Here is a 72,089-nt window from a genome sequence, read left to right as displayed (position 1 = left end):
TTCCCATCGTTTCGGCAAGCTTACTCTCTGAGAAACGAGGGGACTATCTGTATACGGGTAAAATGGAGCAGGGACGTGACCGTAAGGAATGAGAGTCAGAGCGAGGAGCCCCTCGTATCGGGGCTAGAGCAAAATACTTGCCCTCAGGGGCATAAGGACCACGTCCTCCGGGTCCGGTTCGAGCCCCATGATTTTGGAGAACATTATCAAACAACCGCACACGACTAACAAAGGGCCATGATGTCCGTGCCCAACCGAATATCGCGGCGTGAATCTCGGCCCGTATCGGCAGAAAATGAGTGATTAGCGAAACAGAAGATTTTTACCTTTCTTAGGATTGTACTTAGGATAAAACACCCCCACTATATAAAGGGGAAGCTTATTATTAATTAGACACATTGTAACACACATATCAAGGCAATATACTTCTGCTCTTTCTGTTTCTAAAAGTTATTCAAAGTTCTTGTTTTTGTTCATAAAGTTCTTCACAAGTGCAAGCTCAGAACCAAAGGCAGGTTCCCCGTTAAGTCATTAACCGAGCCCGAACTTACTCTTACCATTGGTTTGGCCATTTATTACATCTTTTATTTGCTTAATCTAACGTCATAGAATCACTTGTATTGAATTAAGCCACATATCCTTAAAATCGCGTATAAATTTAATTGTTATCTGTTTTTGAGGTAAATAACATCATATCTCGCAAGCTAATGTGAAATTTATATATATATTCTGTTATGACAATTTTGCTGATTCATATATTACCATCTTTTTTTTTTGTAGATAAAGCAAATGAACAAGGGAACGACGAAACCAATAAAGACCATACTTAATATCGGTTGACCGTTGCTAGACATTCACATGTCCTAGGAATTTTTTATCTTTGAATTTTTTTGCAAACTTATGTATGCTTGTTCTTTGAATTGTCAAGTACTATTGTATATTTTGAATTATGATTAATAGAAATTTTAGTGCAATATTGGTTATCAATTCGTTGTTGCTGTATTACACCCTTGCAATAGATTCCATACATTGTTATAAAAGTGCAAAAACAGTAGCAATAGCCCACAAACAACCGTAGCAATAGCTCCTAATGACAGTTGCAATTTATAACCCAAACCGTTGCTATAGCCTTGAAAACTGTTGCATAAAAGCATTGTGCAACGGTTTTGAGCCGTTCGATATGAATAAATGACCGTTGCAATATCTAGTCCTATGACAACGGTCCAAAACCGTTGCACTAGATAACCATTAGCAACGGTTCTCTAACCGTTGCAGAAACCGTTGCAGACCTATTGGCACGACCTGATGAAACGGATTGTGAACCGTTGCGATAGGTCTATTGCAGCGTTGCCACAAGCCTAATTTCTAGTACTTAATTATATATAACTTGTTATAATATATCTTAGTGCATTCATTATTTATATTACAAAATAAAGTGTTAATGGATTATATTTATATTATTTAGATAGTAAATTTTCATGTGATTTAAATGTTTGACCATGTTTGACCTATGAACCGATCGAAGTTGGTCGGTTATTTTGCAGAAATTACAGCTACCGACCAAATTTGGTCGGTAAAATGTTCTCCTGTAATAACCGATCTTCAACTATAAATTTTATAAAATATTTTAAATAATAATATAAGTATTAAAATTTAAAAATGTGGGCCGACCTAACTGACCGATGTTGGTCGATAATCAAAAAAGTGCTTTGACTAAGCAAGTCTGATCATTGCGGTCATATGTTTGACCAATATACCGATCGATTTCGGTCCGTATGTCTTTTAAAAAATATGAAAAATATTTTTTTAGTAGTTTCCATCCGCCTTGGACGATTTATTGATCGTTTTTTTGACCAACCAACGTTGGTCGGTAGACCTCGGTCGGATTTTATCGAATTTCTAGTAGTGATATGAAAGTACTTGTCTATACAAGCCAATGAATTGTAAAAAAAAAGTTATTTTTTCACATTAATCTACCAAATATTCTTCACTATTTACCGACGTTGATCATATCATAGTACTTTTCTACTTTCGTAGGCTTTCGTGTGTAAGTCCTTTTCTTTTGGTTCCAAAGTTTCAAACAAAGATTAATTCCAAAACTACATATCTTTGGTGTTTGGATTAAGAACCAACTAAATTTGCAATAGATTTTTTTTATTATTGTTTACCCGAAAAATGGATAGAGTTGAATTTATACGCAGTTCCGAAGATATGTGGTACAACTTAACACAAAATGCAAAGATAAATAAAAATGTGAATATAGATTGGAGAAAAATTAATCTGGACAAGGCAATCATGAACAGTGAACCTTAGAATTTAACAAAAATAGAATCAGTCCAAGAAACTGTAATGATCACCCTTTCTTGTAGAGGAAATAATACTTTTGCTATATCGTAAATCTTAGAAAAAATATGTCCTTGCAGAAATAATAACCAAGCCTCTTTATAGTGGAGAGATTTGGCTCCAAGTATAATAAAATAAACATTCAGTGGGAGACCCATGCTAAATTAGCTTTTTCATAATTTCTGCCAAGATTCCCTCTAGTGGGATTACAAGGGCTTTTGTCTGCGAGCTCGATCTTGCTTAGAATCCTCGATTTTGGTTTGAGCTTGGTTTCGGCTCGAATTTATGATCTTGGTTCGAGCCCGACCCTGGTTCGAGCCCTTGAATTGATTCCAGGTTGATGTAGGTTGGTTTTTGGATTATCAGCACGATAGATCTACCCGCATCGTAGTTCGATTCTTGTTCGAGTTTGATTATAATATCGATCTCATCACGGACCGGACTTCCCGGGTTCTAGGTTAGTTCGTGCCCCCCTTCGAGATCTTACTTCGATACACTGCCCTTCAAACCGTACCGGACATGCCAAGGCTGAAATTTATTTCGACCGTATACAATTATCTTATCTCAATTAATTTCGCCTCACTCTATTTTCTCCCATTTTATGCTATTCATATGGTAAAACTAGCAATTCTTTATCCATTGGCTTAGGTAATATTGATTTCAAGTTTCAAACTAAACTAAGATTGATTCCAAAACTATATTTTGTGATGTTGGCGTCAGAACCAAGTGGTGTCGGATTTGGTGGGAACGCGGAACAATATATGCATTTCGCTTATTTTCACTTTTACCAAATAATATATATAAGCTTATCCACTAGAAAAAACGTAACGCAGATTTTCAGAATTTAATTACAAGAAGATACAATACTGAAAGTTTTCCTAGCTTATGAGACCATAATGGAAAACTGTCTACAAGCAATCGCATGAAGACAAGATTAACTGCAACTACATTCAACTTCATAAACTATGTGTTCTCATTCCAATATACATTTGTGAATTTGAGGATAATACTAATTTTTTTCAATTTTTTTATTTCCCGTTCAGTATTTATTACCCGCATTGGGGTCAGACTAAATTCTGGTTCGTCCCGGGAAGTCCCGCATCGTAAGTTAAAGTGTTCCCTAATAAAGGTGATTCCATACCCAGTGCTCGAGCCCGAGACCCTTAGTTAATAGTGAAGAGGTACTCATCAGTCAACCACAACCCTTGTTGGTTGCACGTGTACTACTACTCAGCTTTCGTTGTTATCTTCTTTCTCTACCCTTTTATGTTGCAAAATCTCAAGTAAAAACTTCAGCAAGGTAACTAACTACTCTTTCAGCGCCAGTGAACATGGTTCTATCCAGTTTTTTACTCCTCACTTACCATCCTATATGAATGTTGTCTGCACCATTTGCAAGACGCACTTTGTGTTGAATCAATGCAGTAAAGAAGGCCATCTAGAAAGTCAAATGTAACAGCCACGTACAGACAGTCTGAGGTTGAACTCGAGAAGAGATTTGTGAAAATTGGCTGAGTCAAATTACACAATGTGATTGTCAGTCTTGAACTAAGCGCACGTGCTGCACTTGACAATTTACTTACGATCTTACACAACTCGGTCACGATCTTGCTGTGCCAAGTCAGCCTAAAATACTACACTCAAGATCGCTTATGAAATATTAGATAAGAAAGACAAGAGAAATTTGCCAAAGGAAACTTTTTATTGTAGAGAACTTAATTATTTTGCTTGATGAATTACAAATGAATAGCCCCCTTTATATACTAGTCTCCTAGGGGCTAGTATGTATATATTAATTGTTACACAAGTCCTTAATATTTACAAGATAAAAGCTTTCTCTGGAACTCTCTACAAACCTAGAAGATTCCAAAGTCTAGCAAATCCATAGGGATCTAGGGTCTTTCTAAAGAAGTGTCCATACTTCTCTAGAATCTTCTCACAAATACTATCATTCCTCTTATGTAAGTTTTCACGTGGCATTAATATATGCCAAATGGCACCTACGTGACATGATGATATGGCGGGTCATGACATGACGGTGTGTAAAGCTTAGAGGTCATTTTGGACACGATTAGAAACTCTTACTCTATTCTTTCATTTTTTATTTTATGACACTGAATACTACAAGACTCGCATTCACGTGCAAAATAAAGCACGCGCCGAGAAGTTAGTGGCTGTAAAATGCAATTAATGCATGTAACGGATGAACATGAAATTAGGGGAACGATTATGAGTAAATTCACTATTTAAACCCCTCTTTCCCTTCGTGTGTATCCATCTGCAAATTACTACATTATTCCTATAATCAAAGCATTGTAATCCTGGCAATTCATGATTCAAGAGATACTAGAGAGGAGCTATTCTAATCAATAAGAATTTTCTATTCTTTTATGTTATTTGTAACGATTCGACTGATCGTTTTATTTATTTGAGCCTCATTTTTCTATTTGATGCTTCCCGTATATTTGTTTATTACTTTGTGGCTTGTGGTGATGGTTGGTCTGGTTTCGGGAAGGTTTAGGAGTAAATTGGAACACTTAGCTCCATTGTTAGAAGCTTTAGTTGTAAGAGTTGACCAATACTTGATTTTCTCATAAACGATCTTAGATTGGTGATTAGATGATTCTAATAGGTTCGTATGGTGATTTTCGACTTAGACATATGTTCGGATTTATATTTGAAGGTTCCTAGGATGTTTTGGCTCTATTTGTCGAAAGTTGACAATTTGAAGGTTTTGAGAAATCATAAGTTTGACCGGGAGTTTATTTTGATGATATCATACTCGTATTGCTTTTTTGGGATATGGAATAGGTGTAACGACCCGGCCGATCGTTTTGAGATTATTAGCCCTGAACCCCTAATTATTGCTCCCTTTATTTTATTTTGTGGCTACGTAACTTGCCGAGAGTGTTTGTTTTAGGTTCTAGAGTGGAATGGGACACAAAGTCCCTAAATTGAGAGTTTAAGTTCTAAAAATTGACCGTAGTTTGAATTGTATGAATACGACTCCGGAATGGAGTTTCGACGGTTCCTATAGCTCCGTAGGGTGATTTTGGTCTTAGGAGCATATTCAGATGTTGAATTGGAGGTCCGTAGGTCATTTTAGCGTCAATTGGCGAGAGTTGGAAAATTGGATGATTTTGAAAAGTTTGACCGGGAATGGAACTTTTGTTATCGGGGTCAGATTCTGATTTTGGAAGTTGAATTAGGTCTGTAATGTCAATTATGACTTGTGTGCAAATTTGAGGTCAATCGGACTTGATTTGATAGGTTTCGACATCGGATGTAGAAGTTTAAAGTTTTAAAGTTCATTAGGCTTGAATCGATATGCAATTCGTATTTTTAGCATTATTTGATGTGATTTAGAGGCTCGACTAAGTTCGTATGATGTTTTAAGACTTGTTGGTATATTTGGTTGAGGTCCCGAGGGTCTCAGGTGAGTTTTAGATGGTTAACGGATCAAATTTGGACTTAAGAAAAAATCTGGATAATTTTGCCTTCCGGTGCAATCGCACCTACGGAAATTTGCTCGCAGGTGCGAGCTCGCAAAAGCGAGATGTGCATCACAGAAGCGGCTTGGCGAGGGGCTGGGTAGTACGCGCAAGTGCGTAGCTTTTGCCGCATCTGCGAAGCCGCAAAAGTGGCTTGTTGATTGCAGAAGCGGAACGCGGAGGGGCGAGCTGCTTCACAGAAGCGGACAACTTCTTCGCAGAAGCGAGTCCCCAGAAGCAAGTCTGCAGACGCATGAGAGGTCGTAGAAGCGGAGGCAATCCTCGCATCTGCGCAACCGCAGATGCGACCAAGTGAGCCGCATATGCGAAAACCCCTGGGCAGAATAAAATCGGAGGGGTTGCGGGATTTTGCCATTTGTGGACATTTCCAACACGGGTTGAGGCAAATTTTCAGAGGGATTTCACGGGAAAACTTAAGGTAAGTCACTTGTGATTATTGTTAGTCAATAATATTGAATTATCATTGAGTATTTCGACTAGATTACATATTTTTGAAGTGAAATTCGAGAATTTGGGCCTAGGGATTTGAAACTAAGATTTGAGGATTTGAAGGTCCTGTTGATATCAAAATTTGGTAATTTTAGTATGGGTGAACTCGATATCAAATGGATGTTCATATTATGTGACTTTTACCTGATTTCGAGACGTGGGCCTGGGTCGACTTTTTGGGGCGATTTTTCGATTCTTTGCTATAGTCATAGATTTATTATTTAAATTAGTTTCTTGTAGTTGTATTTATAGTACGCAATTGCTTTTGGCTAGATTTGGGCCGTTCGGAGTCAGAAAGTCGAGGGAAAGACATTCTTATCGACTAATTGAGCGATATTTGAGGTAAGTGACTTGTCTAACCTTGTGTGGGGGAACCTCGCCTTAGGTTTTGGTACTGTTATGATATTTGCAATACGTGAAGGCCGTGTACGCGAGGTTACGAGTGCGTACTCGGGTGAAATGTTCAAAAAAATCTAGTTCTTGCTAAGTAGTTTTCTTTTAATTCCTAAACTGAGTTGCTCTAGCATGTGTGGTCATCATGTTTAGCCTAATGTCACATGACTACGTGTCTTAACTCTTACTTGAAACTTGTGCAACATGTTTATTTGAATTACCTGCTTCCTTGATCTTGAATTCAGTTCTTAACTCTATGATTCCTTTCTATAAATTCGTTGTTCCATAGTTTATGAGTTGTATACTTACTTTTGGGACTACGAGGCGGTACCTCGGGAGCGCCCCTGTTGCATATTTACTTTTGGGACTACGAGGCGGTACTTCGGGAGCACCTCTGTTGCATATTTACTTTTGGGACTACGAGGTGGTACCTCGGGAGCTCCCCCTATTGTGTATTTACTTTTGGGACTACGAGGCGGTACCTCGGGAAAGCCCTTGTTATCTAACTTTATTTGCTGTGTTGTACCTTTCTGTAATTTCTCATTATTCAAATTCTTAGTCATTATATTATTATATCTTCTGCCTTGTTTTCCTTTTATTTCAGTAGGGCCCTGACCTGACCTCGTCACTACTCTATCGAGGTTAGGCTTTGCATTTACTGGGTACCGTTGTAGTGTACTCATGCTACTCTTCTGCACATTGTTTTGTGCAGATCCAGGTTTTTCCTACCAGGCCAGATACCAGTGAGATAGCCTATACGTGGAGACTTCAAGGTATATCTGCCAGCGCCCGCAGACCTCGGAGTCCCCCTCTATCCTTATTATGCTATTTTTCCTTATTCTCTTTAGACTCTGATGTATAGAGACACGTAGTATTTCTCTTAGAAGCTTGTCACTTATTCCTACCGGATTTTCGGAGTTGTAATTATTTGAATCGCAGTTCTTGTTTATATTTTGTGTGTTGAGGTTTGAGTTTAGTTTATATTCAGTTATTCCGCAAATTGTTAGGCTTACATAGTCATAGAGACTAGGTGTCATCACGACATCCTACGGAGGGAAATTTGGATCGTGACAAGTTAGTATCAGAGTTCTCGGTTCACAAGTGTTATGGGTCACAAGCAAATTTAGTAGAGTCTCGCGGATCGGTATATAGACATCTGTACTTATCTCCGGGAGGCTATGGAACTGTTAGGAAAAGCTTCACTTCTTTGATTCCTTATCGTGCGAGATTTTTGACTTCGGATTCTAAATTTTTGTCTTTCTATTCTTTCACAGATTGTGAGGACACGTACAACTGGATCAGATGACCGGACACCCGCGCTCCTACTAGAGCCGCGAGAGGCTGAGGCTGGGGTAAAGGCCGAGGACGTCCACGTGGTGCAGCCAGAGCACCCGCACAAGCTGCTACAGAGGAGCCACCAGTAGCTCTAGTTGGAGGGCAGGCACCTGAGATGCCTGTTACTGCACCAGCCCTCCAGGAGACTCTAGCCCAGTTCTTGAGCATGTTCAGTACCTTGGCTCAGGAAGGATTGATACCTCTTGCTCCGGCCACATCTCAGGCTGGGAGAGGATCACAGACTCCCGTTTCTGGTATGCCAGAGCAGCGAGTCCAGGTTGACCAGGTTCTAGAGGTCGTACTGATGCAGGCGGTAGCTCCAGTTTAGCCCGAGGTTAGGGCAATAGTTTCTGACGCGGAGCAGCTCAGGCTCGAGAGGTACAAAAAGTACCACCCTCATACTTTCAGTGGCTTGGCATCAGAGGATGCCCTGGGATTGCTTGAGGATTTCAACCATATCCTCCGTACTATGGGTGTTGCGGAGTCTAGTGGGGTTTCTTTCACTACGTTATAGCTTGGAGGAGTGGCTTATCAGTGGTGGCGAGCATATGAGTTAGGTAGTCTGGCCGAGGCAGCTTCACTCACTTGGACTCAGTTCTCAGATATGTTCTTGAGGGAGTATGTTCCTCAGAGTCTCAGAGATGCATGGCGCGCAGAGTTTGAGCAGTTGCCCCAGTGTTCTAAGACCGTGTCAGAGTATGCGGTCCAGTCCAGTGATTTGGCCAGGCAAGCACCAACCTTGGTTGCTACTGTTCGGGAGCTGGTTCGTCGATTAATTGAGGGGCTCCACCCTAGTATCAGATTTAGCATGGCTCGAGAGTTGGAGATGGACATAGCATACCGACAGGTGGTGGGGATCGCTTGGATATTGGAGGGTATGTTGATTCAGGAGAGAGAGGAGAGGGAGGCCAAGAGGTCTCGAGATTCTGGCATATATAGTGGCACTCGTGCCCCAGCTGCAGCTCATCAGGGTAAGGGCTATATCAGTCGCCTTGTTCATTCAACACTTTCTGCCACCCCGGTGCTCCGGCCACTCCTAGGCCCCAGGCTCCTTATTATGCACCTCCATTGTCTCCTGTAAGGGGTGCTTCCATCGGTCAGTCCAGCTGATCAGACCCGAATAGCAGCCACGTCCTCTGAGAGCTTGTTTTGAGTGTGGTGACACTCGTCATGTGGTGAGGGATTTCCCCAGATTTAGGAGGGGTACACCTCTACAGATTTCTCAGGCACCGCGCGCTCCACCAGGTCCTCAGGCTATGATTACAGCACCAACTACCACCCCACCTGCCCAGCCAGCTCGAGGTGGAGGTCGGACATGTAGAGGTCGCCCTAGAGGGGGAGGCCAGGTCAGATATTATACCCTTCCTGCTAGGACGGAGGCTGTTGTATCCGATTCTGTCATCACAAGTATTGTTCCGGTCTGTCATAGAGATGCATCAGATTTATTTGATCAATGATCCACTTATTCCTATGTATCATCTTATTTTATTCCGTATTTGGGTGTATCCCGTGATTCTCTGAGTTGTCCTATCTATGTGTCTACATTCGTGGATGATTCTATTGTTGTTGACCGCGTGTATCGGTCGTGTTTGATTGTTCTTAGTGGTTTTGAGACCAGAGTCGATTTATTATTGCTCAGTATGGTAGATTCGATGTTATTTTGGGCATAGATTGGTTGTCGCCCTATCACGCTATCCTTGATTGTCACGCCAAGACGGTGACGTTGGCTATGCCAGGACTACCGCGACTAGAGGTACCTTAGATCATGTTCCTAGAAGGGTTGTCTCATTTCTTAAGGCTCAGCGAATGGTTGAGAAGGGGTGTGATGCGTATCTGGCCTATGTGAGGGATGTTAGTGTTGATACTCCTACCGTCGAGTCTGTTCCGATAGTGAGGGATTTTCCAGACGTATTTCCGACAGATCTTCCGGGCATGCCGCCCGAAAGAGATATCGACTTTGGCATAGATTTGTTACCGGACTCTCGGCCCATTTCTATTCCACCTTATTGTATGGCCCCAGCAGAGTTGACAGAGTTAAAGGAACAGTTGCAAGAGTTGCTCTATAAGGGCTTCATTTGGCCCAGTATGTCGCCTTGGGGTGCTCCTGTCTTGTTTGTAAAGAAGAAGGATGGTTCTATGTGAATGTGTATTGATTATCGCCAATTGAACAAGGTTACAGTGAAGAACAGGTATCCATTGCCACGTATTAATGACCTATTTGATCAACTTCAGGGTGCTAGAGTGTTCTCAAAGATCGACTTGCGTTCAGGCTATCATCAGTTAAATATTCGGGAGCCAGATATGCTGAATACTGCTTTCAGGACTTGGTATGGTCATTACGAGTTCCTTGTGATGTCTTTTGGGTTGACCAATGCCCCAACAACATTCATGCACTTGATGAACAGTGTATTTCAGCCCTATCTTGATTCTTTCATCATTATGTTTATTGATGACATTCTGGTGTACTCCCGGAGTCGGGAGGATCAAGAGAAGCACCTGAGGACTGTGCTTCAGACTTTGAAGGAAAAAATGTTATATGCAAAAATTTCGAAGTGTGAATTCTATCTAGATTCAGTGGCATTTTTCGGTCATGTAGTATCGAGTGAGGGGATAAAGGTAGATCCGAAGAAGATTGAAGTAGTGCAGAGTTGGCCCAGACCGTCCTCAGCTACGGAGATCCGGAGTTTTCTTGGCTTAGAGGGGTATTACCGTCGATTTGTAGAGGGTTTCTCTCTATTGCTGCACCTATGACTACATTGACCCAGAAGGGTGCTCCGTTCAGGTGGACCGAGGAGTGTGAGGGGAGCTTTTAAAAGCTCAAGACTTCTTTGACTACAGCCCAAATGTTGGTGTTGCCTACTGGTTCAGGGTCCTATACATTGTATTGTAATGTGTCGCGCATTGGTCTCGGTGCAGTATTGATGCAGGATGCTAGGGTGATTGCCTACGCGTCTAGACAGCTGAAGGTACATGAGAAGAACTATCCTGTCCACGACCTCGAGTTAGCAACTATTGCTCATGCCTTGAAGATCTAGCGGCACTATTTGTATGGTGTCCCTTGTGAGGTATTCACTGATCACCGGAGTCTATAACATCTGTTTAAACATAAGGATCTTAACTTGTGGCAGCAGAGATGGTTGGAGTTGCTTAAGTATTATAACATCACCATTCTCTATCATCCCGAGAAGGCCAATGTAGTGGTCGATGCCTTGAGTCACAAGGCAGAGAGTTTGGGCAATTTAGCATATCTACCAGTAGGAGAGAGGCCTGTAGCCTTGGATATTCAGACCTTGGCCAACCAGTTTGTCAGATTGGATATTTCTGAGCCGAGCAGAGTTTTGGCTTGTGTGGTTTCTCATTCTTCTCTTTATGATCGTATCAGGGAGCGTCAGTATGATGACCCCTATCTGCTTGTCCTTAAGGACACGGTTCATCACAGTGATGCCAAGGAAGTCATTATTGGAGATGATGGTGTATTACGGATGCATGGCAGGCTATGTGTGCCTAAGGTAGATGGTTCGCGGTACTTTATTCATCCAGGTGCCACGAAGATGTATCAGGACCTGAGGCAACACTATTGGTGGAGGCGAATGAAGAAGGACATAGTGGAATATGCAGCTCGGTGTCAAAATTGTCAGCAGGTGAAGCATGATCATCAGCGACCGGGGAAATTACTTCAAAAGCTAGAGATTCTGGAGTGGAAATGGGAGTAGATCACTATGGATTTCGTTGTTGGGCTCCCACGGACTCAGAGGAAGTTCGATGCAGTTTGGGTGATTGTGGATAGATTGACCAAGTCAGCTCATTTCATTCCTGTGGTTACTACTTACTCTTCGGAGCAGCTGGCTCAGGTTTACATTCGCGAGATTCTCAAACTTCATGGCGTGCCGGTATCTATCATCTCTGATCGAGGTAAAAAGTTTATATCATAGTTCTGGAGGGCCGTACAACGTAAGTTAGGTATTCAATTGGATTTGAGTACATCATTTCACCCTCAAACGGACGGACAGTCCGAGTGCACTATTCAGATATTGGACGATATGCTCCGTGCGTGTGTGATGGATTTTGGGGGTGCTTGGGATCTGTTCTTGCCACTTGCGGAGTTTGACTACAACAACAGCTATCGGGAGAGCATTCAGATGGCCCCGTATGAGGCTTTGTATGGTAGACGGTGCCGGTCTCCAGTGGGTTGGTTCGAGTCGGGCGAGGCTAGGCTATTGGGTACATACTTGGTTCAGGATGCTTTGGAAAAGGTTAAATTGATTTAGGATCTACTTCGTATAGCCAAGTCCAGGAAAAAGAGTTATGTGGATCGGAAGGTTCGCGACGTTGCATTCATGGTTGGAGAGTGGGTCTTGCTCCGGGTTTCACCCATGAAGGGTGCTATGAGGTTCGTAAAGAAGGGCATGTTGAGCCCTAGGTATATTGGTCCTTTTGAGATTCTTGAGAGGGTTGGAGAGGTGGCTTACAGACTTGCACTGCCACCTAGTCTCTCAATAGTTCATCCAGTGTTCCATGTTTCCATGCTACGAAGGTATCACGACAATCCATCTCATGTGTTAGACTTCAGCTCAGTCCAGTTAGATGAGGATCTATCTTATGTTGAGGAGCTGGTGGCCATCTAGGATAGGTAGGTCCAAAAGTTGAGGTTAAAAAACATCGAGTCAGTGAAGGTGCAGTGGAGAGGTCTTCCCGTCGAGGAGGCGACCTGGGAGACCGAGCATGATATGCGCAGCCGTTATCCTCATCTATTTACCACTTCAGGTATGTATCTATACTCGCTCGAGGATGAACGTTTATTTTAAGAGGTGGAGGATGTAACAACCCAGTCGGTCATTTTGAGAGTATTATCCCCGAATCGGGAGTGGACTTTTTGATATCGGAGTCAGATTTCGATTCCAGAAGTTGGAGTAAGTCCGTAATGTCAATTATGACATATGCGCAAAATTTGAGGTCAATCGGACTTGGTTTGTTAGGTTTCGGCAACGGATGTAGAAGTTTAAAGTTTTAAAGTTCATTAGACTTAAATCGATGCAAAATTCATGTTTTAGCATTGTTGATGTGATTTAGGGGCTCGACTAAGTTCCTATGATGTTTTAGGACTTGTAGGTATATATGGTTGAGGTCCCGGGGGCCTCGGTTGAGTTTTGGATGGTTAACGGATCAAAATTGGACTTAGGAAAAAATCTGGAAAATTTTGCCTTCTAGTGCAATCACACCTGCAAAAATTTGCTCGTAGGTGTGAGCTTGCAGAAGCGAGATGGGCATCACAGAAGCGGCCTGGAGAGGGGCTGGGTAGTACACGCAGGTGCAGAGCTTTTGCTGTATCTGCGAAGCCGCAAAAGCGGCTTGTTTATTGCAGAAGCGGAATGCGGAGGGGCGAGCTGCTTCACAGAAGCGGACAACTTCTTCGCATAAGCGAGTCCGCAGAAGTGGACATTTGTTCGTAGAAGCATGAGATGTCGCAGAAACGGAGACAATCCTTGCATCTATGCGACCGTAGATGTGGCCAAGTGAGCCGCAGATGCGAAAACCCTGGGTAGAATAAAATCGGAGGGGTTGCAGGATTTTGGCATTTTTGGACATTTCCAACAGGGTTGAGGCGAATTTTCAGAGGGATTTCACAGGAAAACTTGAGGTAAGTCACTTACGATCATTTCTAGTCAATAATATTGAATTATCATTGAGTATTTTGAATAGATTATGTATTTTTGAGGTGAAATTCGAGGATTTGGGCATACAGATTTGAAAATAAGATTTGAGGATTTGAAGGTCGTGTTGATGTCGGAATTTGGTAATTTTGGTATAGGTGAACTCGATATCGAATGGGTGTTCATATTTTGTGAATTTTACCCGATTCCGAGACGTGGGCCCAAGTCAACGGTTTGGGGTGATTTTTTGATTCTTTTCTATAGTCATAGATTTATTATTTAAATTAGTTTATTGTAGTTGTATTTATAGTATGTAACTGGTTCTGGCTAGATTTGGGCCGTTTCGGAGTCAGAAAGTCGAGGGAAAGGCATTCTTATTGACTGATTGAGCGAGATTTGAGGTAAGTGACTTGTCTAACCTTGGGTAGGGTAACCGCCCCTTAGGTTTTGCTACTATTATGATATTTGCAATACGTGAATGCCGTGTACGCGAGGTCATGAGTGTGTACTTGGGTTAAATGTTGAAAGAAATTTGGTTCTTGCTGAGTAGTTTTCTTTTAATTCCTTAACTGAGTTGCTCTAGGTTGTGTGGCCATCATGTTTAGCGTAATGTCGCATGCCTACGTGTCTTAATTCTTACTTGCAACTTGTGCAACATGCTTAGTTGAATTACCTGCATCCTTGATCTTGAATTCAGTCTTTAACTATATGATTCCTTGCAATAAATTTGTTGTTCCATAGGTCATGAGTTGTGTACTTACTTTTGGGACTACGAGGCGGTACCTCGGGAGCGCCCCTGTTGCATATTTACTTTTGGGACTACGAGGCGGTACCTTGGGAGCGCCCCTATTGCATATTTACTTTTGTTACTATGAGGCGGTACCTCGGGAGTGTCCCTGTTGCATATTTACTTCTTGGAATACGAGGCAGTACCACATGAGCTCCCCTGTTGTGTATTTACTTTTGGGACTACGAGGCGGTACCTCGGGAACGCCCCATGTTATCTACCTCTATTTGCTGTGTTGTACCTTTCTGTAATTTTCATTGTGCAAATTCTCAGTTATTTCATTTTATTAGTATATCTTCTGCCTTGTTTCCTTTTTATTCCAGTAGGTCCCTGACTTGACCTCGTCACTACTCTATCGAGGTTAGGCTTGGCACTTACTGGGTACCATTATGGTGTACTCACGCTACTCTTCTGCACATCCTTTTGTGCAGATCTAGGATCTTCTTACCGGGCCAGATACCAATGAGATAGCCTGTACGTGGAGACTTCAAGGTACATCTGCCAGCATCCGCAGACCTTGGAGTCCCCCTCTATCCTTATTATGCTATTTTTCCTTATTCTCTTTAGACTCTGATGTATAGAGACACTTAGTATTTCTTTTAGAAGCTTGTGACTTATTTCTATTGGGTTTTGGGAATAGTAATTAATTGAATCACAGTTCTTGTTTATATTTCGTGTGTTGAGATTTGAGTTCAATTTATATTCAGTTATTCCGCAAATTATTAGGCTTACCTAGTCATAGAGACTAGGTGTCATCACGACATCTTACAGAGGGAAATTTTTGTCGTGAAAATAGGTGCATTTGGTCGATTGGAACTTGTGTGCAAGCATGTGGTTGCGATCTGAGTTGGTTAGGCGTGGATCACACGCTTGGTTGGAAGCTTAAAAGCTTATGAACATAAGAGAAGTTTAATTTGTGATTTGAACGCCGATTCGTGGATGTGATTATTTCATATGTGTTTGGAGGCTTTGGATAGATCCGAATAGTGTTTACAAACTTGTTGGTATGATTTGATGGGGTCCCAGGTGGCTCGGGTGAGTCTCGGAGCATTCAGAGCTTGTTTGATGTTGCAGATTACAACTGGTGTCTTGTATGCTTCACGATCACAGAGGGTTATTTTGAGGAAGCTAAGATTTGTTCTTCGCATTTGCATTCTTAGGATCGAGTTTTCGATGGTTGTGGCAATTGGTCTTAGTGTTTGCAAAGGCCTGGGGCATTTGTGCATCGCGTTCGCGAGGGGACTACCGTGTACGCATAGGGTCTTTTTGAGGCTGTGACTATTTGTGCTCATGAACATAAGGCATGTCCCGTGTTCACGAAGGGTATTGCTGGGCAGAACACTTAAATGTTATATTTCGGTATTTTAGCCCATTCTCTCATATTTTGAACCCTAAACTTGGATAAGGACGATATTTGAAGCGGATGTTTACACAAGGCAAGAGGGTAAGTGATTTTCACTTGATTTTGATAATATATCTTGTTTTCCCACGAATTATTACACATAGATTGTGGGATTTGAAAGAGAAATTTGAGGGTTTTAACCACAATTTTGGAGAGTGTAAATTGGGAATTTGAGAGTCGATTTGGACTTGGTTTTAGAATCTAATCACATATTTGGACTCGTGGGATTATAGGTAGTTGGGATCTACCCCTTAACTCAGGTTTTGGCCATATGGGCCCGGGTTAACTTTTAGAAAATTAAATTAAGAACAAGGTTTTATTGTTTGGAGTTGATTCCTATAGCCCTGTTTGACGTTATTGAGTTGTTTTTGGCTAGATTTGACGCGTTTGGAGGCTGATTTGAGAGGCAAAAGATTTTTAGATTATTGATTCTCGCTCGTTCGAGGTAAGTATCTTGCCTAAACTTGGCTTGAGGGTATTTCCCCGTAGACTATGGTGTTTTCTATATATTGGGGGTGACGCATATGTAGGGTAACAAGAACATATGCGTGTACCTTTGTTATTCATGATCCAGGTAGACTATTGGCTATTATATGCCTTGTTTTGGTATCATGCTCCGGGTCCAAGGGTAGATTTCGACTACCCATAACCCCCACGAGTTCATATATGTGATTAGTGTTAAAATCCGAGTCCAAATCGACTCTCAAAACTCAAATTCTTATTTTTCAAAAACTTGACAAAGTTTCACAAATTTTCACCTTGATTCACATGATTTTTGATGTTAAATCTAAGAGATATTGATGAAATATAAATATAAATGGATTAGAATCACTTACCCACTATTTGTAGTTGAACACCCCCTCTCCAAATCGCCTCCTACCGAGTCTAGGGGTCTAAAATGAGAGAATATGTTGAAAATTCCCGTCTCCCAGCCCTATTGTCCAGCTGCAGATGTCGCATTTGCGACACATGGTTCGTATTTGCAAAACCTTGCAATTGTGGACCAGAGATTGCATTTATGAATACTAACAACCTTAATAGTTATCGCAATTGCGACAAGGGCTTCGCAATTGCGAAGGTGGACTCCTTCGCAAAAGCAAACAATTGTTCGCAAAAGCGACCCAAACCTCATGCCTGCTGACTTGGGAATTGCGAAGGGGTCAGTCACAATTGCGACATCAGAGCCCCCACAGTCACCTTCATAATTGCAAGGCTGGTGCTTGCAATTGCGATAATAGAGCACCAGCAACACCAACGATTCAGTTTTAGTTCAATTCATTCTGAAACATGTCTGAAACTCATCCGAGCCCCCGAGGCTCTAAACTAAACATTCACACAAGTCTAAAACCACCATACAAACTCGCTCGCGTGATAAAAACACAAAATATAACATCAAGAACTACGAATTGAGCACTAAAATGCATGAATTTCATCGTAAATTTCAAGAATCTCTAGAATCGCAACTAAACATCTGAATCCTATCAAATCCAAACGGTACCAAATTTTGCAGACAAGTTCTAAATAGCATAACAGACCTATTCTAAGTCCCAAAATCAAATTTCGAACTCGATAGGTAAAAGTCAACCTACGGTAAAACTTATCAACTTCAAATTGCCAAATTTCGGCAAAGCAATACAAATCAACCTACGGACTTCTGAATTCGATTCAGGGCGTACGCGCAAGTCCAAAATCACGATACAAAGCTATTAGAACCATCAAAATACCATTTTGGGGTCATTTTCACAAAAGTCAAAGTTTGGTCAACATTTCTAACTTAACCTTCTAAGTCATGAATCAAAGGGTCCAAATCAACCCGAAATCTTTCTGGAACGAAACTAATCAACCACGTAAGTCATAAAACCATAAACACACATGTGTGAAGTATCAAAAGGGGAAACAAGGTGCAATTACACAAAACATACCGGCCGGGTCGTTACATTCTCCCCTCTTAAAACAAACGTTCATCCTCGAACTTGAATAAGGACATACCCGAAGAGATGAATAAAAGAGGATAATGACTACGCATGTCGTGCTCGGTCTCCCATGTCGCCTCCTCGACCAGATGACCGCTCTACTGAACCTTCACTGAATCAATGTTCTTTGATCTCAACTTCTGGACCTGTCTGTTCAAGATAGCCACCGGCTCCTCAATATAAGTCAAATCCTTATTCAATTGGATTGTGCTGAAGTCTAACACATGAGACAGATCACCATAATGCTTCTGTAGCATAGAAACATGGAACACCGGATGGACCACAGATAAGCTAGGTAGCAATGAAAGCTTGTAGGCCACCTCACCAATCCTCTAAAAGATCTCAAAATGTCCGATATACCTAGGGCTCAACTTGCCCTTCTTCCCGAACCTCATCACACCCTTCATGGGTGAAACCCAGAGCAAAACCTTCTCTCCAACCATGAATGCAATATCACAAACTCTCAGATCGGCATAACTATTCTATCTAGACTAGGCTGTACGAAGCCGATCCTGAATCAACTTGAATTTCTCCAATGCATCCCGAACCAAATCCGTGCCCAAACACTTAGTCTCTCCCGGCTCAAACCAACTAACTGGAGAACGACACCATATCTGATATAGGGCTTCGTAAGGAGCCATATAAATACTCGATTGGTAGCTGTTGTTGTAGGCAAACTCTACAAGTGGCAAAAACTGATCCCAAAACCCCCGAAATCCATAATACATGCACAAAGCATATCCTTTAATATCTGAATGGTGCACTCGGACTGTCTGTCTGTATGGGGGTGAAATGATGTACTCAACACAACCTGTGTGCCTAACTTACGCTGCATAGCTCTCCAAAAATGTGATGTACACACTGTGCCCCAGTCAAGATGATGGATACCGGCATGCCATGAAGCTAGACAATCTCGCGGATATAGATCTAAGCCAGCTACTCTCAAGAATAGGTAGTCACTACCAAAATGAAATGGGCCGACTTGGTTAACCTATCCACAATCACCCAAACAACGTTAAATTTCTTCCGAGTCCATGGGAGCCCAATAACGAAATCCATGGTGACAGATCCCACTTCTACTCGGGAATCTCAAGTCTCTATAGCAAACCACATGGCCTTTGATGCTCATACTTCAGTTGCTGACAATTTAGGAAGCGAGCTACATACTCCACTATGTCTTTCTTCATTCTCCTTCACCAATAGTGATGTCTCAGATCCTCATATATCTTAGCGGCACCCGGATGAATTGAATACCGCAAACTGTGGGCCTTCTCAAGGATCATCTCACGCAACCCGTCCATATTGGGCACATATAATCGGCCCTGCATCCGCAACCCCCCGTCATCTACAATAAAAACCTCCTTGGCATCGACGTGCTGTACCGTGTCCTTGACGATAAGCAAATGGGCGTCATCATACTAACACTCTCTGATGCGATCATATAAAGAAGACAAAGAAACCATGCAAGCAAGAACTCTATTGGGCTCCAAAACATCCAATCTAACAAACTGGTTGGCCAAGGCCCGAACATCCATGGCTAGTGGCATCTCTACTGTCGGTAGATATGCTAAACTGCCCAAGCTCTCCGCCTTTTGACTCAAGGCATCAACCACCACATTGGCCTTCCCAGGATGATATAGAATAGTGATATCATAGTCTTCAAGCAACTCTAACCATCTCCGCTGCCGCAAGTTAAGATATTTCTGTTTGAACAGATGTTGTAGACTCCGATGGTCGGTATAGACCTCACACGGGACACCGTACAGATAATGCCGCTAGATCTTCAATGGATGGACAATAGATGCCAATTCATAGTCGTAGACTGGATAATTCTTCTCATAGGTCTTCAACTGCCGAGACGCGTAGGCAATCACCCTACCGTCTTGCATTAATACCGCACCAAGCCCAACACGTGAGCATCACAATACACAGTATAAGACCCCGAACCCGTAGGCAACACCAACACTGGGGTTGTAATAGAAGCAGTCTTGAGCTTTTGAAAGCTCGCCTCACATTCTTCGGACCATCTGAAAGGAGTACTCTTCTAGGTTAACTTGGTCATAGGTACGACAATGGATGAGAAACCCTCTATGAAACAACGATAATACCCGGCCAAACCAAGGAAACTCCGGATCTGAGTAGTTGAAGATGGTCTGGGCCAACTTTGAACTGCTTTAATCTTCTTCAGATCTACCTTGATCCCCTTACACGACACCAAATGACCCAAAAACGCCACCGAATCAAGCCAGAAATCACACTTTGAGAATATTGCATATAACTTCTTCTCTCTCAAGGTCTGAGGCACGATCCTCAGGTGCTGCTCATGATCTTCCCGGCTGCGAGAGTACAACAAGATGTCATCAATAAACATACTGACGAATGAATCGAGATATGGTCGGAATACACTGTTCATTAGGTGCATAAATATTGCTGGGGCATTGGTCAGCCCAAATGACATTAAAAGGAACTTGTAGTGACCATACCGAGTGTTAAAGGCAGTTTTAGGAATAATTGGATCCTGAATCTTCATATGATGCTACCCTTATCGTAAATCAATCTTTGAGAACACTCTAGCACCTTGTAGCTGATCAAATAAGTCATCAATGCACGACAATGAATACTTGTTCTTCACTGTAACCTTGTTCAACTGCCGATAATCAATACACATGCGCACAAAACCATCCTTCTTCTTCACAAACAAATCTGGAGCACTCCAAGGCGACACACTAGGCCGAATGAAACCCTTATCAAGCAACTCTTGTAATTGCTCTTTTAACTCCTTCAACTACGCTGGGGCTATACGATATAGTGGAATAGAAATGGGCTGAGTGCCTGGCAACAAGTCAATACCAAAATCGATATCTCTATCAGGTGGCATGCCCGATAGATCTGCTGAAAATACATCTGGAAAGTCTCTCACTACCGAAACTGACTCAATGGTAGGAGTATCAGCATTGACATCTAGATATGCATCACACCCCTTCTTAACCATCCACTGAGACTTTAGAAATGACACAACCCTGCTCGGAATATAATCCAATACACCCCTCCACTCTAACCATGGAAAACCTGGCATAGCCAATGCCACAGTCTTGGCGTGATAATCTAGAATAGCATGATAGGATGAAAACCAGTCCATACCCAAGATCACATCAAATTCTACCATACTGAGTAATAATAGATCAACTCTGGTCTCAAAACCACCAATAACAACTAAACATGACCGACACACATGATCCACAATAATAAAATCTCCCATATACGTGGACACATAAATAGGAGGACTCAAAGAGTCACAAGATATAACCAAATACAGAGCAAAGTAAGATGAAACACATGAATAAGTGGATTGTGAATCAAATAAGACCTTTGCATCTTTATGGCAAACCGGAACCATATCTTTAATGACTGCCTCTGTCCTACCCGAAAAAGCATAGAATCTATCCCGGCCTCCCCTTCTAGGGCGACCTCTACCCGCTCGTTCCCCACCCCTAGCAGGCTATGCGGGTGGAGTGGCAACTCGAGCAATAACCATGGCCTGTGAAGTTTGTGGACTTGACTGAATTCGGGGAGCCTGAGGAGTCTGTGGAGGTGCACCCTTCCTGAGTTTGGGGCAGTCTCTAACCATATAACGGGTATCACCTCACTCAAAATAAGCTCTCAGTGGGTGTGGCTGCTGGTACTACCTCAGGCTTGGTCGGTTGGACTGACCGTTGAAGGTACCACGTGCAGGAGGCGCACTAGAAAATGGCTAAGCAAAATGCGCAACTTGAGACCCCGAGATAGCCGGAGTACCACTAGAAGCTGGAAGTGCTGAATGAACTGGACGACTCACATAGCATCTGCCATGACGGGCTGTAACTATAGCGTGGCCACCACTAAATCCTCCCGTACCTCGAGGCCTTTTGGCCTCCCTGTCCTCTCTCTCACGGCCCTGCATACCCTCCAACCTTCGTGCAATCTCTACCACCTGCTGATATGGGGTATCTATCTCAAACTCTCTAGCCATGTTGAACCTAATACCATCGTTGAGCCCCTCGATGAATCGGCAGATTCGCTCCCTAACTGTAGAAACTAAAGTAGGTGCATGTCTGGACAAATCATTGAAGGTGACAGCATACTCTGACACAGACATAGTAACCTAGCGTAGCTGATCAAACTCCACGCGCCATGCATCTCGAAGGGTTTGGGGAACTCTCCCTCTCAAGAACTTCTCTGAAAATCGAGTCCATGTAAGTGAAGTTGCATCGGCTGGGCTACCTTCCTTATAAACCTGCCACCACTGATATGCTGCTCCCGACAATTGAAATGTAGTGAAAGTAACTCCGCTCGTTTCCACAATACCCATGGTGCAGAGAATACGATGGAACATCTCTAGAAAATCTTGAGCATGCTCTGAAGCTAAGACACTGAAGGCAGGAAGGTGATACTTCTTGAACCTCTCAAGTCTAAGCTCCTCCTCCTTAGGTACCCCTGCCCTTACCTCGGGCTTAACCGGAACAACAAGTTGCATTGGCATAACCATGGGGACCTGATCAGCATGGACCCGCTGCACTGGAGTACTAGCCATGAGAATCTGAGCTCGTCCCTGATCCTGAGATTTGGCTGGTGCAAGTTGAATCAACCTCGCCTGAGCTAGCGTACCGAACATGCTCAAGAAATGTGCGAGGGTCTCCTGAAGTGTAGGGGTGGCAATAGGAGCCTCGAGTGCCTGTTCCGCAACTGGAGCTACTGGTGGCTCCTCTGTCACAACTCAGGCAGGTGCTCTAATTGCACCACGTGCCCCTCATCGGCCTCTGTCCCGGCCCTATCCTCTTATGGATCTAGCAAGGGGCGTGGGTGTCTGATCGTCGGATCCAACAGTGCGTGTCCTCACCATCTGTGAGAGCATAAGGAGTCAAAGATTTAAATTTTGAAGTCAACCAATTTGCATGACAAGGAATCAAAGAAGTGGAGTTTTCCTAACAGTTCTGTAGCCTCTCGAAGATAAGTACAGACGTCTCCGAACCGATTCGTAAGACTCTTCTAAACCTGCTTATGAATTGTAACACCTATAAACCTAGAGCTCTGATACTAACTTGTCACGATCCCAATTTTCCTCCTTAGGGTGTCGTGATGTCACCTTGTCTCTAAGACTATATAAGCCTAACAAATGAGATATTATGACAAAAATAAAAGCTAAGACATGATATAAACTAACATTTCTCATAAATATCTCTATAACTGAAACAAAACTACAATGCTCTCAAAACTCGGTGAGATTGAGTCATAAGCTCTACAGAATAACTAGAATGTCTACTACAATACTGTCTGAATGCGAAATACAACAAAAAAGAAAAATAAGGGATGGTCACTCTGAGGCCTGCGGATGCCGAGCAGGTATACCTTGAAGTCTTCGGGAAATCAGCTACCACCAATCACTAGCATCCAAAACGAGCAGACGTACCTAGATCTGCACATAACGATGTGCAGAAATATAGTATAAGTACACTATAATGGTACCCAGTAAGTATTAAGTCTAACCTCGGTAGAGTAGTGATGAGGCCAGGCCAAGACACCTACTAGAATATAAATAGCAGAATGAAAACATAATAACGAGAATTAAAGGTAGGCGAAGAAATAACTGATACGAAACAAGTTAATAACATAGACTCACGCCAGAATTGTAAGCACATAGATAACATAAAGGAAACAATTAAAGAGAACCACCACACTCAAATACATATCCAAACCGATAAGTCAAGGAAGAATAAAAGCAACAAGAAGTGTTTCACCAATAACGCGTACAACATGAGATAAACAACAGGAATCACAACCGAGGTACCGCTTCGTGTACCACAAGAATCACAACCGAGGTACTGCCTTGTATACAACAAGAATAACAAACGAGGTGCCATCTCGTACTCACATCTTTCAATTTAAATCACAATATTTTCTTATATCGCCGCGTGAGCCTTACATTTAAATGGTTTTGGAAATATTTTTTCCCGAAATAGCTACACGCACTTTATCCCACCATATGACGCCGCGTGGCATCAAGTAATCCCCTTACAAGCAGCACGTACATAAGTCCCACATTATGCCGTCACATGCACATTAACCCCTATCCTTATACCGCCACATGCTCATCAATTTCATATCACAAGCATCAATATCACATCACAATAATAACTCGCACCACAAGTGCCCATATGCCACAACTTGCCAACAATTAATAATATAAATAGTTTCACAATAATAGCCCATGGCTCAACCATAATATGTACAAAAATATCAACAATAACAATGAAAGTAAATCTCTCAACAAGAAGGATAACCCCAACAATTAACAATTTCGACTCAATGTGATAATGACTTTCACAACTTCAACAACAATAACTCAACAATGAGAGAGATAATGTATAACCACAATATTAAATCAGAATAACTCACAATGGAAGAGATAACATGTAACGATGACTTCAAATAAGGATAATCAACAATGGAAGAGATAATATGTAACAATGACTTCAAATAATGATAGTTCAACAATGGAGGAATAACATGTAACAATGACTTCAAATTAGGATAAATCAACAATGGAAGAGGTAATTGTTGACACTCAATTTTTACCCTCCGTATTTTAAAATTAACTTTTGTAGGCTTCCTAGTAAATAAATGACAAAAATATAATTTTTGCACATTATTTGGCTTTAATGCAATCCATTGATAATTACTCCTATTTTCACAAAATATAGGAATTTTTATAATTTTATTTCAATTAGTTAAATACTACTACTTTTGTGCATTTTTTAATAATTAAAATAATTTATTGATAATTGTCCTATTTTTCAAATATTAGGATATTCTATCAATTTACTATATTTTCAAAAATAAGATAATAATTACTACGACACAATTGTAGTAGTTACATTTTGAAATAAATATTACAAGGTTTTTAATTAAAAAATCATTTTCTAATTTATAGTATTGTCTAGCCATTATATGGAAGCCGGTAGGATTAATTTTAAATATGAAATTTAATATCCCGTCAATGTCCGATGCGACGACGCATTTGATGTGACATTTGACATGACCTGACATGCGATGTGATAAGTCACATTTATGTGACAAGTCATATTGATGTGATATTTTATTCAATGGGTAAAGACCCACTTATTTTATTTTACTCTCAAATCTTAATTCCTAAGTCTCCCACCCATACACACTATAAATAATACACTACACACAACACATTTTTGGGGACCATCAAATACTTTAAGGGGCTGAAACCCTAATTTTCATTTCAATCTTTCGCTCTCAAACTTGAGAAATACCGGCCGCACAACCCCTAAGCTCTCCATTCTAGATACCGGATTTAGCCACCGGTGATGGCTTGGAAATGGCATCTACCTCCCTCACCATATATCAAACCCCATTTCTCTTTGCCAAATGCCAGAATCCGGCGAGTCAGCAGCCACCGATGACTGTTTTTCCCTACCTCTGCTCTCATCTCCCGCTTCGCCCTTCCCCTCTTTCTTCCCTTCGCTACCCCATCAAATTTCTACTAGAATCACCGATGAGCTCACTGAAAACAGCGACAAGCAGTAGCAAGTGGCCAAAATACGTCGTGGGTCTCAGATGTATTTGGAATCGCGATTTTCTGGCGACTCCTTGCGCTCGCCGTTTGGTGTCATTCTGGAAGCTGTTGTGGTAGTGATGCCGTCACCGGTGACCTTCTTTATTAATATTAAAAAAAATTGGTTTTTTTAATACCAAATTATAAGTATCGACCGATAGAACAGTAATTGGAGTGAAAAGAGAAGAAGGAAAGGAAGAAGAAGAGAGGAAGCAGGGAATGAGAGAGGAAATAAGGAAATCCTTAGCATTCAAAACATATATTTTCCACTTACAATTCTTCTATTTATATATCTATTACAAGGAATTCAAATGAAATTCAAAGGAAGAGCAAAATAGCTGAAAATGCAATTAACTAACTTTCCCGCTATTATTGATTTTGAATTTTCGGCAATAATTGCATGGTAAGCCTAACTGCTGACCTAAATGGCATCTTAGCTGACATCTGAGCTGGCATTAAACCCCTTAGTAGCTGAAATATATGTATCAATACTCCTTCGATGTGTCCTCAAGGGTAAATTGTGAAAACCTGGTACGCAAATTTTAAGCAAACTCCCAAGTAGCTTGAGCTACATCTAAATCCTTCCATTTGATCAAACATTGGGCAACAACCTTGTTTCCCTTCTTTATAAGTCACCTTGCTAATACTGCTTCAGGAGAAGGGCATAAAGGACTAGCCAAGTCCAAAACAGGAGGATGAACAATAGTGGAAGGCAGGGCATAGTAGAACTTGAGTTGAGAAATATGAAACTTAGGGTGAAGTTGGACCTTAGCAGGGAAGAGAAGTTTATAGGCAACAAACCCCACCTTTTCTACAATAGGATATGGACCAAAATATTTGGATGTCAACTTGTGATAGGGAGATATGAAAAGTGTGGATTGTCTATAAGACTGGAGTTTAACAAATACCCAATTGCCCACCTTAAATTCTCGATCAGATCTATGACTATTATCCTGTGCTTGCGTCCTTATTTGAGCTCTGCCTAAATGAAATTTGGCTAGTTGAAGTTTAAATTCCCTGACCAGCAGAATTTCTTCAACAGCATCAATGGAGGAATCACCAGGGAGGTAAGGTAAATGTAAAGGAGAAGGATATCCATATAAGAGTTCAAAAGGAGTGGTTTGAATAGCAGAGTGAGGGGTGGAATTGTACCACCATTCAGCTAAGGACAAGAAGGAGAACTAATCTGTAGGAGAATCAGTGCAAAAACATCTTAAGTAGGTTTCCAAACACATATTGAGCACCTCACTTTGACCATCAGTCTGTGGATGATAGGCTGTTGAAGTCTGTAGGGTGCCTCCTTGAACTGATAAAAATGCCTTCCAAAAGGAACTGATGAAGATAGGATCCCTGTCACTTGTGATAGAAGTTAGAAAACCATAAAGTTTAGAGATGGTGTCCATGAAAACAGGTGCAAGAGTTTGGGCAGTGTAAGGGTGAGCAAGGGCAACAAAATGTCCATACTTGGTGACCCCGACAACAATTACCCAAATGACAGTTTTACCTCTAGACTTAGGTAATCCCTCTATGAAGTCCATATTAATGTCAGTCCAAGGTGTAGCAGGTATGGGCAATGGTTGTAGGAACCTCGGATAGGCAGAAGTGTCCTATTTGTTCCTTTGGCAAGTATCACAGCTATGTACAAAATCCAATGTCATTTCTAATCCCCTTCCAATAAAAGTAGGCCATCACCTTCCTGGTAGTAGCATAAACACCAGAATGGCCCCCAGAAGGAGTGGAGTACCATAAAGTTAAGATCTTCTTCCGTAGGATTTCATCATGCCCCACCACAAGCTTCCCTTTTCTCCTTAGTTGAGCATTGATCCAAGTAAAGTATTTTTTAGGTGTCTGTGCTAGAGATGCAATGAGAGCCTTAAGCTCAGGGTCAGTTTCCCAGCTATCTGAAATAGCTTGCCATAAGTCAGCCTGAACAGATAATACCATCGAGGCCATCAATTCAGCACCATCCACCCTTGAGAGTGAATCTGCAGCAACATTCTCCTTCCCCTTTTTGTACTGGATTTAGAAATCAAAAGGAAGTAACTTAGCAAACCATCTAAGTTGTGAATTAGTGTGTAACTTATGCTCCAGTAAGTACTTCAAGGCCTTTTGATCAGTCTTCACAATAAAGTGCTGGCCAAGCAACTAATGAGACCATTTAGTGACAACAAAAACTAAAGCAAGCAGTTCTCTTTCATAAACAGATAGGGAAATATGTCTGGGAACCAATCCCTTACTCATGAAGGCTATAGGATGACCAAGCTGTATCAAAATAACTCCAATGCCAGTACGACTAGCATCTGTCTCAACCACAAAGGGAATAGAATAATCAGGCAAAGCTAAGACAGGTGCAGTTGTGAGGGCCAACTTTAGTGCATCAAAGGCTTGAGCAGCAGCTACAGACCACTTGAAATTATCCTTCCTTAAGAGCTCAGTTAATGGTCGACTAATAAGATCATAACCTTTAATGAACTTCATGTAATAACCTGCATGCCCTAGGAAGCCCCTTAGTTATTTGATTGTAGTAGGAGTAGGCCATTGTTAAAATATAGTGATCTTCTTAGGATCTATAGAAACCCCTTCATTAGATATGAAGTTGCCCAGATACTCCACTTTAGATACTCCAAAAACACACTTAGAATGTTTGGCTAATAAACTGTTATGAACCATGATATCAAACACATGCTGTAAATGAGAAGCATGGTCCTGTAAAATCTTACTATATATTAAGATGTCATCAAAGAAAACTAAAATAAATTTTCTCAAAAATTGCTGGAATAAGTGGTTCATGAGACACTGGAAAGTAGAAGGAGCATTGGTTAAGCCCAATGGCATAACCAAATACTCATAATGGCCAATGTGAGTTTTGAAGGCTGTTTTAGGTATGTCAGCTAGTACCATTCTTATTTGATGATAGCCTGATCGAAGGTCAATTTTGAAAAATATCACGGCTCCTGCTAACTCATCTAATAGATCATCTATAATAGGAATAGGGAGCTTATCCTTGACAGTGCATTGATTCAATTCCTTGTAATCCACACATAACCTCTAGGTTCCATCCTTCTTGCCCACTAACACCACTGGGATGCAAAAGGACTGTAACTATACTGGATCACACCTTGCTGCAACATGTCTTTAACCAGTTTCTCAATAATGTCTTTCTTCAGAGAAGAGTACCTGTAAGGTCTAATGTTGATAGGTTTAGACCCAGGCTGTAAGGGAATACTATGATCAAATGTGCCTTTCTGTGAAGGTAAAGTTATTGGCTCTGCAAACACCTGTTGGTACTGGTTGAGAAGGTCATCAATAATAGCAGGAACATGGATTTCCTTGGACAAATGTAATGCATTAAGCTGATCATCTGTTGTTGGCTTAGGTTCAACAACTAAGACTTGTAGCACAAAGAGCTGAACCTGCTCTCCATTCATTTTGCTAATAGCCTTGGTGCTAAAAAATTTGCATTCTTCATAGACACCCTTCAGCAGGTGGAACTTGCCTTGATAAGTAAAGGACATAGTTAAGTCAGTGTAGTCCTTGGTGACTGGTCCCAGTGTCTTCATCCACAAGGCTCCCAAAACTAAATCATACTTTCCAACTGGAAAGACTATAAGGTCTGAAGAGTAAGATGTACCAGGTAACATCCATTGGAAATTCCTTACTACTCCAGAGGTAGCCTCCATAGAATTGTTACCAAAACTAACATATCCAACCTTAGTAGGAGAGATCTGGCAACTAAGTCTCTTAGAAGATTTACAATCTATAAAGTTGTGAGTACTTTCCCCATCCAAAAGAATTTGTAATGGCCTTTTGTTACTGTACCCAGTCACATGTATGGTTTGGGCACCCTGTATTCCACTCATTGCACATAAAGAAATCATAGGAGGATCACTTTTAGCAACAGACCAGTCTTCATTAGTAGCATCACCTTCTGCCTTTGGTGTTGCTTCCTCTGAGCATTCATCATCTCCATAATCCAAATCCAATACAAACAATTGCTTTGGAAGTGCACATTTATGGCTAGGTGAATATTTCTCATCACAGAAGTAACATAAGCCCTGTGCTCTCTTAGCTTGCATTTCAGCAGGAGAGATTGTCCTCCTATTCTTAGGAACAACTGAAGCTCGGGGAGCAGGTAAAGCTAGCTTAGTTGTTGGAGCAGGACTGGTAAGGTGTGGTCTGGCTGGTGAAGAATCATAGGTAGGTCACCTTATGGCAAAGGAAGAATGTCCACCAGAATTGGACCTTTGTGCTCGAGCATTAGCAGCCAAAGTAGCCTCTGCTAACCTAGCTAGCCTATATGTTTTAGATAGAGTCTGAGGTTCATGCATCTTCACAGGATTCACTAATCCATCCTTGAGTCCTCCTAGGAAACAAGAGATAGCTTGGCTCACAGACAAATCGCATTGAGCTAAGAGTCGAGCAAAAGCAAACTGAAATTCCTTAACTGAACCAGTATGTCTCAATTGTTTGAGCTCTAACATTGGATCAGAAAACTCCTCACTAAATGTTTCAACCAAGGTAGCTAAGTATTCATCCAGTTAGGCAGTTCAGGTGATTCATAACATTTTATATAAGACTGGTGCCATTCTAGGGCCTCATTATCCAAGTTCATTGCAACTAAACTCTCTCTTTGATTGGGAGGAGTATTATCAACATAATAGTATTGTTCAATCCGATACAACCAACTTTTCAAATTTTTCCCATTAAAACGAGGGAAAAGAAAGTTATGGCTTCGATTTGTGTTAACACAATAAGGATTGGGACCTAAGATGCCTTGCCCTTATTGGAGCACCTTATCCGTAGCAGTCGAAGTAGATGCACTGTCCTTCGATTGCTGATTCAATTTCCAACCATCAAACGAGTTTTTGAGAGGACTTACCATCTGAAGCAACTCAGCATGTCGTTTGGCCATGTCAGCTCTAAATTCCTGCTGCATCTGAGCCAATTCTTCCATGAGATCTAGCTGTTGTGCTGCCAGATCTTCATATTGCTCCTGCAAGTCATTGGGTTGAGTTCCTATCACCACATCGATAGCTCTACTCGGTCCCATTGTTTACGAGCTCTGATACCAATTGATACCAAATTATAGGTATGGACCAATATAATAGTAACTGGAGTGAAAAGAGAAGAAGGAAAGGAAGAAGAAGAGAGGAAACAAGGAATAAGAGAGGAAATCAGAAAATCCTTAGCATTCAAAACATGTGTTTCCCACTTACAATTCTCCTATTTATATATCTATTACAAGAAATTCAAAGAAAGAGCAAAATAGCTGAAAATGCAATTAACTAACTTTCCCGCCAGTATTGATTTTGAATTTTCGGCAACAATTGCATGCTAACCCTAACTGCTGGCCTACATGACATCTTAGCTGGCATCTGAGCTGGCATTAAACCCCTTAGTAGTTGAAATATGTGTATCAATTTTATGGGTGGAGCTTAGATCTGAGAAGATCTGGCCGGGTTCTTGAATTTTCCGGCAATTGTACGATTTCCGGCGACTCCTCGCTACTCCACTATTTATGCCATTTCCGGTGATCGCTTGATTATAGCCGAACCTCTATCTCCGGTGGCTTTTGATTGCCTTGTGTTCTTTGACATTGATACAAGCTTGAAAACTAGTCTATGGTGATTTTAAGCGCTGGTTTGAGGTTCCGATTCTTTGTGATGTTATTTGGCCCATAAGTTTAATGTTATACGTGATTTTAGCTTTTCTATTATCACTGATCCGTATGATTTTGCAGCAGCTAGTTGTTTCTTTGATAAGGTGATATGATATGGTTCTTGTGAGGAATCATCGTTTACTACGTTGGACCGGCTACTATAAAATAGAATTTTTGTTATTGGTTTTTACTGTTGCAACATTGTCTTGACAGATTGCTTTCCAATGTTGGTGTCGTTGTTATTTGAGTAAAATGCCATATTAAGGCTGGTGAGAATAAAATTTATGAGGCCTTGTGATGATTTTTGATTGATAAAGGACGAGATACTACACCGTCTCTAAGATCCGGAACAAAAAAACATATTTATGAGATGACGAAAGCTAAAGAAAAACAAAATACGAGAATGTGAATATCCGTACAAAACGGTTGCTCGCCGGAGTTACAACCAAGTCGGTATTCGCATACTAATGTCTTATTGCTATACGACATACGCCGTCTAAGACTCCAAAAATATTTTTAAATCATTTTTTTAAAACAATTTCCAAAAAAATATTTTAAATTATTTTCAAAAGGAAACAATCTTTTACAAAAGTATTTTCAAAGAAAATCATTATTAAATTAGTAATATTTAATTTTGTTTTACATTATATTATCTTACTAAAAAATTTTCTTCTCTTTTGCGAGGTACATTCATAATAAGTCGCATTTGAAAGATGATGCCCGGGTCGACTTGATATCCCTGTCGAAACCCCGCTTCGTACTTCCCGTTCTTGGATGTATTCAAATGCAAATCATAGTAAAGTCGTAGATTGATATTATATTTGCTTTCTTGCTTTAATATTATCTATTTGTGAAACGCTTACAGAATTGTATCTAGTTAATAATCGGATTAATCCATAATATTATATGTTACGCGAGCTCATAAAATTTGTGCATATATGTTTGGCTGTTGAATTCATTCAAAATGTGGTTTGTGATTGATATACATCCGCTTAGTTAAATCAGATATACATAAAAATGAAAATATGCCATCTTTCAAAAAATAAAATAAATAATTTTGTCTTTGTCTTACAATTGTGTGAGCACCTTTTCGAATCACTTTATATGTAAATTGTTCTTTAATTGACACAATTAAAGAACAATTTGTGTGAGCACCTTTTCGAATCACCTATTCTTTGAGAAACTTAGGCCTTGTAGTCATATGAGCTTGACTCACACAATTTGTATTTCAAGACCATGACTTTAAAGATGGTCTTAGTTCCTTATTAAATGATGACTCATTTTTTTAGCGCAGACATTTCTTCATATTGATACAATAGTTTTCTATCTCAAACATTTTGACACATTCTTCCTATACCACATTCATTCTTGAATCATCAAAATAATTCTTTCACTTTGCTTACTATACATTGGGATAATTCTTTCAAACTTGTAAATATCTACTCATGTGCAAATAAATACTCTTTCCCCTTTTTTTCTCAGTCCTTTAGTATAAGTTTCTTCTTGTTGTGGTCACCCATCTAAAAATTTAAGCTCTAATTATGAGTCCTTACTTAAACATGTGTTTTTTTTTTGAGGAACCTTTCAGTACCACATATATACATTTCAGGCCAAAACTGATATAACACATGACCCCCCAATCCATCCATTGATAGTGGACTCTCTCACTCCACGCGAAGTCATAGTTCACCACACCCGATGATCCATAATATTAACCTTCACAGCTCGTATAAATTAACCAGATGCCAAGGTCCGTTGCACCCCCCACATGATTCACTGGGTGGTCTCTCAATGCACTCGCATCTTCAGTGGGAAACACACGTTGAGGCAATGTTTGAGCATCTATGCCTCATATGTCTTCAGTGGGAAACATATATCTCGTAGTCCATCTGCGGCATCACGAACCGTTAACGCACAATTGATACCGAGTGCACAATGTCATACACGAGTGGATACAAAGGAATACGAGATATATGTTTCAAGATAAATCAATGTCGCACGATAAAGAATAAAAGAAGTGATATTGTTCCTAAACTTCATAGCCTCTTAGAGATAAGTACAGACTTCTCCGTACTGATCCTTCAGACTCTACTAAGCTTGCTCGTGACTAGTGAGACCTATGTAACCTAGTGCTCTGATACTAACTTGTCACGACCCAGAATTCCCACCGTCAGGACTGTGATGGAGCATAACATTTTACTTGTTAGGCAAGCCAACGTTAGAGAATTATTTAAACCAATTCTTTTTCTATTCAGTAAATAACAGCAATTAGCTAAGATGAATTATAGTGAGTGCGGAATAATATAATAAAACTACATTAATTACGACCACCCGGATCTGTAGTCACAATTCACGAGTATTCTAGAATTCACTACAAGAAATAGTCTGAAAGAAGCAGTAAAACAGAAAGGATAGACGGGGACTTCAAGGTCTGTGAACGCCGACATATCTACCTTGAGTCTCCGGATAGCGGGTCCAACAGCTAAAATCCCGATCAACCCGAGCCGGTACCAAAATCTGCACAGAAAGTGCAGAGTGCAGTATCAGTACAACCGACCCCATGTACTGGTAAGTGTCGAGCCTAACCTCGACGAAGTAGTGACGAGGCTAAGGCAAGGCACTTACAAATCAACCTGTACAATTTAACAGTGTATATACAAATAACAGTAATGAAGAACTAGACGAGAATTATCGGGAGGTGAGAAACATGCTGGGGGAAATATGAGATAAAGAACTACAGCAGAATGATAACTGAAACAACATATATATACTAAGAATCAATAGAAACAACGAATGCAGTAAAGGAAAAATGCACTGAATCACCCTTCGTGCTTTTACTCTCAATCTCACCATAAAATAATAGAAACGACACGGCATCACCATTTATGCATTAACTCTCATCTCATGGCATGGCATCACCCTTCGTGCATTAACACTCACAATATGGTACGGCATCACCCTTCGTGCATTAACACTCACAATACGGCACGACATCGTGCATTAACACTCACAATATGGCACGATATCACCCTTCGTGCATTAACACTCACAATATGGCACGTCATCACCCTTCGTGCATTAACATTCTCCCTTACCGTAATGCAATGCATAAATAACAACAGAGAGATAGAATAATGAGTACAAGCCTTACTTCAACATTTGGTTCCACAATATTAATCTCAACTTTGAAATAAATACTCAATTATCACCAGAGAATCCGTAATCATGATAAGAACGATCAATTTAACAACACTAGTCTAAACAAGTAACAATTAGGCATAGGAAAGAGACAATATAAGAAAAATGGGAGAAAACAGGGAAAATAGGTAAATTAGCAACGCATAAGTATTCGTCACCTCACATATACGCCGCTCACATAAGTTTCACATAGCAAATAATCTGAGGTTCCTAATTCCTTCAAGTCAGGGTTAGACACAATACTTACCTTGCTCCATATGCTACTAAATTCTCAATCACAACTTTTCCTCTAGAATTCACCTCCAAACCACTCGTATCTATTCAGAAATGACTCAATAATATCAAATATTGCTAAAGGAATCAATTATATTGCATAATTAAATTTCCCAAATTTTGCTTCCAAAAAAAAAGTCAAAAATCGACCTCGGGCCCGCTTGGTCAAAACTCGAGGTTCGGACCAAAATTCATTTACCCATTCACCCCCGAGCCCGAATATATAATTGGTTTTGGAATCCGGCATCAAATCGAGGCCTAAATCCCCAAATTTCCGAAATCCCTAGTTTCTACCCAAACCCCTAATTCTACCATGAAAACTCTAGATTTTAGGTTGCAAATTCATGAAAGTAATGGGTAATTGAAAAAAATAGTTTAGAATCACTTACCAATACTTTGGGGAAGAAATTAACTCTTGAAAATCGCCTCTAGCCCATTTGCGTTTTTATGAAAGTTGGAAAAATGGCTTATTCCCGTTCTTGATTCTGTTTTATGCACTGGGCGACAGTGTGCATCGCGTTCGCGAGGCCACTGTCGCGTTCGCGAAGAGTATCGGCTGCCAAGCCTTCGCGTTCGCAATGGTTACTCCCCCTGGCCTTCGCGTTCACGAGACATGGCTCGCGTTCGCGATGAAGGAGCGACCAACCCTCCCCCAGGTCCCCAAGTGCTTGGCGTTCGTGATGAGCCGGTTGCGTTCGTGAATGGTAAATCCCCCCATCACTTCGCGTTCGCGACCAGGCATTCGCAAAGAAGAAATTTCAGGCTCACCAGTTTACTCTTCGTGTTCGCGAGAGTACCTTCGCGAACGCGAAGAAGGACATGCCAGAACACCAAAATCTGTAGAAAACCAGATTTTCCCAAGTCCAAAACATCTCATGGCCTATACGAAACTCACCCGAGCCCTCGGGGCTACAAATCAAACATGTACACAAGTCTAAAAATATCATACGAACTTGCTCATGTAATCCAATCTCCAAAATAACACCTAGAACTACAAATTTAGCACCAAATCAAATAAAATTCTCAAGAACACTTTAAAATTTCTATTTTCTCAACTGGACGTCCGAATCACGTCAAACCAACTCCGCTTCTCACCAAATTTTACAGATAAGTTATAAATATTATATTGGACCTATACCGGACTCCGTAACTAAAATACGGATTCGGTATCAACAAGGCTTTACATCAACCAATTCTTAAAAATAATTAAATTTTCAGACTTTTAATTTTCATAAACAATTCATAACTCGAGCTAGGGACCTCCGAATTCGATTTCGGGTATATTTCCAGGTCCCATAATTCGATACGGACCCACCGGGATTATCAAAATATGGATCCGAGCCCGTTTACCAAAAATATTGACCGAAGTCAACTAAAATTAACTTTTAAGGTAAAAAAATTTATTTTCATCAATTTTCAACATAAAAGCTTTCCGGAAATACGCCCGGACTGCGCACGCAAATTTAGGAGGGTAAAAATAAAATTTTTAAGGCTTAAGAGCGCAGAATCGAGTTTTAAAATATAATATGACCTTTTGGGTCATCACATGCTACCTATGTATTTTCCACTTTATCATTACTATTATTGATATTTCTTTCACCTGGTTGGTACTGTTATACGTATATTTGGTGAGGATGAGATAAATGAACGAAGGGTGTTTCCGTGCTATTTGATTTGATATCTTGATTAGATTTCTCACACAATTTAAGTTATGGATTTACTACCCTGGTTTGTTTGTTATCGCTCTAAGGAAAGGATTGGTCGTGATATTGAAAAACATTAATCGTGGTTTCTTCTAATAATCATTTATTGTTTCGCATAATTATTCCTTGTACTTTTTTCTATTATGTTCTAGTATTGTTTTATTGCTAGTTTACTGTACAGGTTATATCAGTGAGTATCTTTTAACTAAAAATCCTCGTCACTACATCACCGACGTTAGTCAAGATACATATTGAGTACATCGGGTCGGTTGTACTCATATTATACTTCTGCATCTTCGCCTCCACTTTTATTTATTTTTTATTTTTGTCGCATCAGCTTCTAGGTGGAATTAAATTCACTTTAGACAAGAATAGGGTGGTAATAGGACACCCGTAAAGATTAAGTGGGAAATTGATTTTTCCAGATAAGTACATGGTGCATCTTATATATTTTTCCTTTAACAAATACACACTTTGTTCAGAAAGTTTAATTAATACCCATTAATCAATAATTTCATACTACTTCTCAGCTTTTTCTTCTTCATTCTTCTAAAGTAAGTTAGCCAACCCACTGTTAGTTTAAATGTATGTTCGAGGAGTGATGTCGCATTGTGCGGGATGAAAGATCACCCCTGTAAGGAAGAGTTTGAACTCTTAATAGGATTCGAGCTACCCCGATATAAGGACGAAAAAACAAGAAGCTATCGTGAATCATGGAAAAGATCTACTGAAGAAGCTAACCAAAAATAGAAGGCTCTGATTTAAGGAACTGAAAACATAAGCATCTTGAAATTAATACAAATCTGATTAATACAAAATATAAATCTTGAAAACATTAGTAAATCACTATTATCGCAAAATAAATTTGTCAGATTTGTTGTTATTTTGATAAATTAATGATTGAGATTTATTTTTTATGATATTTGAAATTTATATTTTAAATTTAAGCTCATTTGAAGTAGATTGGGCATTGAATCGTGTGTTGGGTTGTTGAAATTTGAAGAGCAAGTTAATGTTTCAGAACATAAGATTAAATTTCTAAAGTTTTATTGAAGAGATATAACTACTTAAGATTTGAATTTCTGAAGTTACATTTGAAATATAGAAGAACTTAAGATTTGATTTTTGAAGTTGCATTGAAGGAATACAACTATTTAAGATTCGAATTTCTAAAGTTGAATTTTAAAAATAGAAGAACTCAAACTTTATTTTTGGAAGTTGCATCGAAAAGATAGAAGTACTTAAGATTTGAATTTTCTGAAGTTGCATTTGAAAGATAGAAGAACTTAAGATTTGATTTCTAAAGTTGCATTGAAGAGATAAAACAACTTAAAATTTGAATTTTCTAAAGTTGCATTTGAAAGATAGAAGAACTTAATATTTGATTTTTGAAGATGAATTGAATAGGTATTACTACTTCAGATCACAGTGAGTAAATTTTACAAATTTTTGCACAATACGAAAATAACTTTGGCCAAGCTTTTGGAAGATAAAAAAGTGCATTTGAGGAGAAGCAGAAGCAATTTAGGAGAAGGAGAAAAACGTAACTTCTCTTCAAAACCATTTTTTTGAAAAGCACTTTTGAGAAAAATATACTTAGAAGCAGTTTTTTCAAAACTTGGCCAAACACTAATTGCTTCTCCGAAGTACTTTTAAAATTAATTAGCGAAACACAAACTGCTTCTTATCAAAAGTACTTTCGAAAAAAGTACTTTTGAGAAAAAGCACTTTTCAAAATAAACTAATTTTTGTAGCTTGACCAAACAGGCTACTAGTCTGTTAGCATTGTCCATATGTACTGCCTTGTTCGTTATTGCTACCTGTGTATTTTTCACTTTGTCATTACTGTTATTGGCATTTCTTTCACCTGGTTGGTACTGTTATACGTATATTTGGTGAGGATGAGATAAATACACGAAGGGTGTTGTCGTTCCATTTAATTTGATATATTGAGTACATTTCTCATACTATGAAACTTTTGAATTTACTACCATGGTTTGTTGTTTATCGCTCTAAGAAAAGTATTGGTTGTGATATTGAGGAACATTAATCATGGTTTCTTCTAGTAATCATTTACTGCTTCGCATATTTGTTTCTTGTACTCTTTTCTGTTATGTTCTATTGCTAGTCTACTGCACAGGTTATATCAGTGAGTATCTTTTAACTAAAAATCCTCGTCACTACTTCATCGAGATTAATCAAGATATTTATTGAGTACATAGGGTCGGTTGTACTCATACTATACTTCTGCACCTTGCGTTTAGATCTTGGAGCGGAGTTGCGGTGGATGATGGGAGATGACTCTAAAGATGTTCGTGCCTTTCGGGGGTATTTTTAGAGTTGAATTCTATTTATGTACATTTCAAACAGAAGTTGTATTTATTTCATATCAGGGTTTTTTCAATAATCTAATCTTAGTAACTCATGACTTGCACTACCAGTCTTTATGGAATCCAGATATATCATTTGTTGGTCAACTTTATTTTATTAGAATTGTGTTAACTGTTAATTGGCTGACCTAACGGGTTGAGTTAGGTGCCATAACGACTAGTGGATTTTGGGTAGTGACATGTTGGTATCAGAGCACTAGGTTCGTAGGCTCTACGAGTCATAAACAAGATTCTAGTAGAGTCTTGCGGATCCGTATGATGACATCCATACCTATCTTCGAGAGGTTACAGGGAATTTAGGAAAATTTCCTTCCGTCTTTCCTTATTTTGCGGCCTTGTTTCAGCTTGTAACCTACGATTTTGATTCTTCCTATTCGTTCATATGCGATGTTGTGCACTCGGTATTCGCTATGCGTCGACGATTTGTGATGCTACGGATGTATTACGAAAGGCTCACTACAAGAAATGAGACTTCTTGTGGTAATATTTAGTGGCGACTTGATTTATTGCAACAAAATCTAGACTTTTTGTGGCGACTATAATTATCGCAACAGAAGGTAAACTTTTAGTGGCGAGTTTTCAAAGGTTACTCCTAATACGTTCAGCTGAACACTGAATTTTTCTTTCCTGCTAAGACCTAAATTTTGTCTTGAGAGTTTTGTAGCGACTTTTATACAGTTGCCTCTAAAGGCCTATTTGTGGCGACTCAGTCTCCTCTAACACTAATAAAAGTTTATAAGAAAAACCACTCTTATTAAATGAAAAAAGAAGATGTAGGTATTCTTCTTCGTGCTCGTCTCTCTAGAGAAAATTATCCCACTCAATTTCCTCTCTGTTCAAATCTCTTGATTCTAACTGCTCAAATCACAAATTGTGACCCATCTGATAGAAACACAAAAGCCCTAATCAGAAATCGTGACTTCATCATGTACGTGCTCTAATTTCAAACTCAAATCCCTTTTCTGTGGTATATACAGTTAGCGAGAATGATAGTTTCAATGATTTCACAAATTTTATCTATAATTTTTGTGACTCAGTTGAAAATCTATAGGAACAAAAAGAAATTCATACAGTAATAGTCTGTGGTGAGGAGTCAGTGGGGGTTCCGGGTTTTCAGTGACGTTGAATTTCTCTCGGCCTCCGAAAAATTTAGTAAGCTATTTTTTATATTCGTGGTCTTGACAGCATTTAGTCTCTCACAATCTCTTTCTCTAGAAAAATCGAGTAGTAATTTTGTGTTAATTATAAAAGTTGGGTTGTTCTTTTCTTAGTAGCAGATGCACGAACTTTCATAGTTTTTGGGTATTTATTTATTTTTTATTTGTGGGTTATTATTATTTTGTTGGTACAGTTTATTTTTTTAGTAGAGAAAGGCATTGGGGGTACTTGTATTGGCGGAAAAAGGAGGAATTGATTTGAGAGCATATATCAAATAAGTAATTTTGTTCTTGACATGAAGGACAAATGTGGTGTTGGAGGTGTTGAGGTTTATGTGTTTAGAAGATAGAGATACTAAAGATTAGCCTATCTCCCCATAGACCTTTACTGTTGCTAGGTAATCCAAACTATTTGTTGGCTAATTCTTCGATTGTCTAGCTTTTTCTTAACATTGCTATGGATTGTGTTAACATTTCCTGCTATACCCCCAAAGAATATTATAGTGCTTCATGTTTAATCGTGCAATTCTTAGTTATCTGTAAACTAAAATAGTGGGATCTAATGTGTAGTTGGACATAGTGCATGTTACTATCTTCTTTTTCTTTAGATTAAGTTCTATTCAGTTAGTTTCCTGCTCCTGGAGAAACTATTTAGTTATTACCGATTTCTTCGACTAGATTTATTAATTAATGGGTGTTTGGTTGTGAAAATAATTAATATGGTTTATGTAAAGTTGTCAACTATACGATAATTAGTCCTTCTCGGCAGTCATCTTTATAGAGTTGTATGTATATCGCTTGTTATGGGATTCACACTATGACAAAGGACTTGCCTTCACTGTGGTGGAGAGAGATGTTATCACACGGCCTTCTACCTCATGTTGTTTCAAGCCAAGAACTTCAGGTCATTTGATAATTTATTGACTTATAACCTTGAGTTCGTTCTTCCATCTCCACTCATAGTTAGATTGGTAACATTTTTCATCAAATATCAGGAGAAGAAATTAATGCACAATCTTTTCCAATATTAAGTTTTCTCGCGAGGATACATGGCTATGATGATTCTTTAGTAGTCTTACCTCTCACTATGGCAGTGGAAATTTCACATCAGGTTCATTATATGAACTTAAATGGAGTTGGTAGGAGGTTAGAGATAGCCTGGTTATATGGTCCAATAGGTTAATAGAATTACCATGTAGCATGGCTATATGGTCCAACATATGTTTAGTTTTCTCGTTCTCCTTTTTATTTTATCATTTGTTTCTCCTTTTGTGCCCTCTGGAACAAATGCTTTAAGCTCCCATTTTTGTCATTGTACATTTAAAATCATTTGACAGTAAGTCTAAGGGAATATAATCCCATTAAAATACTACTGGACTATTCTAAGTTATTTCAAGAAAGAAAAAAAGGTTATTTTATAAGCTTCTCATCAATAATATTGAAGAACTACTTTCATCTTATAAGCTTCTCATCGATTATTCCATGTACAGGAACTTTGTATCTAAGTTGTTACTGTTACTGATGGAGAGAGAATATTAGGACTTGGTAATCTTGGCTATCAGGTAAATCTTTTAAATTATACATTGATAATGAATGATGAATTATTGTGTAGTACATATTAATTGACATTTTGGTAATGAAAGTATCTATAATATTCAGTTTGAGAAATATTTTTTGTATTTGTTGTCAAATGGTAGAAAAATACATGTATATTAATCTTATAAATTAGGGTGCCACTGAAAACGATAGGATTTTGGAAAATATAGTTGTTGAAAAAACAGGTATTAATGGCGACCAAACGTTGTCAAAAAATGATTAGTAACTGTAGCGACCAAGGTTGCCACTAAACCTTAGGATATTGTGGCGACAAGAGTTGCCACTGAAGATATAAGGGTTTTATTGGCGACTATAGTCGCTACTGCAAGTCATTCTTTAGTGCCGACTCACTTTAAATCTATATTGTGGAACCTTTTTTGCGATGTACATGTCTTCTTTTATTGGCGAGTATAGTCGCCACAAATGGTTCTTTTTGTGGCGACCCCAAGGAGTCGTAATAAAAAATATTCAATAATGTAGTTACTTGCAGCACCATTAATGTCACTACTAAAAACTTTTACTGGCGACATTGTGTGCTTTTGTAGCAACAAAAGGTCTGATTTCTTGTAGTGGATATGGATGCTTGATTATCATCACGATGTGTTGTCTGGTCTTGGGAGTGGATGCATGATAGATCTTTCAGTCATTCATTTGTGGTACGGGACAGATTCTTGTATTTGGTTGGTAATCACGGACTTGGGAAGACGGGCTGGTGACCTAGTTATTGTGATTACGGTGGGTTCATGGTAAGGTATTGATTTGAGTATGGATGGGGGTTATCTCTTATGTGATGAGTTTGGATCTTGTGTTTCGTATGAAGTTTCCATTCGGTGGAATACATATTATTATTTCAGAGCATTTGGGGGAAGTTTGATTGACTATTGCAAGGATTGGGCATGCGCTTGGTAGAGTATTCGTAGTGTTCTGCGACCAGTATTACCTAAGCTTATGAAGTATTCAACTAATTCGTAGTACGTGATCGGGGCAGCTATGAATATATGCTACTATGGATTACCGATGATGTGTTGTATGGCTTCGGGCTAAGTGGGGGAGTCTATTAATAACGATTGGATTGTAGGATCATACGTTGGATCATACGTTGTGTTAGTTTCTGGGCCGAGGGATTGCTTGGTTATTTCTTTGAATAGTCATGTATTGGTGAAACGTGAGTTGATCGGTGCGTATTAGCTGTGTATTGAAGATCAGAGTAAGGTGAGTGATTATCAAGAAGGTTCTGATGAGTTCTAGATCATATGTAGTATTTAAGGACCTCTGAATTTGTGTATGGGTAGGGCTTGAGATCAGTAGGGAATGGTAATCGGATCTGCGGTATTACTATGTCAAGAATGATTCTATATGGAAATATTGGAGAGATTAAAGAAACGACTTCAAATTCGCAGAAGGTTCCTCCAGAGCAAGCATATCAGATTGAGTTACTTTCGGGTTGGAAGTCTGTGTGACTCAGGTGAGTTAGAGGCGATCAATTCTGATGACACGATTATGTGTTAATGAGTTTCGATGAATTCACCATGGTTATGGCCAAGGCCGGAGGTTATGTTTGCTACAGGTATAGAAGCTATATTGCGTGTGGTGATGCTCTCTTGGATTGAGTTAAATGAAAGGTTTGTGTTTGATGAGGTATTCAATTTGCTTATGGTTCAGAGTTGATTATGAGATTTTCATAGTGTCACGAGTTATCATGTTAGAGGCGGTGCACCGTGTAGGGTTGAAAGTTACAAGTACAAGGTTGCGGTTTAGTTGTGGAGGGAAGGATATAAGTTCTTGATGAAACAGACGATTCCATATGTTTAAGAGGATGTGGGCACTATTTGATATCGCCGGTGGAGAGTGCGCATGTTGGCAGGTGCATTGTTTTGACTTGTGGGTATTTTTTGTAAAATGATGGAACACATCATCCATTTGAGTAGCGGTGTTGAGATCGGGTATGAAGATTCTGGTATTCCTGAGGTTCAGAGACTGATGTTCTCATTGGGAGACTATTTCTTTATTGCGAATTGTGAAGAAATGTTGAGGATTGGATGATTGATGGTAGGTGTTATGGAAATATTTCTATGGACTTTTGGAAGGTTATTTTCCTTTTTGGGGATGATCGAAATTTGGTTTGGGGATTATTTGTGAGCCTAATGAGAATGTGTATTCTATATCGGATCGAATTTTCTTGCTCTTGCGCCGTTATTACCACATGTATATCATCGGACGGAATGGATGTTATTCACGCCTTGGTCTATGTTATGTGTTTCTCTCGTTTGCTATGACGGTTGGTGAAGGTTACATGATTTTTCGTACACATATTGTAAATCCGTTTAGGCCTTATGGTATTTTGGGCGAGGTGGACCTCGTGATGTTGACTTGGTTATTGCACCATAGTTGTGTTTGTCTTTCTCAGTATTGTTTATGCCTAATCTTCTTCCCATAATTATATTTTGTGCACTCTATCGTGCTTGATGTGACGCACATGTGATCAGTGTGCCCGAGCATTATAGCTCGATGGGTACCCCTAAGTGGATTGATATGATTGGATTGGGTTGCGCACCGCAGCGGTAATGTGATGAGATATAATTCCTTATGCTTATTTCATGTTTTTTCTTTCACTTTGTTGAAAATAATTCATAGGAAAATGTTAAAATTACCTTGCCTGCTTAACTTGCTTAGTAGCCTTCTTATTTAACTTTTTTACTATTATCTATTCTATCTGAATTATTACTTATTTGGTGTACGGACCGCATTGTGTGGGACTCTTTATGGCTTCTGGTGTTACTTGTCTGTTGGGCTGCTTGTATTGGTGGATATGAGATTTCTAGACCTGAGATTTGCACTATCGTATTGGGATAAGGAATGTTTGGAAGAAAGATACCATATTTCCGCTAAGAATTTGGGCAATGGCCCTGGTCGGACGAGTGAGCTTCTTGGCTTATTGATTAGGTTAAGAGATTCTACTTGTTTCTTTTATCATCGGCAGTGTACAAAGGTTGTAAATGAGGTTTTATTTGATATGAGGTTTATTACCGGTACCAGATTTGCTTTAGGGCAGCTATGGTGGTCAGCAACTATTGTTGTGAGTATCCGAGTGATGTGGTATATCACGTGATTACATCTTGGGCCATGGTTATGGCTTGAAACAACATGATCAGACTTATACAGTGTGTAGATACGAGATTCAGGTATTTTAATGAATTCAGGGTGTTGGAAATTGGGTTCTAAGGTTTACAGACTAAGTGGGAAGTAAGGATCTCCAGTGATGTTGTGTTGGTAGGCTTATATGGAGCAGGTTGATACGGGATCAACCCTGGGCATGTGATAACAACACTATAGGGGTCCAAAACGACTAAGAAAAATTAAGAAACGTACAGAAGCTAAAAGAACATAAAATAAAATAAAAAAGAAGGCAAAAATTAAAGATAGATTGAATTCAAGAAAGAGTTTTTTGAATTCAAGAAGTCTATTCTTGAAGTTGAATCGTAACAACAACAATTAGCTAACGAAGAACTAATCGCCTTTGATAGAGAATTAAAAACAAGAGATAGATTGTTAAACCCGACCCTTTAGAATAACAAGAATAATAATAAGCCTAAACTTATCACCTTTCTTGAATACCTAAAAGTGATCCAAGATTTTGAAGAATTCATCTTACCACCTTAAGTTGAGTCTTGAAGGTTGAAGAATAAATCCAAGAGTAGCCACACATAAGAGTGCAAGAAAAATCTCAAAATATTTATTGATAATAGTCTAAGTCTAAAAGCAAAGAAGATACCCCTTTATATAGAGAGGGGGTCACGAAATTCTACCTAAAAAATAAGGAAATAAAGTCCTAAACCACTCTGGACAACAAGTCCAACTACCATAGGAAAAGGTAAAACTTTAGGAAATAAAAACTAAGTCAATCTTGGAAATTAATTCTAATAACCTTAGGAAAAGAAAAACAAAACCTTAACTACCTACGAAAGTATCAAATATATCCTAACAAACTAGGAAACAAAATAAGGAACTTTGAGTCTTTCTCCTATGTCTTGGCCGCCCCTCCTTGAGCTGACTTGGCGCCAAGTTACCTCCTTTGTGGGTTGATTTAGGTGCCTAATTTAGGCCCTCCTTGGCTGGTGCTTGGACATAAATACCTCCTCTTGGACTTGGACTTGGACCATGAAATGAGTGTAGCACTTAACTAAATCCTCTCCATAATTCTTGAGCTCTTCTTCTACCATTAGCGCCTTCTTGATCTCCCATTGAAGCCCAACAACCTTTTCTTGCTTCTCCTTAACTTGAGACCTTGTGAATGTCTTTCTTGGTACTTCTAAAGCTTTATCCTTGTCCGTAGAGCTATCATTCCCCTCCTCTTGAAAAGAATTCATCTTCGAATTTGAACCTACATCAAACAAGGATAAGTCAACAACATTGAAAGTAGCACTTACTTGAAACTCACTAAGAAGGTCCAATTTGTAAGCATTATCTCCAATCCTTTCAAGTACTTTAAATGGACCATCTCCTCTAGGGTGCAATTTTATCTTCCTTTTTGAAGGAAATCTCTCCTTCCTCATATAAACCCAAACCAAATCACCAGGCTCGAAGATAACTGATTTTCTACCTTTATTTCTTCGTAAAGTTGTTTGCTCATTCCTTCTCTCAATTGCAAGTCTCGTATGCTCATGAATATTCTTCATTAAATCAGCTTTCTTTTTTCCATCATAACTAACCATCTCAGTAGTAGGCAAAGGCTATAAGTCGAGGGGTGTAAGGGGGTTAAAGCCATAAACAACTTCAAAAGGAAAATAACCAGTAGATGAATGAACAGTTCGATTGTAAGCAAATTCTACCATAGGCAAGTGATCCTCCCAAGAAGTTAATTTTCCTTTTAGAATAGCCCTTTACATATTTTCTAAGGTTCTATTTACTACCTCAGTTTGCCCATCCGTTTGTGGATGACAAGAAGTAGAAAACAACAATTTTGTTCTTAATTTTCCCTAAAGCACACGCCAAAAGTGGCTTAAAAACTTAGCATCCCTATCAATAACAATAGTTCGAGGTATACCATGCAATTTAACAACTTCTCTAATAAATAAATCGGCAACATGAGAAGCATCATTAGTCTTTAGACAAGGAATAAAATGAGCCATTTTTGAGAACCTATCTACCACAACAAAGATGCTATCCTTACCATACCTTGTTCTAGGCAGCCATAACACAAAGTCCATAGAAATATCAATCCAAGGTGAAATAGGCACAGGTAATGGCATGTATAAACCATGTGGCAACACTTTAGATTTAGCTTGTTTGCATTCAAGGCATTGAGCACAAAATCTTTCTACATCTTTTCTCATATTAGGCCAAAAGAAATTTTCAGCAAGGATGTCAAGTGTTTTAGGCACACCAAAGTATCCCATAATCCGCCCACAATGTGCTTCCCTCACAAAAACATCTCACAAAGAACAATTAGGGACACAAAGCTTATTCTCTTTAAAAAGAAACCCATCTTTTAGATTATACTTCTCAAAAGGCCAATTTAAACATGTCGAAAATTCTACATCAAAATCAGAATCATCAACATATAAACCCTAATATGATCAAATCCCATCAATTTAGAAGTAAGAGTAGAAACAAGAGCGTACCTTTTTGAAAGTGCATTCGGCAACTATATTGTCTTTACCTTGCTTGTAGCTAATCATATAAGGAAATGTCTTAATGAATTCAACCCATTTGGAATGTCTTCTACTCAATTTACCTTGACTTTTCAATAATCTTAAAGACTCATGGTCAGTTTTTATCACAAACTCCTTAGGTCACAAATAATGCTGCCATGTAGCAAGAGCCCTTACCAAGGCATACAATTCTTTATCATAAGTAGAATGTTTCAATGCATCTCCATTCAACTTCTCACTAAAATAAGTGATTGGTTTAGAATCTTGTATTTAAATAGCCTCAATACCTCTACGAGATGCATCACATTCAATTTCAAAGGACTTATTAAAATTAGGTAATTGTAACAAAGGTGCATAACACAACTTATCCTCCAAAATATTAAATGCATGCTCTTTTGTTTTTCCCCATTAAAGACCTTATCATTATTAATGACTTCAGTTAAAGGTGCAGCAATTGAACTAAAATCTCTAACAAATCTTCTATAAAAGCTTGCAAGTCCATGAAAACTTCTAACTTCAATAATTCTCTTAGGTGTAGGTCAATCTTTAATCGCTTTGATTTTATCTTCATCTACCTTAACACCTCTAGAACTCACAACAAAATCCAAAAAGACTACCATATCTACACAAAAGGTGCACTTGGATAGATTTGCATACAATTGTTGTTCCCTAAGCACATTACAAACTTGTTTCAAATGTTCGACATGCTCTTCTAAAGATTTAGAAAATATCAGAATATCATCAAAATAAACGACTACAAATTTTCCATGAAAATCCTTAAAGATATAGTTCATTAACCTCATAAATGTACTAGGTGCATTAGTTAGACCAAACGGCATCACTAACCATTCATACAATCCATATTTAGTTTTAAAGGTAGTTTTCCATTCATCTACAGGCGTGATGACCCGATAGGTCATCTCATGTTTTGAAACCTAATTCTGTGATCCAAAGCCTTAAAAATCATGTTTTAGCCTTCTTTGATTTACATTCGCAGTCTGGCATTTTTTCGGAAAGCTTTTATGTTAAAATAAAATAAATTGAGAAAATATGAATTTTTTGCCTTAAAATCTATTGGAATTGACTTCGGTCAATATTTTGAGCAAACGGACCCGAATTCATGTTTTGACAGTCCCGGTGGGTCCGTATCGTGATTTGGGACTTGAGCGTATACCCGGAATAAAATTCAGAAGTCCCTAGCTCGAGTTATCGCACTTTGTTTAAATTTTAAAGTTAAAGGCTTAATAGCTTTAAAATATTTGACCAATGTTGGACTTTTTGAATATCGGGTCCGTATTTTGGTTCCGAAACCCGGTATAGGTCCAATACTATATTTATGACTTGTCTGTCAAATTTGGTGAGAAACGGAGTTGGTTTGACGTGATTCAGACGTCCAGTTATGAAATTAGAAGTTTATGAGTTTTCCTGATGATTTCCTTTGATTTGATGCTCAATTCGTAGTTCTAGGTGTTAAATTGGTATTTGATCGCGCAAGCAAGTTCGTATGATATTTTTAGACTTGTGTGCATAATTGGTTTAGAGCCCCGAGGGCTCGAGTGAGTTTCGGATAGGCTATGGAGTGAATTGGACTTAGAATATATGCTGGTGTCTGCAATTTCTGGGAAATGGCCTCTGATCTCGCAAATGCGAGATCAAAGTTCACATTTGCGAACATTGCCAACTTCTTTCAGGCTCACATTTGTGATCCATTCCTTTGCATTTGCGAAGAGTGCCTGGGTTAGCCTAGGTTCGCTTTTGCGATCATGTGGTCGCATTTGCGGAAGGCCAGTGTCCGCATTTGCGATGGGAGCTGGGGAGGGAGATTCTTCGCATTTGCGATCATTGGGTTGCCTTTGCGGGCAAGTCAGTGTTCGCATTTGCGAACTTTTTATCTCAAATATGATGATTGCAGAGGTGTGAGGGTCTTCGAAAATGCGATGGATTTCTCGCATTTGCGGGCTTCGCATTTGCGATGCGACGCCCAGGTCGCAAATGCAACATCTGCAGCTGAACAAAATATGACTTAGACGGGATTTTTGGTCCATTCTTCAAATTTTCAAAACCTAGAACCTTAGAGGCGATTTTTCTAAGACTCCTTCTTCCCCAAATTGTTGGTAAGTGATTCTAATCTATTTCCTTTCAATCTTTCACTACATTTCATAAGTTTTCAACCTAAAATCTAGAGTTTTCATGGTAGAATCGAGGGTTTTTGGGTAGAAATTAGAGATTTGGTAAATTGGGGATTTAGACCTCAAATTGAGGTCGGATTCCAAAATAAATCACATAACCGGGCTCGGGGGGTGAATGGGTAATCGGATTTTGGTCTGAATTTCGGGTTTGGACCAAGCGGGCCCAGGTGTTAACTTTTTCAATAATTGTCAAATTGAATTCTTTACAATCGTAGGTAGTTCCTAAGGTCTAATTTGAATTGTTTGGTTGGTAGATTTCTAGATTCTATTAGTTCGGAGGCTTGTTTGAAAGGAAAAGCCATGCTTGAGCTTTGAGTTTGGTCTTCGAAACGAGGTAAGTGTCGTGGTTAACCTTGATATGAGGAAATAAGACTTGTTTGTCTATTTGCTACATGTTTAAATGTTGGGGAACAACGTATATGTGAGGTGACGAGTACTTATGCGTTGTAGTCGGGTTAAAGTATGTCGGAGGGGCTTGGTTTCTTGCAATTATACCTTCCTTTGTTCATGTTATACATGTTTAGACTAGTATTGTTAAATTGACCGTTCTTATCATGTTTACGGATCTTAGTGATAATTGAGTATTGATTCCGAAGTTGAGGTTGATATTGTGGAACCAAATGTTGAAGTAAGGCTTGTACTTGTTATTCTATCTCCCTGTTGTTATTTGTTCATTACATTATGGCAAGGGAGGGTGTTAATGCACGAAGGGTGATATCATACCATATTGTGAGTGTTAATGCACGAAGGGTGATGCCGTGCCATATTGTGAGTGTTAATGAACGAAGGGTGACGCCGTGCCATATTGTGAGTGTTAGCACGAAGGGTGATGTCGTGCCATGTTATGAGAGTTAATGCACGAAGGGTGATGCCGTGTCATTTCTATTGATTTTATGGTGATCTTGAGAGTAAAAGCACGAAGGGTTATTGTCACGACCCAAAATCCGACAAGTCGTGATGGAACCTAACCCAACCCTCTAGGTAAGCCAATTAACCACTAACCAATTCCAATAACAATTTATAAAGCAATTAAGTAATGAAATATCTTAATCTTATACATTCCCCAAGAACTGGTAGTACAAGTCATGAGCTTCTAAGAATAGAGTTTACAAAGCGGAAATGAAATAAATAGTCTGTTTGAATAGTACATAAATAGAGTTTTACAGATCTAAAGCTACCACGAACAAGAGGCAGCTATAGCTGGGACGCAGGTACATCTTCAATCCAGCTCTCATTGAACACAGCAACAACATCAACCAACATCTGCATGCAAGGTGCAAAACTGTAGTACGAGTACAACCGACCCCATGTACTCAATAAGTAACAAACCTAACCTTAGGTTGAAAGTAGTGGCGAGCTTCTACCAAGGTCAGGTCCCAACTTCAATAACCAACAATAGTTCATAACAATATAAAACAAGTAATACCAGAAGTAACTCAACAATCAAATGTTCAACAAAACATGATTTCTGAAAATAGTTCCGCCTTACGAGTGCTTCAATGAAAACCCAAATCTTTTATGAGAGTTACCAAAAATATGAATAAGTTTGAAGACAATAATTTTTCCAAAATCCTATCCATAATAAATAAGATGTTTCATTTTTTTTTCCCGATAACCAGTGTAAAACAAATGCATCACTATGCCCATCTGTCAACATGTGTGAGAAATTATGAATGATGTGATACCGTACAGCATGAGAAAAATACATCTCTATGCCTGTATGTCATGTATGCATGTCAATTCAATGCATCTCAGATATGAACTCATGCTCACACTCTCAGAGTACTCAATCTCACTGTCTCGCATTCTCTCTTACTATGCTCAAGGCTCAGCACACTCAATCACTCTGCGCTGTAAAATACCTGTTGCGGCGTGCAGCCCGATCCACATATATATTGTTGACTGCGCTCACTGGGAGTGTGCAGACTCTGGAAGGGCTCCTTCAGCCTAAGCGCTATATTGTTGCGGCGTGCAACCCGATCCAATATTGTTGCAGCGTGCAACCCGATCCAATATTGTTGCGGCGTGCAACCCGATCCATATAAAATATAATCAATATCATATGCTGCGGCGTGCAGCCCGATCCCAGAATGTCACTCTCACTCAGGCCCTCGGCCTCACTCAGTCATCAATCTCTCCAGTCTCGCTCACGGGCTCACAATGCCATGAAACTAGCCCGACAACAATGATATTATGTATTAATAAACAACAACTTAGACTGAGATACGATATGAATGCATGAATATGACTGAGTACAATATATCAATGAAATCAGTAAGATGACAACAAGAAACGACCATTATGGGTCCTAACAATATCAGCATAAAGCCTAAACATGATTGATAGCTTAACTACTTTACCACATAGTGATAACACAGTTATCAACAAAATAGGGCCACTATACAGTGCCATGGAAACAACGAAATCACAATTCACAATGTGCACGCCCACACGCCTGTCACCTAGCATGTGCGTCACCTCAATACCAATCACATAACACGTATTTCGGGGTTTCATACTCTCAGCACTAAGATTAGAAAAGTTACTTACCTCGAACAAGCCAATTCCAACACCGAGCAAGCCAAGCGATGCTCCAAAATACCATCCCACGCGTTCCGACCTCCAAACAGCCCGAAACTAACCAAAAATAACTCAAATACATCAAACAATGGTAAAGGAACCAATCCCGATCAAAAAGATCAAATCTTGAATCAAAAGCCCAAAATCGGCCAAAAGCCCAACACGGGCCCGTACTTCGGAACCCGACAAAAGTTACAAAATCCAACAACCCATTCAATTACGAGTCCAACCATACTAGTTTCACTCAAATCCGACTCCAATTCGATGTTCATAAATCAAATATTCATATTATGAAACCTTAGGCCAAAACCCCCCCAATTACCTCTTTAAAATTCACAATCCAATTACCAAAAACGAAGGTAGATTCATGAAATATAACCAAAACCGAGCAGAGAACACTTACCCTAATTCATATGGTGAAAATTGCTTCAAGAATCGTCTCAATCCGAGCTCCATAGCTCCTAAAATGCAAAAACGTATGAAACCTTCGAAATATAGTACTTTATAATCTGCCTAGGCCTCATCTTTCGCGAACGCGAGCAAACCATCGCGTTCGCGATGAACAAAATGCACACTGCCACAAAAGACTCTACGCGTTCATGATTCAACCCACGCGAACGCGATGAACACTGCTACCAAAGCTTCACGAATGCGACTAACCTTACGCGATCGCATAGAAGAACGCTCAAATTCCCAGCTGCAACCTCAACACTACGCAAACGCGATCCTCCATACGCGAGCGCGAAGAGGACTTGCCCCAACTCTGCGCGAATGCGAAACATACTTCGCGATCGCGAAGAATAATTTGCTGCTGCCATCCAAATGCACTACGCGTTCGCGACACTTACCACGCGAACGCGATGAAGAATCGAGATACCAGAAAACAGCAGAACACAACAGTACCAAAAGTGAAGAAAAATGATCTAAAATCAATCCGAACCACGCCCGAGCCCCTCGGGACCCCGTCCAAACATACCGAAAAGTCCAACAACATCACACGGACCTACTCGAGGCCTCAAAACACACAAAACAATATCAAAACGACGAATCACACCTCAATACGGATTCGGTGAGCTTTGAAACTTTAACTTCCACAATCGATGCTGAAACCTATCAAATCATGACCGATTGACCTCAAATTTTGCACACAAGTCACATTCGACATTATGGACCTGCTCCAACTACCGGAATCAAAATTCGACCACGATATCAAAAAGTCCACTCCCGGTCAAACTTTCCAAAATTTCAATTTTCGCCATTTTGAGCCAAATTCAACCACATACCTCCAAATCACAATCCGGACGCGCTCCTAAGTCCAAAATCACCCAACGGAGCTAACAGAACCATCAAAATTCCAATCTGAGGTCAAATGCTAAAAAGTCAAACTTGGTCAACTCTCCCAATTTAAAGCTTCAACAATGAAATCCATCCTTCCAATTCAATTCTGAAATACCTGAAAACCAAAACTGACGCTTCACACAAGTCAAAATACATCATACGGAGCTACTTAATCCCATAAACTACCGAGCAAAGTGCAAATGCTCAAAACGGTCGGTTGGGTCGTTACATCCACCCCCACTTAAACATACGTTCGTCCTCGAACGTGTCCAGAGTTTTTCTCAAAGCCATCAAACCGCTGTATAACCTTACCATGCACATACCCGGGGGCGATCTCATGTCACCCTATCCCATATAGGCCCGACAACGCAACATAATTGTAGTTCCTTAATTCAACCTAGCCCATAAACCTTAGAATCTAATTTTCAACATCCACAATTTCTATAAGATCAGAATCTCACATCTACACACTATATAAGTCTGAACAAGCTGTACCAAGCCGAAACCATAACCCACAATACAATCGCATGATATACCACATAACTCAAATACTCAAAGCAATGATTTCTAATCACAGTAGTAGCTCAAACAACCCAACTCTGGTAATAAACCTCATGTCAAACCAAACCTCATCCTAAAACCGTACACTACCGATGATGAAAGAAACACGCGGAAACTCATAACCATTCATCAGACCAACAAGTCATAGAGCTCCATCTCCTTTTACAAGAATTATAGCCAATTTCTAAGCCGACTTCCAATATTAGCCTTCCAAATATTTCACAATCAAATCCGATAGCATCCATTCTAGGTCCGGTGACCTCATCTCATCCAACAACGACCACTCTGGTGACATGACACACCCATACAATCTAACGCTACAACCCGTGCAATCCGTGCACCAATAAGCAACATTCCAAATGTACTCAATCATGGAAAAATAACTCAAACAAGAGAACCGTCCCGCAAGCTCATCAAGTACCACCACCACGAAATGCTTAAACCCATCACACACCATAGAACCATAACACATGAATCTAACATAAAGGATCATATTTCCACATAACTCTGTTGCAATGCGCGATCCTATCCAAATACTGGTCCATATGAAATACCTCAAGCCACCCTGCTAAAAATCAATAACCATGCACAATTCGACATCAAGTACTCAAAGTGCATTACCATAACCACGGAGAAACAAATGACACCATGCCCCACCAAACCCTAAAGAACATAACCAATACGCCATCAACCAAGCAATATCCAATACACTTCTTGCTCAAATTCCGCTTTAAGGTCACAATAGAACCGCACCATGTGTGCATACAGCCAACGAATCACAACCCCTCGTAGCATAGCAGAGTGACACACAGAACCTATCAGAACACGAATAAGCTCAACACCAACCAAATGGTACATCCCTCAACAATGCCAGTATGGAGCCAACCAATCCAGCTCGGTGTAGATTACACATCCTAATTGGGCCTACCAATGGACCCCCAAACCAACTTCGGACACCCACAATTAGATAAATAAACCTCTGAAAGCCCATAATGACTGAATCATAACACATACTATCACCTGGCTAGACCATGACTTCACACTCCACAACCATGAAATAATCCGCTCTTTATAACTTCCAGTCTCCAAATCCATAGAACACACGAATCACCATAGGTTATCCCAACTCCAATGCCAGAATGTCTAACACATCTCTCATACACAATCATCCCACGAGGAATACTTCTAAAATTCTTCCATGCCACATAGAAAAATTTGAGTATCAGCAGTCGATCAACCGGAAGAGTGCCGCAATACCAGTGAAGTACCCATAATCAAAACACATTGCCCCTTCTGAAATGTACACTCTCATCAAGCCATACCAAATAATAATATCATTTACCTAGTCATCTGAAATAGTCCATGCTGCTTAAGAATTTTATGACCTTCCCTTCGTAACTGAATTGTGACCTCGCTCAGGCAAATCTCAATTCCACACAACAAACTGCATATACCATGCCATCATGCAAAGAGTATACGAATATCATAATCAACTCTGAGTCACAAACATAATACATACCCGATTAGTTAGAAACCTTCCATTGATCTCATCCGAGAGAAAATTTCAATACGCAACATATTCCTCACGCCGGTAGAAAATATACCACTCGAACCATGGTAAAAGCCATTGAGAACTCTTCGAAACCCATTTGCACATAACCAATCTATCTGAACCAAATCTCTCTAACTCAACCCAGCCACGCAGGTTGCCAAAACCTAAGAGCATTGCCACAAAACACCTGTGGAGACTAGCCACATCATAAGTACCCACGGAACCGATTATATCCATTACTGTGCTAACCCAACCTACTACCAAGTTGTCCTATTTCTCCAGGTCCTTTCCAAATTGCCTTTAAATTGATACTTCACCTTGCTAGAACACCATGATCCTTAACCAAAATTCACCACACAAGAGGCCCTAGTATAAAACCACAACGCCCTAAGGCCCATAAGCCGCTGACTCCTCTCTTAAGCTACCAAAGCGCCACAACCGCGGCACCCACTCTAAAGAGACCTTATGTGAACCTAAAACTATTTCCTTCACCTTCTTGATACTGAATTGTATAATCCACAATGATATAAAAATGCCACAAGTCTTGACACCATCCCATGCAAATATCAGATCCTAGCCATATACCAATGCAAAATTCTCAGTTTTTACATATAATTCTTGAATCCATTAGAACCATTCTCGAGAGCCATCCACTCTACTCAAATATCAATTAAACTAACCAAACGGGCCGAACGACCTATGCCCCATTAGCACACCAACACCCAAGGGAATAAAGAGTAACCCACACTCTTAAGCAACCGAGCAAATTCCTACTCCATGTACACTACATCCTTTACAAATAACCACTCAATTATTTTTATGATTCCCATATACCCATAGAGTGCAATACAACCTGTATCTAGAAATTCCTTTATCCGAGTCATCCTCGATCTCAACCCCTGTAGTCATAGCTGATTCACCAGTATACCCCAAACCAAAACCAATATCACACACATCTGTGCAATCAACTCGTCGATAGCAGACTCCCCCACTTGGCTCAAAGCCATGGAATAAAACATCTGACTACTTACAATAACCATACATCATTACTACCATAATACCATAGTGAGATTCTACTGAATCCTTCATCCGCTCATGCAACACAAAACATCTAGTACCTCAGATCATCTACAAATCTCGCGTTCATCATCGTGATGGGTAAGCCAACTTCCACAGGCGATCCAAACTCAAATTGCAACATATATCATTCACTGGTAAAAGAGAACTCTCTACAAAACTTCATAAGGACCACACAACCTCAGGACACCTCGCAGGAGATAACCTACCTGCTCTGCTTCAAACTGACATCTCTCTATACCCTTCCACAGTCACGACTACTACGCAATCACTTAATCTTCTTGATTCTGAACTCATCAACAAGACATGAGAATCTACTTTACTCCACAACTAAACAACATGAGAGATCCCTCAAAACACCCATAACTCGAGACCATATGCCAAATCAAGACAGAAATCAAACACCCCTTAGTCCTTTCTACCTCTCAAGTAAACTCTTCTCATCACATTCAAACGATCCGAACACATCTCGCAGTCACATCATACTCACAACATAGCCATTTCACCGCTCATCGAGCCACAAATTCCTCTTATTGGTACATTACCGGACATATGAGTCCAAATGTACAACTTACCACTGAAGCTACCGAGCTCAAGCTGCGGTCTAACCAAGGCCTCAAGTCCTCCAGACTGGCCCATTACCAAAACACAGAATACACATCTCGAACCTCGTTCATAGAATCACAAACAGGCGATGCACACCTGATATCGAGCGCTCATGTGCACATACAAATGCGTGGAAGGAATTCAAAGAGTTACGCTTCAAGTTGAATCAGTGTCGCACGATAAGGAAACAAAGATGGGAAATATATCCTAAATTTCCTGTAGCCTCTCAAAGATAGGTATGGACGTCATCATACCAATCCGCAAGACTCTACTAGACACTTGCTCATGACTTGTAGAACCTATGAACCTAGAGCTCTGATACCACCTTGTCAGGACCCAAAATCCGACTAGTCATGATGGCACCTAACCTAACCCGCTAGGTAAGCCAATTAACCACTAACCAATTCCAATAATAATTTATAAAGCAATTAAGTAATAAAATATCTTAATCTTATACATTCCCCAAGAACTAATAATATAAGTCATGAGCTTCTAAGAATAGAGTTTACAAAGCGGAAATGAAATAAATACATAGTCTGTTAGAATAGTACATAAAGCGAGTTTTACAGATCTAAAGCTACCACGAACAAGAGGCAGCTACAAACGGGACACAGGTACATCTTCACACCAGCTCCCATCGAACACAGCAACAATAGCAGCCAACATCTACACGCAAGGTGCAGAAGTGTAGTATGAGTACAACCGACCTCATGTACTCAATAAGTAACAAACCTAACCTTATGTTGAAAGTAGTGACGAGCTTGTACTAAGGTCGGCTCCCAACTTCAATAACCAACAATAGTTCATAACAACATAAAACAAGTAATACCAGAAGTAACTCAACAATCAAATGTTCTACAAAACATGATTTCTGAAAATGGTTCCGCCTTTCTAGTACTTCAATGAAAACCCAAATCGTTTACCAGAGTTACCAAAAATATGAATAAGTTTGAAGACAATAATTTTCCCAAAATCCTTTCCATAATAAATAAGATATTTCAGTTTTCTTTCCAGATAACCAGTGTAAAACAAATGCATCACTATGCCCATCTGCCAATATGTGTGAGAAATCATGAATGATGTGATACCGTACAGCATGAGAAAATACATCTATATGCATGTATGTCATGTATGCATGTCAATGCAATGCATCTCAGAGATGAACTCATGTACTCACACTTTCAGAGTACTCAATCTCACTGTCTCGCATTCTCTCTCACTATGCTCAAGGCTCAGCACACTCAATCACTCAGCGCTGTGTAATACCCGTTGCGACGTGCAGCCCGATCCACATATATATAGTCGACTGCGCTCACTGGGAGTGTGCAGACTCTGGAGGGGCTCCTTCAGCCCAAGCACTATATTGTTGCGGCGTGCAACCCGATCCAATATTGTTGCGGTGTGCAACTCGATTTAATATTATTGCGGCGTGCAACCCGATCCATATAAAATATAATCAATATCATATGCTGCGGCGTGCAGCCCGATCCCAGAATGTCACTCTCACTCAGGCCCTCGGCCTCATTCAGTCATCAGTCTCTCCAGTCTCACTCACGGGCTCACAATGCCATGAAACTAGCCCGACAACAATGATATGATGTATCAATAAACAACAACTGAGACTGAGATATGATATGAATGCATGAATATGACTGAATACAATATATCAATAAAATCAGTGAGATGATAGCAAGAAACGACCACTATGGGTCCTAACAATATCCGCATAAAGCCTAAACACGATATTTAGCATGATTGACAGCTTAGGTATTTTATCACATGGTGATAACACAGATATCAACAAAATAGGGCCACTATACAGTGCCATGGAAATAATGGAATCACAATTCACAGGGTGCACGCCCACATGCCCGTCACCTAGCATATGTGTCACCTCAATACCAATCACATAACACGTATTTCGTGGTTCCATACCCTCAGTACTAAGATTAGAAGAGTTACTTACCTCGAACAAGCCAATTCCAACACCGAGCAAGCCAAGCGATGCTCCAAAATGCCATCCCATGCGTTCCAACCTCCGAACGGCCCGAAACTAACCAAAAACAACTTAAATACACCAAACAATGCTAAAGGAACCAATCCCGATCGAAAAGATCAAATCTTGAATCAAAAGCCCAAAATCAGCCAAAAGCTCAACCCGAGCAGAGAACACTTACCCCAATTCATATGGTGAAAATTACTTCAAGAATCGTCTCAATCCGAGCTCCATAGTTCCCAAAATGCAAAAATGTCTGAAACCTTCGAAATAGAGTACTTTATAATCTGCCCAGGCCTCTTCTTTCGCGAACGCGAGTAAACCATCGTGTTCGCGATGAACAAAATGCACACTGCCACAAAATACTCTACGCGTTCGCGATTCAACCCATGCGAATGCGATGAACACTGCTGCCAAAGCTTCACGAACACGACTAACCTTATGCGATCGCATAGAAGAATGCTCAAATTCCCAGCTGCTAACATCAACATTACGTGAACGCGATCCTCCGTACGCGAACGTGAAGAGAACTAGCCCCAACTCTACGCGAACGCGAGACATACTTCGTGATCGCAAAGAACAATTTTTTGTTGCCGTCCAAATGCACTACGCGTTCGCGATACTTGCCACGCGAACGCGATGAAGAGCCGAGATACCAGAAAATAGCAGAACACAGCAGTACCAAAAATGAAGAAAAATGATCTGAAATCAATCCGAACCACGTCCGAGCCCCTCGGGACCCCGTCCAAACATACCAACAAGTCCCACAACATCACACGGACCTACTCAAGGCCTCAAACACACACAAAATAACATCGAAATGACGAATCACACCTCAATTAAGATTCAATGAACTTTGAAACTTCAACTTTCACAACCGATGCCGAAACCTATCAAATCATGTTCGATTGACCTCAAATGTTGCACACAAGTCACATTCGACATTATAGAACTGCTCCAACTTTAGAAAATGGATTCCGACCCCGATATCAAAAAGTCCACTCCCGGTCAAACTTTCCAAAATTTTAACTTTCGCCATTTCGAGCCAAATTCAACCACGGACCTCCAAATCACAATTCGGGCGCACTCTTAAGTCCAAAATCACCCAACGGAGCTAATGGAACCATAAAAATTCCAATCCGAGGTCAATTGCTAAAATGTCAAACTTGGTCAACTCTCCCAATTTAAAGCTTCAACAATGAAATCCATTCTTCCAATTCGATTCCGAAATACCTAAAAACCAAAACTGACGATTCACACAAGTAAAAATACATCATACGGAGCTACGCACGCCCATAAACTACCGAGAGAAGTGTAAATACTCTAAACGACATGTTAGGTCGTTATAGTGATGTCATGCATTTTTCCTTAACTGTGTTTAATTGTTCTTGTTTGTTCATAGTATATTGGCTGTTGAAGTTACCATTCTGCTATAGTTCTCTATCTCGTATTCCCCTCAGCATGTTTCCCCTTCCAATAGTACATGTTTAGTTGTTATTTGTACATATGCTGTTAAATTGCACAGGTTTGTTATGTAGGTATCTTGTCATAGCCTCGTCACTACTTCGTCGAGGTTAGGATCGATACTTACTAGTACATGGGGTCGGTTGTACTAATACTGCACTTTGCACTTCTTGTGTAGATTTTGGTATTGGTCTCAACTGATCGAGAGGCGTAGCAGCTTGGACTAGTTCATCGGAGACTCATGGTAGATCTGTTGGTGTTCGCAGATCTTGAAGTCCCCGTCTATCTTTTCAGTTTGTTTTGCTGTTTCTTTCATTTAAACAGTTGTATTTCTTTTACACTTTTACTTGTAGTAAATCCTAGAAGTTCGTTAATTGTGACTCCAGATCCGAGTGGTAGTAATTAATGAAGTTTTTATATTATTCCGCACTCGCTGTATTTCATTTTAGCTTATTTTCTGTTATTTTCTGAATTGAATAAAGATTGGCTTAATAATTCTCTAACATCGGCTTACCTAGCAAGTGGAATGTTAGGTGCCATCACGGTCCCGACAGTGAAAATTTTGGGTCGTGACAAGTTGGTATCAGAGCACTAGGTTGCCTAGGTCTTACGATTCACGAAAAGGCTTAGTAAAGTCTGGAGGATCGGTACAGAGACGTCTGTACTTATATTTCATAGGCTACAAAGTTTAGGAACAATTTCACTTCTATTCTTCTCTGTCATACGATTTTGTTCTCTCATTTCTAATCAAACTCTTCTACTCTTGTTCTCTCGCAGACGGCGAGAATATGTACCGCATCCTCAGCTGAGCAGTAGCCAGTGCCCCCAATGGCAGCTCCTACGAGGGGCAGAGGTCGAGGCCGAGGCCGAGGCCGTGCCAGGGGCCAAGGCAGGGGCAGGACTCAGCCTAGAGCTCGAGTAGCAGCACTAGCAACAGAGCCTCGGGTGGAGTTTGATGAGGAGGATCCAGTCCATACTATTCCAGCAGGACCAGCTCAGGTCCCGGAGGGGTTCATCGCCACCCCAGTGCTTCAAAATGCTTTGGTCTGTTTGGTGGGCCTTATGGAGAGTGTGGCCCAGACTGGCACATTTCCCATGGCACTAGCCGTCTCTCAGGCTGGGGGAGGAGCACATACTCCCACTACTCCTGCTCCGGAGAAGATGGCTCCCCAGCATTAGGCTTCAGCATCCCCACCAGTTGGAGTAGTTCAGCCGGTTGTTACGGCACATGCCGATGATGGACCAGCTATGTCTTCTAAGGGCTTATTGAGGTTGGACAAGTTCACCAAGCTCTTTCCAGTTCCAGTGGTGCATCTTTGAAGGACCCACAGGATTATCTTGACCACTGCCATGAGGTATTACAGAACATGTGTATAGTTGAGACCAATGGGGTCGATTTTGCTGTGTTTCAGATGACGGATTTCACCATGAGATGGTGGAAGGATTTTGTATTGACCAGACCAGCGGGGTCGCCTACTCTTACTTGGGACCAGTTCTCTCAGATATTTCTTGAGAAGTTCCTTCCAATCACACTGAGAGAGGATTTTCGCAGGCAGTTCGAGCGTCTCCAGTAGGGCAGTATGTCCGTCACTTAGTGTGAGACCCATTTTATAGATATGGCATGTCATGCTATTCTTTTGCTTCCTATCGAGAGAGAAAGAGGGTGAGGAGGTCTACAGATGGACAAGGAGACCGGAAGGGAGATTTCCTTTCAGGCGGCTACTAATCTTGCGAGAAGGATCAAGATTGTTCTTGCACAGAGGGGGAGGTCTGGGGTCTGACAAGAGGCCTCATCATTCTGGTGGGTTTAGCGGTGCCTCGTATGGAGGAAGGGTTACTTTTGGCAGAGGCCATCCTCCCAGGCCATTTCATTCAGCACTCCAGGCATCCCACGGTGCCTCAGGTGGTCGTGGCCCTCATATGCATTATTCCGACCAGCTAGCCTACAGTGCACCACCAGCTCCTATTAGTGCACCTCCACTCCAGAGTTATCAGGGTGGTTATTCAGGTCGACAGGGTCAGTTCTGCTTGCTTAGCCAGCTAGAGGTAGGGGTCAGGCCGTCAGAGGTGGTGGTCAGGCCGTTAGAGGTGGAGGTCAGGCCGCTAGAGGTGGAGGCCAGCCAGTTAGGGGCCGTCTTAGAGATGTAGTCTAGAGTGGTGAGGCCCAGCCCCGATGCTATGCTTTTCTAGCCAGGCCCGAGGCTGAGTCATCTGACGCTGTTATCAAAGGTACTATTTCAGTTTACAGTAGAGATGTTTCAGTTCTATTTGATCCGACTTCTACTTACTCCTATGTGTCATCCTATTTTGATTCATATTTGGTTGTGCCTCGTGATTCTTTTAGTGCTCCTGTGTATGTGTCCACACATGTGGGAGATTCTATCGTTGTAGACCGCATTTATCGTTCGTGTGTGGTCATCATTGGGAATCTTGATACTAGTGTTGATCTTCTACTTCTTGATATGGTAGATTTCGATGTTATCTTGGGTATGGATTGGCTGTCACCTTATCACGCTATATTGGATTGTCACGAAAAAATAGTGACCTTAGCCTTGCCGGGGTTGCCTCAATTAGAGTGGAGAGGGACTCCTGTCCATTCTACCAGCAGGGTTATCTCTTATATGAAGGCTCGGCGTATGGTCGAGAAGGGGTGTCTAGCTTATTTGGCTTATGTCCGCGATTCTAGTATGGAGGTTCCTACCATGGATTCAGTACCAGTTTTCCATGAGTTTCCAAAGGTATTTCCTGCAGACCTGCCGGAGATGCCACCCGATAGGGATATCGACTTCTATATTGACTTGGTTCCGGGCACTCATCCCAGTTCTATTCTGCCATATCGTATGGCCCCGCAAGAGTCGAAAGAATTGAAGGAGCAGTTGCAAGATTTGCTTCATAAGGGCTTCATTAGACCTAGTGTCTCGCCCTGGGGTACGCCCGTGTTATTTGTAAAGAATAAAGATAGATCGATGAGAATGTGCATAGATTATCGGCAGTTGAACAAAGTCACCATCAAGAACAAGTATCCATTGCCGGGGATTGATGACCTATTTGATCAGCTTCAGGGTGCCAAGGTGTTTTCGAAGATTTATTTGAGGTCGGGCTACCATAAGTTGAGGATTAGGGCATCCGATGTCCCTAAGACAACTTTTCGGACTCGATACGGGCATTATAAGTTTCTAGTGATGTCCTTTGGGTTGAGAAATGTCCCAGCAGCATTTATGGATTTGATGAACCGAGTGTTCAAGCCCTACTTGGACTCCTTTGTGATTGTGTTTATTGATGATATCTTGATCTACCCCGCAGTCGAGGGGAGTACGAACAACATCTTCGAATTGTACTTCAGACTCTAAGAGACAGACAATTATATGCTAAGTTTTCAAAGTGCGAGTTTTGGTTGGATTCGGTCGCTTCTTGGGGCACATTGTATCAGTAAAGGGCATTCAGGTAGACCCTAAGAAGATTGAGGCAGTTCAGAACTGGCCTAGACCCACTTCAACCATAGAGATCCAGAGTTTCTTGGGATTGGCGGGTTATTACCGTCGGTTTGTGGAGGGGTTCTCATCTATAGCAGCCCCGTTGACCAGGTTGACCCAGAAAGGTGACCCGTTCAGATGGTCAGACGAGTGTGAGGCGAGCTTTCAGAAGCTCAAGACTGCTTTGAGTACAGCGCTGGTATTGGTATTGCCCACAGGTTTAGGATCTTATACGGCATATTGTGATGCATCCCGTGTTGGGCTCGGTGTAGTATTGATGCAGGATGGCAGGGTGATTGCATATGCATCGCGGCAGTTGAAGGTTCATGAGAAGAACTACCCTATCCATGACTTAGAGTTGGCAGCCATTGTTCATACGCTGAAGATTTGGAGGCACTATCTTTACGGCATGGTGTGTGAGGTTTTCACGGATCATCAGAACCTACAGTATTTGTTCAAGCAAAATGAGCTCAATTTGAGGCAGAGGAGGTGGTTGGAGCTATTGAAAGACTATGATATCACTATCTTGTACCATCCCGGGAAGGCCAATGTGGTGGCCGATACCTTAAGTAGAAAGTCAGTGAGTATGGGCAGCCTTGCGTACATTCCAGTCGGTGAGAGACCGCTTGCATTAGATGTTCAGGCCTTGGCCAATCAGTTCGTGAGATTGGATGTTTTTGAGCTCAGTCGTGTTCTAGCTTGTACAGTTGCTCGGTCTTTCTTGTTTGAGCGCATCAGGGAGCGGCAGTATGACAACCCTCATTTGCTTGTCCTTAAAGACACAGTGCGGCACAGTGGTGCCAAGCAGGTTACTGTTGGAGATGATGGAGTTTTGAGGATACAGGGTCGTGTTTGTGTGCCTAATGTGGATGGACTTCGTGAGTTGATCTTGAGGAGGCCCATAGTTCCCGGTATTTTATTTGTCCGGGCGCCGCCAAGATGTATCAGGACTTACGGCAGCATTATTGGTGGAGGAGGATGAAGAATGATATAGTTGCATATCTAGCTCGGTGTCTAAATTGTCAGCAGGTAAAGTGTGAGCATCAGAGAGCTGGTGGTTTGCTTCAGAAGTTAGAGATTCCTGAGTGGAAGTGGGAGCGTATCACTATGGATTTCGTTATTGGACTCCCACGGACTCAGAGGAAGTTCGATGGAGTTTGGGTCATTGTGGACAGGCTGACCAAGTCAGCGCACTTCATCCCTGTGGCAATTACCTATTCTTCAGAGTGGTTGGCAGAGATTTACATCCGCGAGATCATCCGTCTTCACGATGTGCCCATGTCTATCATTTCTGATCGAGGTACACAGTTCACCTAGCACTTTTGGAGGGAAGTACAGTGTGAGTTGGGCATGCAGGTGGAGCTGAGCACAACATTTCATCGTGATGTTACATTCATGGTCAGAGAGAGAGTGTTGCTATGTGTATCACCCATGAAGGGTGTGATGAGGTTCGAAAAGAAGGGAAAGTTGAGCCCTAGGTATATCGGGCCTTTTGAGATTCTTGAGAGAGTGGGAGAGATGGCTTACTGGCTTGCGTTGCCACCGGGTTTATCAATAGTTCATCCGGTTATCCATGTGTCCATGATCCGGAAGTATCACAGCGATCTGTCCCACGTGTTAGATTTCAGCTCTATCTAGTTGGACAAGGATTTGACTTATGAAGAGGAGTCGGTGGCTATTCTAGCCCGACAGGTCCGTTAGTTGAGATCGAAGAGTTATCCTTCAGTTCGAGTGCATTGGAGAGGTCAGCCCGTTGAGGTAGCTACCTGGGAGTCCGAGTCATATATGCGGAGTAGATATCCCCACCTTTTCACCAGTCCAGGTACTTTTCTATGTCCGTTCGAGGACGAACGGGTGTTTTAGAGGTGGAGAATGTCACCCGATAAGTCATCTCATGTTTTGAAACCTAATTCTATAATCCGAAGCCTTAAAAATCATGTTTTAGCCTTCCTTGATTTACATTCGCATTCCGGGAATTTTTTCGAAAAGCTTTTATGTTAAAATAAAATAAATTGAGAAAATATGAAATTTTTGCCTTAAAATCTAGTGGAGTTGACTTCGGTCAATATTTTGAGCAAACGGACCCGGATTCATATTTTGACAGTCCCGGTGTGTCCGTATTGTGATTTGGGACTTGGGCGTATACCCAGAATAAAATTCAGAAGTCCCTAGCTCGAGTTATCGCACTTTGTTTAAATTTGAAAGTTAAAGGCTTAATGACTTTGAAATATTTGACCAATGTTTGACTTTTTAGATATCGGATCCGTATTTTGGTTCTGAAACCCAGTATAGGTCCAATACTATATTTATGACTTGTCTGTCAAATTTGGTGAGAAAGGGAGTTGGTTTGATGTGATTCAGAAGTCCAGTTGTGAAATTAGAAGTTCATGAGTTTTCTTGAAGATTTCATTTGATTTGATGCTCAATTCGTAGTTCTAGGTGTTATATTGGCGATTTGATCACGCGAGCAAGTTCGTATGATATTTTTAGACTTGTGTGCATAATTGGTTTAGAGCCCCGAGGACTCGGGTGAGTTTTAGATAGGCTACAGAGTGAATTGGACTTAGAACATATGCTGGTGTCTGCAATTTCTGGGAACTGGCCTGTGATCTCGCAAATGCGAGATCAAATTTCGCATTTGCGAACACTCCCAACTTTTGTCAGGCTCGCATTTGCGAGCCATTCCTTCGCATTTGCGAAGAGTGCCTAGGTTCGCATTTGTGATCATGTTGTCGCAATTGCGGAAGGCCAGTGTCCGCATTTGCGAGCAAAGCTTTGCATTTGTGATGGGAGCTGGAGAGGGAGATTCTTGGCATTTGCAATCATTGGGTCGCCTTTGCGGTCAAGTCAGTGTTCGCATTTGCGAACTTTTCATCGCAAATGCGATGATTGCATAGGTGTGAGTGGCAAATGTGATGGATTTCTCGCATTTGCGAAGCCTAGGTCGCAAATGCGACATCTGCATCTGAACAAAATATGACTTAGACGGGATTTTTGGTCCATTCTTCAAATTTTCAAAACCTAGAACCTTAGAGGCAATTTTTCTAAGATTCCTTCTTCCCCAAATCGTTTGTAAGTGATTCTAACCTATTTCCTTTCAATCTTTCACTACATTTCACAAGTTTTCAACCTAAAATCTAGAGTTTTCATAGTGAAATTGAGGGGTTTTGGGTAGAAATTAGGGATTTGGTAAATTGGGGATTTAGGATTCCAAAACAAATCACATAACCGGGCTCGGGGGTGAATGGGTAATCGGGTTTTGGTCCGAATTTTGGGTTTGGACCAAGCGAGTCCGGGTGTTGACTTTTTCGATAATGGCCTAAATTGAATTCTTTACAATCGTGGGTAGTTCTTAAGGCCTAATTTGAATCGTTTGGTTGATAAATTGCTAGATTCTATTGGTACGGAGGTTTGTTTGAAAGTAAATGTCGTGGTTGAGCTTTGAGTTTGGTCTTCGGAGCGAGGTAAGTGTCGTGGTTAACCTTGACTTGAGGAAATAGGACTTGTTTATCTATTTTCTACATGTTTAAATGTTGAGGAACAACGTATATATTGGGTGACGAGTATTTATGCGTTGTAGTCGGGTTAAAGTATGCAGGCGGGGCTTGGTTTCTTGCAATTATATCTTCCTTTGTTCATGTTATCCATGTTTAGACTAGTATTGTTAAATTGATCGTTCTTATCATGTTTACGGATCTTCTAGTGATAATTGAGTATTGATTCCAAAGTTGAGGTTGATATTGTGGAACCAAATGTTGAAGTAAGGCTTGTACTTGTTATTCTATCTCCCTGTTGTTATTTGTTCATTGCATTATGGTAAGGGAGAGTGTTAATGCACGAAGGGTGATGTCGTGCCATATTGTGAGTGTTAATGCACGAAGGGTGATGTCGTGCTATATTGTGAGTGTTAATACCCAAAGGGTGATGCAGTGTCATGTTATGAGAGTTAATGCACGAAGGGTGATAATGTGCCATGTTATGAGGGTTAATGCACGAAGGGTGATGCCGTGCCATTTCTATTGATTTTATAGTGAGGTTGAGAGTAAAAGCACGAAGGGTGATGCCGTGCATTTTTCCTTTACTTTGTTTACTTGTTCTTATTGGTTCATAGTATATTGGCTGTTCAAGTTACCATTCTGTTGTAGTTCTCTATCTCGTATTCTCCTCAGCATGTTCCCCGTCCCAATAGTACATGTTTAACTGTTATTTGTACATATATTGTTAAATTGCACAGGTTTGTAATGTAGGTGTCCTGTCATAGCCTCGCCGCTACTTCGTCGAGGTTAGGCTGGACACTTACCAGTACATGGGGTCGATTTTACTGATACTGCACTCTGCACTTCCTGTGCAGATATTGGTATTGGTCCCAGCCGATCGAGAGGCGTAGCAGCTCGGAGTGGTTCATCGGAGACTCAAGGTAGATCTGTTGGCGTTCGCACAACTTGAAGTCCTCGTCTATCTTTTCAGTTTTTTTTACTGTTTCTTTCGTTCAAACAATTGTATTTCTTTCATACTTTTACTTGTAGTAAATTCTAGAAGTTCATGAATTGTGACTCCAGATCCGGGTGGTAGTAATTAATGAAGTTTTTATATTATTCCGCACTCATTATATTTTATTTTAGCTTATTTGCTATTATTTACTGAATTGAATAAGGATTGGCTTAATAATTCTCTAATGTCGTCTTGCCTAGCAAGTGGAATGTTAGGCGTTATCACGGTCCCGACGGTGGGAATTTCAGGTCGTGACAACAGGATTCAATCTAATTTGGTGATATCCATTCATCTCGAGGATTCATTCTAATTTGGTTCATTTACCGTTATTTTATTGATGGCGCGGAAGTCCATGCACATCCTCCAAGTGTAATCCTTCTTTGGCACCATAAGCACAGGCACAGAACAGGGACTCATGCTTTCTCTTACAAATCCCTTATCAAGCAGTACCTCTGCTTGTCTTTGCAATTCTTTTGTTTCTTTGGGATTGCTCCTATAAGCATGCCTATTAGGAATTTGTGATCCCGGTACAAAATCAATTTGATTCTCTATTCCTCTTAAAGGTGGTAAACCTTTAGGAAGATCCTCAGGAAAAACATCTTCAAAATTCTACAAAAGGTTAGAGATAACACTAGGCAAAAAGGATGTTAGTGAATCATTATTAAGCAGAACTTCTTTATAAGTGAGCTAGATAATAGGCAGCCCCTCTCTTTTTGCAAATAAACACTCTTTGGCTTTTGCAAGGCTCACTTTGTTTTCAATCTTAGCCTTTTTACTCTCACCAATGCTTTCTTTTTTTTTTCATTCTTCCCCACCTTTTCCTTTCTCTCATTTCTTCCCTCTCTCTCCTCACACCTCACTTCATATTTTCCCTCTTTTTCTTTCCCCTCAGTCTCTCGTTTTGATCCCTCCCCATGTTTCCCCATTGATTCTTTCATCTTTTTTTATCTTCATACACTTGGGAAGGAGTTAAAGGTGCAAGAATGTACTTCTTGCCATTATGCTCAAGAGAGTATCTATTTTTCCTCCCATCATGAAAAGCACTCCTATCATTACTGCCACGAGCGCCCCAACAAGATATGACAAGCTTGCATGGGTACTATATCACATAGAACTTAGTCAGCGGACCTTCCAATCTTAAAGGAGACCATGCATTGATTTTTCACCTTGTCCTCTCCACTATCATTGAACCATTGCAACCTATAAGGTCTAGGGTGCTTCATCCATTCCAACCCTAACTTTTCCACCAAATATGCACTCACAACATTAGCACAACTCCCACTATCAATTATCATAGAACAAATTTTATCTTTAATCCCACACCGGGTATGGAATATATTTTTCCTTTGTTCTTCATTAGAGCGGCCCAAATTAATGTGCATAAGCCTCCTAACCACAAAATTCACCCACTATCAATGTACTCTATCTCTTCTCCTTCTTCACTCTCTACAAATTTTTCTTCTTGTTCTTCACTTGGTTCACTTTTTTCACTCTCATATCCCCCATCCTCTTTGATTAGAATGTTTCTTCTACTTGGGCATTCATAAGCCTTATGCCCTCTCCCTTGACACTTGAGACATTGAATAGAAGAAGTAGAAGTAGAAGTTTTAGGCATAAAAGTCTTACCCTCCTCCTTGGATTCCCATTTGCTCATGCCCTTGTCTTCATGGAATTTAGGAGTCTCCTCAGATTTTGGCCATTGCTTCTTTGGAATGGTAGTTGGCCGGCTTCTCCATGAGCTAGATTGATGTCTCCTTTTGTTTTGTCTTTCTATCTTTACAGTTAATTCAACTAACTCATCTAAAGTTACATATTGTTGTAATTCTACTACATCAATACCTTATTTAAACCATTCGAAAACCTAGCCATTATAGCCTCTTCTTCCTCCATACAGTTAGCTTGGATCATAGCCATATCCATACCCTTAAAGTATTCGTCCACAGACATCGACCCTTGCTTTAAAGTTTGAAGACATTGTTGTATATCTATTTGAAAGTGTGATGGCACAAATCTCTTCCTCATTACCCTTTTCATCTTAGCCCAAGTAGCAATGAGTGCTTGTCCTTCTTGCAATTTGTCCTTATAAAGTTTTTCCACCAGACTGCTACATAGTCAGAAAATTCAAGAGCAACAAGTTTAACCTTCTTACCCTAAGAATAGTTGTTGCAGTCAAAGATGGATTCAACCTTTCTCTCCCAATCAAGGTACAATTCTGGATCCCTTGTTCCCTTGAAAGATGGCATCTTCATTTTTATACTACTTATATTATCTTCTTCTAATCTTCCTCGTTCATCTTTCACCTTTCAGCTATTATTTTCCCAATAATAATATAATGTTGGTGCATAGCTTACAAGGTGAAATCATTCCTTCCTTTGATTTTGGCTTCTTGAAGAACCCTTCGTTCATCATCACTACTTGTACAAGACATCCTAAACAAAGAAATATATATCTCTCAATTTGGCTTTTTCCTTTGATGTTCTCACCTCTCTTGCCTTTTTCCACTCAATGCAACTCTTGGTCGTTAATCTTTAGATTTATTAATAAACCTTACTAGTCACAACCCTTAGTGATAAGAATATGGAGTTATAAAAAGAAAGAAAAGTGAATGACCAAACCTAGGAACAATAGGAATTGGTTAATAGGGAAAAAAAAGGAAAGAATTTAGAAAACTTAAAACCCACAAGAATAAGGAAAGAAGTCTCCTTAATCTTCAAGAACAAGGATTCTCTCTTCTTGTTTCCTTTCTTGACTTGGAAACCAAATAATACTTGAATTCTAAAAATAATAATGAGCAATAACACCTTTTTGGGCTAATTTACATTTTTTTTTTGGGTTTGTTTTTGGTCAAGAACCTCCCAAGATTGTCAATATTGAAATCTTGATTAGCCTTTGCTCTGATACCACTTGATAACAACACGATAGGGGTCAAAAAACTACTAAGAAAAATCAAAAAACGTGCGAAAGCTAAAAGAAAATAAAGAAACAAAAAAGAAGACAAATATTAAAGATAGATTGAATTCAAAAGAGTTTCTTAAATTAAAGATAGATTGAATTCAAGAAAGAGTTTCTTTGAATTCAAGAAGTCTATTCTTGAAGTTGAATCCTAACAACAACAATTAGCTAACGAAGAACTAATCGCCTTTGATAGAGAATTAAAAACAAGAGATGGATTGTGAAACCCGGTCCTTTAGAATAACAAGAACAACAATAAGCCTAAACTTATCACCTTTATCGAATACCTAAAAGTGATCCAAGATTTTGAAGAATTCATCTTACCACCTTAAATTGAGTCTTGAAGGTTGAAGAATAAATCCAAGAGTAGCCACATAAGAGTGCAAGAAAAATCTCATAATATTTATTGATAATAGTCTAAGTCTAAAAGCAAAGAAGATACCCCTTTATATAGAGAGGGGGTCACAAAATTCTACCTAAAAATAAGGAAATAAAGTCCTAAACTAATTTAGACAACAAGTCCAACTACCATAGGAAAAGGTAAAATTCTAGGAAATAAAAACTAAGTCAATCTTGGAAAGTAATTCCAATAATCTTAGGAAAAGAAAAACAAAACCTTAACTACCTAGGAAAGCATCAAATATATCCTAACAAAATAGGGAAAAAAATAAGTAACTTTG

General features: G+C 40.2%; 1 long non-coding RNA gene across 2 annotated transcripts; it reads left to right on the top strand.

Moving 5' to 3' along the window:
- The first annotated feature begins 39,369 nt into the window (after positions 1-39,369).
- On the top strand, positions 39,370-60,915 carry LOC107778946 (uncharacterized). 2 transcript variants are annotated; one of them, XR_012708939.1, is made up of 4 exons: positions 39,370-39,654; positions 41,374-41,445; positions 49,574-49,653; positions 60,672-60,915. It is a non-coding gene; the product is annotated as an uncharacterized LOC107778946 (long non-coding RNA). The 2 variants fall into 2 exon arrangements; XR_001646506.2 differs by lacking the exon at positions 49,574-49,653 and having other exon boundaries at positions 39,373-39,654.
- Positions 60,916-72,089: the final 11,174 nt, after the last annotated feature.

This window comes from Nicotiana tabacum, chromosome 4 (genome assembly GCF_000715075.1).
Source record: "Nicotiana tabacum cultivar K326 chromosome 4, ASM71507v2, whole genome shotgun sequence".
NCBI classification, from domain to species: Eukaryota; Viridiplantae; Streptophyta; class Magnoliopsida; order Solanales; family Solanaceae; genus Nicotiana; species Nicotiana tabacum.
The sequence above is the reverse complement of the archived record's forward strand: the minus strand, read 5'-3'. Positions and strand labels throughout refer to the sequence as shown.